Raw genomic sequence first — 62,289 nt, 5'->3', positions numbered from 1 at the left:
TGTTCTAAAATTCCCTACGTGGATGGCAAAGACCAAGCTGTGTTGTCCTCTGGCAAATATGGCCATTGCCATTCACATTTTTGTTCTGTTCAGATCAGTTAGACCTCATCTGCTGCTCCTTTAATGCTCCCTTAAAATCTGTTGCTAATCCTTAAATTCAGTTAGCTCTTAAAAGGATTATTTTGGATAAGTGACCTGACACTGTAATTATGTCTTACTGCAATAAATGGTGTGCATTTAGGTCTGAGAGTGAACATGGACTGGAGATGCTGTAGAAATGGATTGCCACTTACTCATGTGAGGCTTCTGACCTTTCATTCTGTGTTGTGAGTTTTGTTGTGTTTTTTTGCGTTTGTATCATGAACATGAACTTCAAATTTGCCTATAAATATTTTTTTAAAGATTAAATATATAATTTTAAATCTTAGTCCTTTCTGAAGTTTGATTTATTTTATATCAAGGTGTTTGATGTTATCTTTGACTTGTTTTTCTTTCTTGTATTTGTTTTGTATTCCTCTAGCTACGAGTAAGTTGAGGTGGGTGAAAGTAAATGTAAACCATTCCTTGTTCTTAAGCTGTTAAAATTATCAGTTATGAAAAAAGTCATTCATCAGTAGTTGTTGTGACTGACTTCTCCTTTTCTTAAAATGTCTCCCAGAACTATGAACCACCCCGAGCTGGAGCCGTCGCTCCTGGGCTGTGCAGACTCGTGCTGTTGTGTGAGATCAAGTGGTGATGGGGAAGATAGCCAACCCAAACCACGCCGTGATGCAGACAGATTTTAAGTCAGTTACTCCTTAAACCAACGAATGCTAAAGGATTTGAGCGTAGTAAAGAAAGGCTTACACCACAGGACTGATCTTGGTTTTAGTCCATGTATTGTAGAACGTACATAAGAAGAGAAGTGTTTGCTTTGGCCATTCTAAGGCAGAGGAGCAGCAGGAGGGAAGAACAAGAAAGAGAAAAATCATTTCCTGTCACTGCTGTGACAAAAGCCATCTTTCCAGGTTTTAAATACATACAGAGTTTTCATGGGGCTGATGCTGTGTATTTAGTGTCTGCACAAAGGTTGAACCTCCCCACACATGGTATCTGGCCACAGGAGGTACTTCGCATGGTACGGAGCTTTAGAAAAACATTTGGCAGCTTCACGGTCACATTCACATGCCATTTTTTGACATTTGTCTTCTAGTGATTCTGGAAGAAAACAAAGTAGGATTGATTCTAGTTTGAAGTAGTAATAATAAAAATGGAAGTACAGTTACTACGTCCCGTTCCATATAGTGATCATAACCTGTTACACAACAACAGTCACATTTCAGTTTGCTGTTGTAGCTGAAATGCAATAGGAACTGTACTAAGCTTTAGTAATGCAGTGCTTCAGTTGGCAGACATTCCTTCTGGAAACACAGCCTACCCTGGAAAAGGAGGCACAAATGGAGGGAAAGCAAAATAAGGATTTTGCAGTACATTAATGAATGTCTTTCTGCGCAGTCCATGAGACGATCGGGACAAAACCAAACTCACCAACTGGAACTGGCCACTCACCACACACAGCAGCGTTGTCCTCGCACTCCCAGTGGTAACTTTCTATCTTGGGGTGACACCCTGCTTGCTCTGCCCTGCCATAGCAGCAGTCGTGGTTAAAGCAGCACCTGGGAATAACAGGAGTGGGTTTGAACACGTGCTGCGGTCACTTTCAGTCGCATAATCTGGATGGTTTTACTTGGCATGTTTCTATAGGTTATAGGGACAAAATAATGTGTGTGCACTTACCTACTCTGGAATCAAAACAAGATAATGGTTTAATAGATACGATAAAGAATACTTATGCCCATATTATGGTTGGGGTGAGGAAGAGGAGTGCCCAGTGCATGCCCTGGTCAATTTGAACCTTCCTTGTATTTTCATCTATAAGAATCTAAAGGATTTTCAATTTTAAACAAAGCAACCACATAAAAGGTGAAGCCGTTTCTGCAGCACCTTCCGAGGTGAACAGACATCAGAACAGATTGCCAGATAATAACTTCGTTTTTCTTCCAGTTGTTGATGATGCTGTAACAGTTGCTAACAGCGGACAAGAGAACCTGTTAGGCCATAGCGTATCGTCAGAGATGTCTTGCTGCAAACCAACTGCTCTCTTTGACTCAGTGGAAGAACAGGATATATCAGTGAGCTCTTCACGTTCAGTCACGCTGTTTCCTCTTAAAAGCATCATATTACTGTAGGCTTGCCTGAGGAACCTGTGTGCAATGGAGCTCACAGCACTGACTTTTTCCCACTTGCAATTATTGTTTTTTTTCCTGTGCTTATGAAATAATTACCAGTCTTCACTGATCTTCACTTAACCCTCCTGCAGTGCTGAGCAGCACAGTGCCTGTGAAGTAGCTCAGGACATCCATTTTGGGTGTAGGAATAAAAGTCTTCCAAAACAAAGAAACAGAAGTCTACGCTCAAGAAGGACTAAAGGAAATGAGTGAGGAACAGGGCTGCCTCTGCCATGGCTTCGTGTCAGTCTTCATGTGTTTACAAAAAGTAGGACTCTACAAGAGTAAGCCTTAATTTTTTAGAATAACTTAAACATTTAAAGAATAGAATATATGTTTTTGGATATTTGCATGTTGACTTATAAAAGCAATAAGAAAGCAGTTGTCTCCATGTGCAAGACCATAAGTGATGGCAGTAACTACTATGTGAATAATTATGTGAACCTCAAAAACTGTCTTTAAAATAAGTGTTTATATCCAAAGGCCTGAAATACATAGGCACAGACTCTAAGTGCAAAGTCTGACCACAACTACTCTGTGCAGAAAGCTCCATGCGTTGGCTTTCCCTATGTTCTGCTCTAGTGGTAAACATCAGGTGTTTTCCTTTTGAATCACAGTGTTACCTGTCTGCTAAGTGAGAACTTCAGGTATAGTGTGTGGTGGGGAAGTGCAGCATTGTAATGGTAAACGTGAACATGTAAACCCTTATGTAACTGCTGTAACCAGGAAATCATCTTCCTGTCAGCTCATGCTCAGTCATGAATTGAATTGATGCTAGTCAGTGCAATGAGATCTAGTGCTAAATGTGAGGACTCTGTGCAATTTTGATTTCAGTAAGAACTTGTTATTATTTAATGTTATTTTCACCAGGCTGAATTTTGCAGTTTTGTGTCTTGTTTTGAATGCTATTACAGTGGGGTGAGTAGAACTAAAACCACAAGATTTTTTCAACAATTGTTTTTTTTTTAATAGATTGAGTGAGCTTTTAAAACTCCTCCAAGAAGCATTCAGCTCTTGGCTGAGCAGCTGCAGCTAGGAAACTATGTTGTACTGCAAAGCCAACGTCAGCTTGGTAGGAGTTTCAGTTGAAGACTCACACAGGTGTACAGTAACACCAGTTTAATGCTTCAGTTTCCTAGCACTCTGAATTCTCTTTAAACTCAGTTCCCACATTGATGTTAACTAGGCCTAACTGATATCTTAGTTGTCTTGCTTCGGCGTCAGCACTTGGCTACCCAGGTGAAGAGTCAGAGTTAGCTTACCAGTCCACTCTGTCCTTGGGCCACCCCCTTCCTCCCAGGCCGCAGTAGCACCCGTAACGTAGGTAGGCAAAGGGAGACCGTCCCGTAGTGCATCGAATGGCTCCGGCTAATTCCAGGATTCCTCTTCGGTTCCTAACGTGGGCTTCCCCCAAAGTGCCTCTGCAAACTGTGGAAGAAAACGTTCAGACACGGCCTTTTTATTTTTTTCTTCTAATTTTGATAATGAATGTCAGGACTTCAAACAGTGCTCCCTTTCCTTTCTGAAATCCCAGGGCCGCAGTGGTTGATTGTCTTTGACCCGATCCCTACAACACTGAACTGCATCTGGGATAGGCGCAGAGGTTTCCTCCCATCAGAGACAGCATGCAGTGACCTCAGCCACGTCCACTCTTAAAGCTGGGGCTCCTGAGCATTGGGAGGATTTAGCTAGAGTTGTGTTGTGGCCAAAGGAACCACGACAGTGGTGGATGGCAGCGCTGGGTCTGCTTTAACTCAGAGAACCCCCAAAGAAAGTGAAGAATCCCTGCCTCCTCGCTGCCTACAGAGCGGGTGAGTGCGAAGCCTGACTCAGAGCCATGGGGCTGAAGCCAGGCTCTCTGTAATGATCACTCCAGGCTGCCACAAGCAGCCCAGCAGCCTTTCATTGCTTCCCTTGATGTTCTCGCTGAGGTTTGGACGGAGCGAGGCGGGAAGGCTTGGAGGAGGAGCAAAATGCAGAAGGGAATAATGGGGGTACGCTGAGGTCAGGAAGTAGAACTGGGGCAGTGAGGCTCGTGAGACCTTCAGCCGGCCCCATTAGTGAGCACCTTCCCTTTGGTCTTTAGCTGTGTGACCTCTTCCCTCCCCCCCCAGCCCCTGCTCCGCTCTGTACAGAGGACAGGAACGAGCAGGGACGTGTGAAGAGCAGGAAGGCAGAAGAGAATCTCTTACTGAAGGCAGCTCAGTGCTGTCCTGGCGAAGTGGCCTTCATCCCACGGCCGCTGCAGAGGATGGGCTCTGTAGTGCCGGGGGCACTGAGCGGGCGCAGTGGGAGCCGGGCTCTGCCACGCTCTGCTGCTTAAGTCGTGGTGAATAAGATGGGGATATTTCGTGTCACTGCAGGAGCCTGAGATCAGCGGCCTCTTATCTGTGCATTAAGTACTGGGAGAGTACAGCTTCACAGCGTGGAAGGAATAGGTACCGTCCGGTACTGCACAGATAAATGCCTCAGAAAATCTACGGGGAAATGGACTGTGAATGATCACAACTGCTCTGAATAAACAGGACACCTATTTAACGAGCAGGAGCCGAGAAATTAACTATCTGCCAAGGAAGCGGTGCGCGGGGGTAAGGCGGGGGAGGGCTCCGTAATGAAAGGACCCACTCGTGCCTTATCCACAGCGCCCGACTCGCGCTGCGGGAGCAGCCCCGCTGTGCCGTGCTGCGGCTCGGCTCGGCTCGGGAGCAGGCAGCTGCCCTGCGTGCACGCTGCAGTGTGGGCAGAGATGCTGAACTGCTGAATTCGCACACGGCCGATGAAGTGTGAGCGCGAGGGGCCGCGCAGCGCGGCAGCTCCGGGCGCTCCTCGGCTGCGCTGCTCGGGGTGCGAGCTGCGCCCTCACCTCGGGCTGCCCCCCCGACCCCGACCCCGACCGCCGCCTCAGCTCCCGGGAAGCGGCACTCACCGGCGGCGAGCAGCAGCAGCAGCAGCAGCAGCGGCGGCGGCAGCGGGGCCGTGCGGCGGGGCCCCATGGGCAGCGCGTCGTGCGGGCGGGGACGCGGCTCCGGGCAGCGCTGCCGCGCTCTGGGCGCTGTGTGGGTGCGCGCCGGCTATAAAGGGCCGCTCCTGGCCCGGGTCGGGTCCCCGCGGCGGAGCCCGAGCCGCGCTCCGTCCGTCCCGCCACGAGGGAGGGGCTGCGGGGCCGGGCGCTGCCCCCTGCCACGCTGCGGGACGGGACCCCCCGGGCACGCAGCCTTACCCCGGGCTTCTTCTGATGCGGGGTATTTTTTTTTTCCGCTCGCGGAGTCCGTAGGGGCTTTTTCCCTTTACAACTCCTCAGTTATTTAGGAACTGCACGGCCCGGTGCCACGCTCCCCCCGCGGTGCCACTGCCCCTCAGAGCGCGGGCGGTGCCGCCCTGTACGGCGCTGCCGTGTCCCGGCTGTGCCACCGCACCTCCGCGTGGGGCCCGGCGCGCTCTGCCGATGCTCCCCGCGGTCGGAGCCCCGCAGCACTGCGGCTTTGGTACCGGGTCGGCTTTCCGTCCCGTGCCATCGGAACCGCACTGCGGACGAAGTTAAGGGAAGAAGGAAAGAAGGTGGTTTCTGTCCCTCACTGGGATTTGCCAAGAACTCCTTCTTGGTCACCCTGCCGCTGGAAGGCAGCCTGAGGGTCGGTCGCTTGTTTGTTTTCATAGCAAACAGTATTTTCACCAAAGAAATGGAACATTCTGGGTATGCATGCTGCAGGACAACTCTTCTGCCTTAAAGTGCTGTGGTCTCTGCTTTAGAGCTCATCCCTCTCTCGTCAGAAGCAGAAACCATACGTGGTCTGACTCCAGAGGGCAATGAGTGGGCACAGGCGGATGCGGTGAGGCTGCGTGCCGGCTTTGCTGGGGCTTGCTGCGCGGCTGCTCGTGCTGTGGGTGCCATGCCGGGGGCCGTGCACTGCCACCGCTTTCCGTCCCCGTCCGTCCCCGTCCGCCCCTTCTGGCCCCGTGGGCACAGCTCCTGCGCTCCCCCCAGGGAGGAGGGCTCGTGTGTCAGGGCAGAGCCGCTGCCGTCGGTGGTCTGTTCGGGTCACATTAGGAAACCCGTCCTTCCAGGTAGAATTGATGTATTTTTCAGGTTTTGTTGCTGCTGCCATCAAATGGGTCAAAGCAATTTTCTCATTACTCACGGAGTCACACCGCTAATTGCTGTTACACTATTTTTATATTGTCACTTGTCCATTATTTGTTTACTGACTCTTCCGCTCAGTCCGTCACACCTATGACAGCGTTTTAATAGCTTTCGACAGCAGTTTGGTGAAACTTCCAGTTGAACAGTGTCCCATCCAGCATACCATTGGATATGACAATGAGAGCAGTATCCAAGGGAGCATGCAAATTGCCTGGTTTGTTTGCCCTTCAGAGGCAGGCAGCGATGTGCTGCTGGCGGGTTAGTGCAGCTGATGGGGATTTCTCATCTAAGCCGTCCAGTTCCTCTCCGAGGACCACACACACATTATCCAACTGTCACAACAAACCAACGTTAACGTTCATGGGTGGCAGCACGTGCAGAAATCGTGCGTAGCCAATAAACGAGGTGCTGCTCCAATACTTTTTAAAGCAGTTGCTGAATACTTGATGTCAGCAGTTTGATCTGAAACGGAGCCATCCCGCTGGCATTCTGTGGCCCTGGGAAATGTTCTGCTACGACAGCAGAGATGGACAGCGTGGTGTTGGGTTCATGAAGCTTCTCTTCCTGTAGAGACCACAGCAGCACGTCTGTGCGACGGTGCACAGCCTGTGAGGCTGCTGGTGGGGACTGTGTCTGTGAGCACTATTCCCATTATGTATGGCACCCAAGATGTCATCTTTGATTTAGAAATACACTGTTCTCTGAGGGAAGGAAAGTAATCCTAAAACCATTGCTAACAATCACGTGAGACTGATGTGCTCAGGGTGAGCTGCTCCTGTCAGCAAGGAGAGGAAGACACAGCGTGACCCTACGAGAGGGAATGAAGCGAGGAACACAAGTCAGGAGTTCTACTTCATGTGACTGGTGACAAAAGTTCAAAGGAGAACATCTCATGAAACCGGGCCCAAAAATTCTCATAAAAGGAGATCATTTCGCTTAAGGAATTGGGTGGCCAAGTTCCCTTTAAGCTTTTAGATAATGTTTAAATACTGCAAAGTTCTGCTCCCATTTTCTGGTGCTGCTGCTCTCCCCGAAGCACTCGGTGTCTGGTGTGAGCTGTGTGTGACGTGTGATGCATGTGCTCTTACTCATGAGCTCCTTCTTTGTGTCAATCCGAGCTGTGTGAGGGTGGGAGAAGCGTTTGCTTCTCAAATATCCTTAACCAAGGTTGTGTGTGCTCTGTGGTAGTTTTAATTGTGGTAGTTTTAATTAAGTTGCTTTGAACGCTGAGGAATAGATGAATGTAACTGAGACTTATCATTGTACCAAGGAACATTCTCAGTGTAAAAATATGGGCAGACTTGTTAGGTTGGCTGAACTGAACAAGTTCACTGAAGTTTTTTCAATGTGTGTGATTCAGTTTATGTGCAGAATGAGATTATGAGAGTGTACCCACAGCGAGATAACCGAGTGAAGCAATCCAAGTTAAAATGCTGTGGGATTGTTGGCACAGTCTGAAATAGGATGACTGTGAGTGCTGGTTATCTGCTTCCCTGTGGGCAGCTGAAGGCAGTGATTCTGAGCATGGTGTAAGGGTGTATCTATGCTGACTGAATCGCTGCAAAGGTGTATTTTTCTAGCAACTGAATTAGTTCTATTAACACTTCTAATTTAGTAAAAGGAGTTATTTTATCTGAGGAATTAAAAAGCATTGACCTTGGTCGAGGTTGGTGTGGATATGTGTGTGTATAAATATACACATACTCATCACTTAGCTATAATGATGATCTCCAGTACTGATGATGATTGTAGATCAGGGTGTGTAGGTACATAAGTCCTACAAAATCAGGATTCCACTATGTTAAGCATGTTATGATTACTCTGTATGATGTGTTTCCTACTCCACTGGGTCACTGAACTAAGCAAACTGAGCTAAGAAAGAATGGTGGAAGAAATTATTTCCCCCACTGATAGTGATGGAAATGGAGGCAGGGTGATTGGGTTATGGTCTTACTCAGTGATGGAGCTGGGAACTGCACCCTGGTGTCCCATATCCCAGCTTAACTCTCAAACTGGGTTTATCTGGGGCACCAGCTCCTGGAGGAAACCTAGTAAAGAAAAAGTATTCACCATGTAAATCCACTTCTAGCATGCAGAATAAAATCCAGTTTTGCACTAAGATTGCACCAGTCTGTGGTATAACCTGGGGTGTCTTTGAAACAGTAAGCTTCTGAGTACAAGAGAACCTGGGGAGCCCTGTGTGCAGCACTGTCCTTGACATGCCCCTCAGTGCTGATGCTGTGCGTGTTCACAGACGTGCTGTGCCAGTGCAGGGCTGCACATAACAGACACAGTGTGTGAGGAAGGCTGTTATTACAGGAGTGGCTTAGAGCTGCAGTGTGTGCAGGGGAGCTGAAGGCTCCTACAGCACTGTTTCTCACATAAGGCATTTCTTTCGGTTTGGTTCGGTTCTGTTCTGGATTCTGCTCTCATCTATGATGGCTGTCAGCACCAAGTCCATCCTGTGCCTTGGAGCACCTCCAAATGTCTTGGAGCACCACGTAATACTGATGCAATACTGTCCTTTTATTATGATATGAAAATGTCATCTGTCTTTGAGCAAAGCCACAAACTATCGGATTCTGGTGAAGGAATCTATAAATAATTTCTGACTTTCTTAGCTCTTATGTTTTGATGCCATCTGTGTGTTCCAGGGGATTTGCTACACACTGGAAGTTGAGCTCTGCGTTACAGCACTTGCACCCAGAGGAGCCCCAGGCCTGCTTCTCGTGGATCCCAGGGCCACTTTTGATTTTTATACCTGGATGTGAAGAGATATAGCAGTGCAACTCTTCCGTTTATTTTTGCAAAACAAAAGCTGAAAGCTCTGGCGTATCACTGGAAGGATGTCTGACTTGCCTCTTTCCTTAAGGTTGCATCAACTTGGGTTCTTGCAGTGGCTGCTGTAATGACCAGGGTGATGGGATCGAGTGAACTCTCACCAGGTTTGTGGGCGATAGCAAATTGGGGGGAGTGGCTGATGCAGGGCAGGGCTGCTGTGCACATGGACCTGGTCAGACTGGAAAAATGAGCTATCAGGGCCTCATAGATGTCAGCAGATACAGAGCCCTGTACCTGGGCTGATATAACCCTGCGTGGCAGGACGGGTTGGGAACTGTCTAGAGAGCAGCTTGGTAGAAGAAGGCCTAGGGGTCACAGCAGATGAGTCAACTGTGCAACACTGCAAGCAAATGTGTCCAGCTGCATGCTGGGCTGAGTACAGCTGGTGGCTATGGAAGAAAATCATTTTCCCCTCTATTTGGCACACATGAGACTACATCTGGAACACTGTCTGTAGTTCTGGACTCCTAGTAAAAGACAAATGTTCATCTACTAAAATGAGGCTAGTGAACGCCACCGGAGGGCTCAGGGAGGGGGAAGCTGATGGAGATGGGTTTGGTTACCTTTAAAGATGATGATGGAGAGAGGGCTGTAGGGAAGGTGGAGCTTGGTTCTGCCCAGAGAACAAAGGCAAATGCTAATAAGTTACAACATAGAAAATCTAATACATAAAACTATCTATCTTTTTATATATAATAAATATATCTGTGGATGTACATATGTATATATGCATATATATATAACATTCTATCCTTAAAGTAACTCAGCTGGAGATAGCCTGAATCATCCTACTCTACTGGGACCTGCCTTGAGCAGAAAGCTGTACTGCAGACTTGCAGAAGCTCCCTGCCACTTATGGATGTGTTTCTATGAATTTGTGATGTGAAATCAGATAGCTTCAAACTAGCAGTTGCACTTTACCAGGGAAGGAGACTCCTATACCACTTTACATTTGCCTCGAGTATTCCATGAAACGATGCCTGCCGGGCAGAGAAGGCAGTACATCTGTTCTGTTGCAATAATTAATTGAAAATTAGTTTTGCATGTATCAAGAACTATGCTATGCAAATACAAAGGGGAAATAATGTGTATCGATTCCAAAGAGACCTGGGACTTCCTCTGCCTGCTTTTATTGTTTGCATTGCTTTGCTATCAACAGAAGCAGTGTCCTTTTCATAAAGAACTAATTTTCTACCTTTATAATTCACTGCTTTGAAATTCAGCCTCTGTGAATCCTCCTATCTGTTTATTTTTGTCTTTTCTTCCATTCCATCTCATTACACGTTTTAAATTGCTTCAAAATCATCTGAGACAAAAATTTGCATTAATGTACTCATCCATGTCTTATTCTCCATCCCAGCAACGGTGAGAACTCGCACTGCTCTGCTTGTACAGCTTTTTCCCTGCTCTTTCTGTTCATGACACCTGCTTTCTCAGCTGTCAAGAATTTTATGGCAATTGGACACTTAGCAGAGGATAAAACCCAAGCATGTTTCCATCAGAAGAAAGGTAAGCACGAAGTAGCCCTTGTCTGTTTCAGCCCATAGAATCATGAACTCTTCCGTAGTTTTAGGAAAGAAGTGTTTTTAAACCTAGGATGGATTTGCAAGGAACAGACAATCACTGCTTGTTTCCAAGTCGTATTTAGAAGGGAGGATCAAGGGGAGACATTCACAAATACAATTATATAGCAATTCTAATTCATGTATATCCTCTACAATACCATACTGAGGTTTTTTTGGTTTGGATTTTCTCTTTCTGATGGCCAACAAGAAAAATAACTGTATTAAATAGACTTAAAATGTAAAGCAAAGTAGTTGATTATCTGCAATGATTTAATCCCAATCCTAAGGAAGGGAGCACACCTTCCTCTGACCAGAAATAATATAAGCATTAAATGCTACTTCTGTTCATATAAAGAAAGAAATATTTTTAATCATAGTACATATCTTACAGTTGTCTGTAATCACCATAATTAACTGATTACCCCATAACTGGGAAAACTGGAATTAGGTGGGTGCCTCTATGGTCAACCCTTCTGCAGGCTGAAGGAAGAGGAGGAGCTGCAGAGCCCTGATTTTACTTTAAATACTGGACTTGGGGAGTCATGTGAGAGCACCAAGAAGCATGATCCCTTAGGGAAGGGTCATCACACCAGAAGTGTGACGTACTGGTACACTGCTTTCTTTTCTCTTTTTTTTCTTTTCATGTTGTGTTCATTAAATCGCCACTGTTTTGGTCTCTGCTCACCTTCTTTAACTTATTGGTCCTTTATGCAAAGAGCTGACGGTCAGGTCGTCTCACCTGGCTTGTATGCCATAGGTCCTGAAATTTCTTGTACCAGCTCAAGTAATTTATTTGAGCAAGGCATATTTTGTATCTGTCTGGAGCCTGTAATTAAGCATGGAGTCACACAGCTCTAGAAGATAAGGCACTTCCTGTTCTGTTAGCAGAAGAGCCCTTGGAACCCTTTTCTCCTACCTGGAAAAAAAAGTTGAATCCAGAGCAGTCCATATTAAAGTTGGCAAACTTTTTGCAGTGAAGATTAAAATCTAATAAACACAGTTTTGATTCATTCATTGCAGTATTTGTTAAAGTAACTTGGGGGAGCATTGCAGAAGAGAAAGGAATGATGATACTTTCAATACTAAATCATTTCAGCTGACAGCAGAGAAGCTTTAGGATTGAATAAATGCACATTAAGTGTGAACAGTGTTTACTGTGAGTTCATTTCTGTTCTCAGTTAAACCCATGCATCTCTGTTATCTCTAAAAGGTAATACAGGAAAATACAAACAAAACTCACTATCTAATACTGGAAATTCAACAGCTTACAAAATAAAGTAAGTTTTAATATAAATAATCCCAGGAATGGCTGTGTGGGTTTAAAACAGGCAGCTCAATCTGATGAATTTAACTAAGGAGACCCAGGACAACTGAAGCTCCATACAAAATTGGGGGCAAGGTGGAGAGAGCACAGGTCACTGCCTTCCTTACAGTGCTTAAAGTGGGTAATGCAGCTTAGTCTGTTGAGATTAATAATGCTGTATTTCAAGAGACTGCAACAAAGCGGACGTCCCTCAACTATATACGTGCAGGGCAATGTCAGACAGCAGACGTTTCCTTTCAAAAGAGCTCCTAACAACAATTTAGCATAATTATATATGCTCCGGACTGAGGTTTGGGAGAATGCTAACTCTCCTGTCAACTGAAAACCTTTTGTGTGCAGTTGGTGGGTGGGGTGCCACATTTAAGAGTACAGTTTTCCAGTTGAAAATAAAACGAACAAAACTAAACAACGAACACCACGGACCCGACAAAGAAAAACCAGCCATCTACAGACTGTTCTGTTTGGGTCCTGGGGCACACAAGCTTAAAACACATTTTTTGTGGAATTATGGGTGGTTAGAAACACAGAAGAGGCTTTATAATACACAGGAAAAGAACACAGGAGTAATGTAAGAATGGTCAGCGCAGAGGAATGAGAGAGCGACTTCCACGTCCAGGGAATGGCAGCGTCTCCTACAAGCACTGCTCCAGCACTGCAGCTCTGCTGCCTCTCCTGGGGGCTGCACTGCCCGCGTGCACTGCTGCTCGACTGAGAGATCTGCTCCTCCATCAGAGCCATAATTCGTATGACTGCTAACCTGGATTCTTTTCCATACCGCAAAATGAGAACTTTGTGAAATGAAATAGGTTGTGTCAGGCAATTCCTGTGGGACTCATACCACTTCTGGAACCACATATGTTTAGGAGTAATTTGGTATGGCTGTATGCTTGTGATATGGCTTGCAGCACAAACTATTACACTGAGCACCGTAATTTATACTTGCTTCCCAGAAATCCTCAGCAGGACGCTGGGGGCTACGGTCCCTTTCGGGTGAGTGAAGCAATGAGCCAATGTCATTTTCCCAGATAGGAATGGTGAGTGCTACAAGTAAGTTTTATCTGGAAAGTGTGTGAGTGTGTCTGGGGAGGGCAGTGAGACTTACCTCCCTGCTGTCTGAAAAAGCTGCATTTTGAACCCTTTATTTCAACACAATGTTAAAGAAAAAGGAAAAACGACACTTTGATGCCCAGCAGTATGAGAACAGAAATAAGCACAACCAAGCCAGGCCAAGTGCACCAGCGAAGTACATCCTGTTATTTTCTGTCCTAAGATACTTTCTCCGAGATAATCTAGCCAAGTCTGGCCACTCCTTATCTAAAGTTGTATGTGAATTCAGTTTATCAGGGTATGATTGTTATTTTCCAAAGCAGCTTTTGTTCTGCTGTGTTTTGGGGAACAGATTATTAAAACAGTTTTGCTTTTTATTACATTCTCTAACATTAAGTGGAGTCAAATAAAAAAGTGAACACTATTCTTTGAGACTTGGAATGTGTCAGTGGAGAATCTGAAGACATTATATATATATTTTTATCCTCAGTTTGAAAACACTGCCATTTTTACTAATGCTCATACGCCTGAGTCTTGGATGACTTCTTTAACTTTTTGGAATAATAATGACAGCTGAGAGCAGCTGATGAACAACTGCTTATCCTGTCTGCAGGAACTGAGATACTGGTCTCTGGCTGGGCATTGTGATGCCTGGTCCTCTGTGTGAAGGGCCTGAGCTTCCTCTGCAGCACACGAAGAAAGTTAGAGGTATTGAGACCCAAAGCAGTGACTGAGGACTCGCTGTGATTTCGGCAATGCAGTGTAGCATTTAGCCATCTAGACCTAAGCCTGTAAAGAAGCAGACTGTTCCAACGTGTTAACAGCTCTCAGGATAGGAGAGAGACAGTTTAGAGTATTTGAAGATGCTTAACCTACTTAGCTCACCTAGGAAAAGGATAATCTCATTGCCAGCCTTAAAGAGGTTTCACCCAACTGTGCCCTCTAGCCTTTGTGCTGAAAATGTGCAAAGAAGTGGATTCTCTTTTCTAGTGACAGAGACATAGCAACGGAGTAGCTTGTGGTTAGGAGCTTTTACCTCCCCCATCTTCTCCAAGGGCAAATATAAACTGCATACATAAGCTGTGATAGGAAAGAGATCAATCCATCTTATTGGTTACGTTATAGGTCTGTAGTGTTACGCATCTGCTGTTAACCCCCGAAGTATAAAGGCAAGCAAACAGACAGCACCAACAGAAACGAAGGTAACACAAGCATTTCGTTCTGACTACACACACGTGTACTATCCCTTGAACGAGGCACTTCCAGAGGTCTGTGCTCAGTGTGCAGAGATGTTCTCTGGCTTCCAAAGGAAGTAATCTGACACACCCTGCATCGTTAAATTAATCAGCACAGCCAGAGTTACCAAAAAGAAAAGATAAAATTAAGTCCTGGTGTAAACAGCTGAAGCTCACGGTAATGGGTTAGCTCTGCATCAGTGATGCAAATGTACTAGCAAGCAGGTCAGAAAATGGGTGTAATTATCCTCAGCTTAGTCTCCAGTGGGCCTTTGTAACGTACAAGCAAGGCAATATCACAGAGAAAGTAAGAAATGCAGTAATCAGCTAAATTAAGTGGGCCTGCATTACTACACTTCAGCTTTCTCAGTCACAATAAATAATATGAAAAGAGTTGGAAATGTTGGGACGTTTTTTTCTTTTATGTAAATTCTAACCAATAATTATAATAACACTAACTATGAAATTTTAAAGCTGCTCAGAAAGAAGAGAGTTGACATACTAATGCCTCCATGATGTGCTCTCCACGTACCCTTGAAGTATGTCAGTCTGTACATAAACCTCTCCTGTTTTTCAGGGTTTCTTTTACGCTGCCAGAAATGCCACAGCTCAGTGGATGAGAGCAGAGAGGAGCTGAGAGAAGCGGCCTCAGCACTGCGTGCATATCGGTATCACCAAATCAAGAAACCATGCACTTCAGTAGGAATTACACAGCCAGCCTTTCTGTCCAGACAGATACATTTCTTCTGTGATACGAAGTAATTTTGTCAGCACCTCAAGAAAATGGTAAAGCTCCTTGAGCGAACAGTGAGAATGCCTGTGTCAAGGCTCCTTCTGCTGCAAAACTGAAGGTCATCTACTGAGAGCTTACCGTGGGGACTTTATTTATTTCAGAGCCTCAGATCTATTTCCTTATTCGTGTTTCTGGAGTGAATTGGTACAAAGTGCCATACATCTTCCCTTTCATTTTTAAACCACACTTCCAAAGCTCTGTCACTCTGCAAATAAGTCAACAATTTTCCACAGTCCAGACACAAGTTTTGCTGGCATCGTTTTACATTTTCTGGACAAGTAATATTTCGGAAGGACATCTCAGCTGGGAACCTCAACTGCAATCACTCCCTGACTGCCTCCACCACCAAGAGCTGCTTAGTGACAGCAGAATCAGCACCGTGCCGGGGTGCTGGCACTGCCTGCACACAGGAGATGAACTGCAACTGAATACTGGCTGCTGGAGTTGTAAGCACACCTCGGCTCCGTGGCGTTTGCGTAGGAAGGTCTCGTTATGCTGTTTGCTTTAAGTCCAAGAGTAACTAAGGAATTATATAGGGATGTTTAAGAAAGAATAAACAAAGTTACAAAGACAAACAGAAGTCCATCAGAACCTTTCTATTTCTGCAGATTATTACTTTCCAGTACTGGGTATTCTCACTGCAGAAAAATGGGCGAAAAAAGCTATCAGTCAACTACAGACTGATTTCTAGAACTGAGTACACTGAGCTATGTTTAATCCACACCTGATCACTTAAAATGAAAGGCACTGAGTTGTTTGGTTTAAGTCAGTTACATTTGGAGGAGAATTGCTCATGATCAAGTTTAGTTTGGTTTAACACTGCAGGTGATTCTCACAAGCATTTAGTATGGATTACCCGTTTCAGTTTGGGCAGTTTGGGCCAATGCTCCTGGAAGCAGTCCTGGATTTCCTACTGCTGTTTTATATGGGGCTCTGCCATGGTAATTATACAATTGTATGTATGTACTCTTTGGTGAATATATCCTTGAGCAGCTAAAACACATACTCATGTCTGACCCAAATTGACTGTTTTTGCAGATGTTAAAAAAGAATCTTGTTTGAAATTCCCTGTTTTAATTACTGAGGAAGAGAGATTTCTTCCCAAAATACACGTGGGGTTGGAACAACCCTCTGTCTGAAATGACTGCTCATGGAAAGAGCACAGTGTCACTGTGCCTAAATGTGATGGAATTCTGGGTCTGGGAAGGAAGCAAGGACTCATTTCAGAACAGCAAAACCAAAACGACTTCAGGGAATTATCTCTGCACGTAAACAACTGCGGTTCCTGGGAACCGTAATCCCAGTGCCAGAGGGTGTTTGACATAAAGCAATGCTCTGACACAAACACAGTGTCCTCCAGCTGTGTGACACTGCTGTGGGCAGCTCCATAGCTCTCCTGCTCAGGGGGCTCTGAAGTGATTTACTTTTTAACACTCAAACTAGAACAACAACTCTGCTACTGCTATGTTTCCTCTTCTAAAATATTCATGGAGTTGAAGTTAAGTCCCTTTGCCTGTTTTGTTATATAAGCTTAGCAGGGGGAAAAAATAAGAAGTCTGACCCTACCTTTGAAAGTGAGCTGCACCGACGCCTTCATTCCTATTTCCTGTAAGTCCCAATTCTTTATTAGTTCATCACTTCATTTAATCCAGAAAAGGAACTCTGTGATTTTGTTATTTAAGGACTCAGTCACAAATTGTAGGTTACTGCAGTATTACAAGCCACAGCTTAGATTAACAGCAAGGAATGCATCTACTTGTAAGTAAAGCAGTGGAGATTCTTCTGGTTTCATAACTACTGTTCAAAACCCAGCAGCGTTCTCAGGCTGCAGCCACACTGTCTTATGTGAAAGGAGGCACGAAGGCTTGGAGGACACTAAGGGAACGTTACACCCACTGCATCTCAGGGCACCAGATTCAGTTCTCTTGCTTAAAGACTTCCTTGAACAACTACGTAATGGGTTAGCAACTCCAGCACCCACAGACAGTTCAGCCAGGGGAAAAAATCAAACAAAATCACAATTAGTCAGATTCACCAGAAGCTAATTACATAGACATGATAGAATTGCAAAAAGCATCAGGATGGAAAACATAAATATTACTTAATAATAGTGACAATCGTACAGGGTTTTGATCTTGCTTACAGAGAATGATTCAAGATCACCTGGCTAGGCAAGGGAGAAGTGCTCATGCTTTTGTTCTCAGGTTAGCTTCAGTCAGCTCACCTATTGCTCTAACCACTGCGTTGGATCAGCAGCCACTGAGCTTCTTCAGCACATCATCCCCCATTCCACACGTGTCCTGACACCATCACCAACGCAGCTCAGGGCCATCTTAGGATAACATGTGTAATTAACAGGAGTAAAACAAAGTTTAGATCTTTAGAATGTGCCCAGTAAAATACTGAACGGCTCCTGTTGTTTCCATCACAGTACCACGTACTGCCCCCTCTGCAGCATCAGCTGCTGCCTAGCTCTTCTTTTTCTCATGTATTCTTTGCAGGTGTCTGCTCCATGTGAGCAGTGACAGCTTCTGCACAGTGCATTTTTCCTGTTGTCAGTGCAGCTGTCTGCATGGCTGCACGGGGGACCAGAGAGGGGACAAGTTCTTGTACAAAAGGGAGCGGAGGAACATGAGAAGTGTATACAATGGAAGAGCTGCACCACTGCTTCTAGTGCCAAATTCCAACTGTGGCCTAAAAAAAATCCAGTTTCTGAAACAAAAAAGAAGTTGGTTTTGCTCTTGCCACAGTTAGTTTGAATTTAATGTAAGAATACCAAGAAGGTGCTGTTTCAAGGCACCCTGCAAATGATGGGGAATGGGTGACATACGTGCTGTCTGAGTTCTGTCTTTTGAGACTTCATAGGAAATTCTCACTAAATGGTTTCTGAATTCCCTTGGAAGGGTGTTTTAATCTCTCCTGAGCAACAGTAATCAAGTTGTTTTTCACCTCAGTGTAATTCCATCAGCGATTTAAACTGTCAAAAATAATAAGGCTACGTAGGCTGCCACAAATATTCTAAATGAAGGTGATGGGCTTATGTAAGAGGGGCAATTATCACCTGCTGGCACACAGACAGCAAGCAGAACTGCCGTCTGCTCCGAGCGGTTCACGACTGAATCGCATAAATAATTTAAGCAAATGAAGGAAGATAACTGCATTGCCCGCTTCCAGCCTGATCCGCAGAAAACCTAACCGCGTTATTTCCACGGATGTACTTTTCGTCCCACATTTGGGGCGCGCTGCCGCACTGTGCCGCGGGACTCGCGGCTCCGGCGCGGACGGGCAGAGGACGCACCGCCCGCTCGTGCACGCGCGGCCCCGCGCTCAGCCCGGGCCCCGAAGGGACAACGCCGGTGAGCGCGCGCCGCCTGCCGGGCACAGCGCCGCCCGCTCGCACCACAGCGCATGCGCGGAGCATGCGCAGCACACGGCCGCCGGCTCACGGGCCCTCGCGCGCTATGACGTCACCTCGCGCCGGAGCGGAACGATGACGTCACTGGGCGCCGGCGTCCGCCTCGTTATGTCAGGCCGCTGCGAGCACTGAGGGGGGGCTCTGAGGCTCCTGCGTTGGCCGCCCGGCGCTCCCACTCAGCAGCCACGGCTGCGCTGCTCCGCCCGATGCGCGGCAGTGTCCAACGGGCGGGAGCGGGACGCGGCGGGAGGCCGCTAAGCGCTCCGCCAATCAGCAAAGGGCTTCCCCGCCGCCACCAATCAAAAGTGCAGGTTTCCAAAACAAGAGCGATGAGCCAATGGAAAAGGCCGCGGTGCCGGCGCTCCGGCCAATCGCATCCCACTGCCCGCCGGGCCGTGCCCGCGGCCTCCCAGCAGCAGGGGGCGCGCGCGGCGGCGGCGATGCAGCCGGGGGCGGAGCGGAGGCGGCGCCGCCGTCGTCGTCGTCGTCGTTTTCGTCGCCGCCGCCGCCGCCGCCGCGCACCAGTCCGCCCGGCTCCGCCTCCAGCGGCGCTGCGCTCCCGCGGGCCCGAGCAGCAGGTAGTGCCGCGCGGCGGGACCGGCCGCTCGCGCTCAGCGGGGCCCCGGCGTGGGAGGGGGCGCCGGGGCGGGGCCTTCTCCTTCCTCTTCCTCTCGCGGCCCGTTACGGCGCGGCGGGAGCGCTCCCGCCCCTCTCGGTGCCGTCGTCAGCCGCTCCCGGGCGTCGTCGCCGCGTCCCCGGTCCTGCCCCTCCCGGCGGCCCTCCCCGCCCCTCTCGCGGTGGGCGGTGCCGGTCGGTTCCGCCGTTGGAGATGGCGGTGCCGCCGCTCGGAGCGAACAAAGGCAGCGGGGGAGCCCCGGTCGCGGCCTCGGCCCTGGCGGGGCGGGCGCAGCTGCCGGCGGCGGCGCGGGCTCGGCGCGGCCACGCGCGTTTCCCGTCCCGCGGACGCGGCTGTGACAAGTTGTCGGCGCCGAGTAAAGTTTGAAGGCAGCGGCGCGTGGGGAACGGGTTCGGTTCCGGCCGGGGCTGAAGGTAGCTCGGGGGTCCCGCCCGCGTGGGGCTGTGCCGCAGAGGGATCGGCTCGGGGCTGCTTGTTGCGGCGGAGCTGTGTCGGCAGCGATCCCGGGGACGTTTCCGTGTGCTGTGTGCCGTACGAAGATTTAATTTAAGATTCCTGCGACCCAGCGAGCGAACTCAGTGATGCGTGGCGAGAGGACGTGCTTCCAACTCCTGGAAAGCCGCATCTGTCCACGCGCGGCCGTGGTATTTGAGCTTTAACAGCGCAGAGGCAGCGCTGCGAGGAGCACTGCCTGGCAGCTGTGCGCTGTGCCCCAGGGCAGCGTGGAGCGCTGCTGGACGTGTTTGCGATAGCTGGAGTCGTTGCTGCCCACAAGGAGCTGTACCGGGGCCATTTGCTCAGCTGAAGGTCACAAACTCCCTGTGTTAGTAGCTCTTGTCCCCAAATAACGATGCGTGTTTTTCCTCTGCTCGCTTTTCCTCTCCCAGTGAGCTGTCTGAACAATCGTGTGCATAGGAGAGGCTCAGTCCTGCCCCGCTCCTTACCGTGCAGAGCTCAGTTTTCAGCAGAGGGCACTCACGGGGTGAGCTGCAGGTAGCTGCCCCCTGGGGTTACCTTGGCTCTAACAGCAGCAGAGTAGTTCAGCTTTTCATGATGTCTGTTCTATTTCTGCCTCTATTGAATCACTTTGGAGTCTTTGAAAAATGCCACGAGGTCTACTAGTGGTGATTGCTGGGCTTGAGGTTACACAGTGTGCTCGTCCTTCTCGGAGCCCCAGCACCCGGGTTCCTTCTGCAGAACTGAATTCTCTGGACTCCGTGTGAGTTGGCTGGTTTGTGTTCCAGAGATCCGCTTTGCTTTGGAATGTAGTCCAACATTTGTTGTGTTCAAATCCCCTTTGCCTAAAGAATTATCCTGGGTGTATCCTATGCTTTGACACTGTCCTTTACAGCGTGGCTTGCATGCCTCAGAAGTGACCAAGTATAGAAACAAGAGCATTGTCTTGCCCTGTGCTGGGAGGAAAGCATGTAACCAGTAAGAGGTGCAGGCAGCTTTGTGTAAGAGACAGCTATATGTTTTCCCGTTTGTGCCATCTCTGGCAGAATTGTTGTCCTCCCTGACTCAGTGTGACTGCCTGAAGAGGTGATGTTGACTGTTGGCAGTGAACTTTGTCTTTGCTTCTGCTTTTGTGAGATGTGATTGAGTTGAAGCCTGTGGTGAGGATGAACCAGTATGAATTGCTCCTCAACTTGTTTGACTTCAGCAACTTCTTGCTGTGCCAGATTTAATAAATGGAGCTTGAATTGGTCATATAGCAGCAGTGGTAGAAATATGGCTTCTAATGCAACGGTCAGTTTCCCTGTGGCCTTAAATTACTGATGCAGTGGTCTGTTTTTGTTTTGTTTGTAGCATCTCGTGATTCTTCCTGTGCTTCAGGTTGTGCTTTTCACTGAATCTTACAGAGCAGCATTTTAACTTTTGTGTGTATGTACACATGCATGTTTGTTTTAAATTCTGCCTCTTCAGATGAGGGAGAAAAGTTGTTGCTAAATAGGTGATTTTGGTGAACTTCGAAAGTGAGTGACATGAGCGTGCATGTGCTGCATGGTGGCAGAGCAGTGCTGCAGGCCGCCTTCTCTCGGCCGTTGCACGCGTCTTCTCCGCCTGCTTAACTTGAGTAACTGTAAATCCATTAAATGATGTGAAGAAAACATATCACCAATTCCAACTAGTGAAATCATGCTTAAGTGTTCAGTTGGTAACGTGGAATGGAAGTAATGAGCTGTGAGGATGAGGCAGGAGTTCTTCGCTAGTGCTGATGTCCGGGGGTCTCCCCAGGCAGGCGGTGGGTGCACGGCCCTGCTGCTTCCAGGCACACCACAGTGTTGGGCTGGCAGCCGCAGACTTGAGAGTTGGGTCTAACAGTAGTTTCCTAACAAATTGTTGTTTTATTAATAAATACGCTGGGCTTTTGAGGTAATTTCTGCTCAATACTGAAATAAATCAAGCGCAGAGCTGACCCTGCAGAAGCATTGAGCCTCAGCTTGGCTGAGCAGTACTGTGCTCACACTGTGCGTGCCATGAGCTTCAGCCCTGCTGACGTGGTTCTGCATCGTCCCGAGCAGAGAAGCAGGAAAGCAGAAATGGGGTGAGAGGTGTGGTGGGGCTGCCACGGGACGGGGCCAGCACTGCTAACAGCACTCTGTCTTCTTTCCTTTTTGAAGAGTTGCATACCCGAAAAGTGGATGTTCAGGATAACATGTCCAATGTGTCGGAAGAAAGAAGCACTAGACAACAGGACATTAAGAAAGGACTTCAGTTTATAGAGTACGGTGCTTTGGGTTTTTTTTTCTTGTCTGTGCAGGTCTGTAGGTATGGATGGCTCTGGGGAGATCTCGTACTTTAGTACTGTCAGAGGGCCCTTAGTTCTTCCTAGAATGTAATACCAGCCTCACTTTGTTCCCAAACAGAGCAGATGGGGGTGGGAGGGTATTTCTCTTCATCCTTTGAGAAAAATCAGCACTGACATTTTGTGGGTACCTGGAAATCCCCCTTCCTTTTGTGGCCATCCCACCTGAGGTGGGGCTGCTGCTTGCTGCCTGGCTGCACACACTGCTGCCTGGTGGCTTCTGCTCTCCGGAGCTGAAGTTTAACTGGATGAAAAAGCTCTCAGCAGTTAATTTGCATGGGGTCAGTGCCAAGTTCTCCCCTAAAAGGTCCTGACTAACTTGAGCAGATTCTGGAGTTTTACGTTCCTTCACTGTTCGCATAAGGCACTGCAAAAAAACCTGCTCTTTGAAAAAGGATTTAGCAGCACGTTTTCAGATAACCTGCACGGGAAGAGAAGGAGTTTCTGGTTTTCTTCCTGAAATAACAGAGGTAAAAGGCTGTTTTCTGCCAGAGAAAATCTGTTATGTGTCAGATGAAAGAGCTCTTAAAATTCCCTAAGTTTTATATGTATGACTTAATTAACATCGGTGTGCTCTTTTGACAGGTAATTTGTCATTTTATAGTGCTTATAGAAAGGTGGTGGTTCTCATATAGAAACTGTTTCTACACAGTGGAGAAGAGAAAGGAAATCGTTTTTAAACGAACAGTGTTGAGTTTTTAAACTCCAGGTTCAAAATTGTAGCACCTTTTGAAGAGGAGAGCAAGACTGGCTGTGTAGCTTTAAATGAACACAATTCATAATACTGTAATAGCAAAACAGTTGTTTAATTAAATCTGCTCAGCACAGGCTGAAAGAAGCAGCTGGATTTAGGCTGCTGCAGCGAGAGAGGTGCTGTAAGTCAGAACCAGTGTTCTCTGCTGAGCTGTGTCTCCCAGAAGTACATTCTGTTGTTTCTTTTTCTAGATCTACTTTGCCCTATCCAGGGACACAAGAACAATATGAGGTAATAAAATTATTTCTGCATTTCCAGATGTGTTTGTTGCTTTTTTGTTGTTTGTTTATTCTTGCTTTCAGTTGTCAGTTAAGGAATAATGCAGTATGAATGGTAATTTTAGAATGTCTCAGCATGGGAACTGCAGGACTACACAGGCTGTGCTACAGGTATTGAGATATTTGGGTGGCTGAGAGGTGCTCATGTAGCAGCTCAGATGAACTCTGCTGGTGTTAGGGATGAGTTTAGTGCATTCATTGGATGACATGCTGTGTCTGGTAATGTTCAGAGTAGCACAGCAGAAGTGAGATAAAGGACTTGAGTCACACGTTCTCGTGACAGATTTTGGTTACAGTATGTGTTACTGTTTTGTGTAATTTTTGAACTTACATTTTCACACTTGTCTTTCTAGTGTTTTTATCCAGCAGTAGATTGTATTGCTGGACTTGAGAATACAATACTTAAGACTGTTCCTGTTCACATTTTACATTGCAAAAGTCTTGCTCGGTGAAAGCAGCCTTTGTGTGTGACTGGTTTGCCAGCTGCTATGGCTGCTGTTTGCTAACAGTGCAGGGAACACAGATACGTACACCTTTTTGAAGTTACATCCACAGAGTAATGGCTGTACAAGTCCTTCTGCCTATCTTTTATTTTCATGTATTGTGATGCTGAGTATTTAAGATTGTCTTGAAAAAAAAAACTAATATAGAGGAAAAAAAATTGATTTCATTTTGTTCCATGAATTTACATTTTCTATTGAATTATGTATTGGGAATATGGAAGGTACACAACAAATACTGTTGTTCATGAGTGTTTTTCTTTATTACAGTTATTTATACGAGAACTTGTTAGAAATCTTTTTAATGAAGGGAATGATGTATATCGAGAAGGTGATTGGAGAGGATCGCTGAACCACTATTCAGAAGCTATAAACATAGCAGATTATGCCAATTCTGAAGAAATCCGTGTTTCTGATGATATTTTAGAGAAGCTGCATGTAAACAGGATAGCATGTTTTTCAAATATGGTAAGCTTCTATCAGAACAGTATCATGTCCTGAGGATAATCCACTAATGCTGTGAAGGCATGGGAAGTTTGATAGTGAAAAGCTCTTGGTATTGCTTTGAGAACTGGCATGTTCCTAACAGTCATTTTGGCATATTCCTTAATCTCATAGTTTTACAAGTGTAATCACCTGGATATCTTTAGTTACCAATACTAATAGTACTAGAATAAATAGCAGAAGAATCAGAACTGTAGAATCATGGAAGGGCTTGAGATGGATGGGACCCCAGGATCATCAAGTTCCAGCCCCCTGCCACAGGCAGGGCCACCGACCTCCAGAAGAGTCATACCAGACCTGAAAGCTGCTAAAGAGTATTTCAGTCTATATTGCTGACTGCTCTTGAGTCTGCTACTTCCTCTGTGCAGTAAGATGGCTCTTGAGAAAGAATTGTCTTCCTCCCTCTTACTGGACTTTGTGTGAATGATAGTCCTCCATTTTAGTGGTACAGGTCACTGTTTAACAGTTCATATGTATGGTGTACTGTGGCCTTGGTGGATGTTTTATAGTGTTTCACTACCTTCACCTAATACAATTCAAATTCTCTATTCCAACAATAAAAATTGTTCTGATTAGTTCCTTTTTTCTTGTCTCCCCCTCATAGGGTCTGCATGAAAAGGTTCTAGAAGACTGTGAGATAGCATTAAGATTAAATGAAAATAATTTTAGAGCTCTCTATCGGAAAGCAAAAGCATTGAATGAGCTGGGAAGGTATAAAACAGCTTATGATGCTGCAGCAAAGTGTTCTCTTGCTGTGCCACAGGTAGGCAAATGATAATTTATGGCTCTTTCTTCAGAATTAATACAGAAAAAGTGAACTTACATCAAAAGCATTGCTTTTTTTGTTTGCTTTAAGTGCAGGTTTTGTGGTGGTGTTGTTTTATTCCTCAGTTCTTACTGTTTACTTTAAGTGTGAAGACCTGTAGCAGAACATACAGGCAGAAAGATCACCAAAAGAAATATATTCCTATATGGATCGAGGGCCATCAGCTTTTGCAGTAAATAGTAGAACCACGGAATTAACTGTTGTTTAAGATGCTCTAGACAGTTATGAACTCTGAAGAGAAAATGCACCCCTAGTTATAAGGCGGAGTGTTTATGCGTGTGGTAGTGGCACTTTAGCTCTCCAAGCATTCAGTGATGTCACTGTTAATGTGCCCCATAAGGGCCCTTAATCGTAGGCTATGTCTGTGTTAGCAGGCAGCAGGTGCTGCAGCAGGACAAGATCTGCAGACTGCAGTGATGCTGCTGAGGATCTGATTTCTGTGCTGCTTTTTTTTTGGGGGGGGGGAGGAGTGCATCAGGTGTGCTCCAGCAGCTCTTCAGTTCCATCCCAGACGAATCTGATTTGGCTCTCTGAGACTGTTCATACCGCAAACTAAAATGCAGTGAGTGAGGATGACTGAGGAACTTCAGAAATGCATTCCTGATCTGAATGAACACAGCGATGGATCTTCTCTTAGATAACAGGGTATCTTCTGGATACATAACAGGGCAGAATACAGAGTTGATTTTCTTTCCCTTTCTCTACCTCAGAAATAGTGTAAGCTTGTTTGTGCATTCACCCCACATGTCTCTGGTTGTGGATAATCCTTATTTTTTTCATTCAGAGAAATAGTAGAGGTGGATACTGTCTGTCTTCTGGCTTATTTTTCCAAACCTTAAAACCATGTTGCTTGAGGATCTGCGTTTTTCTGAGTGCAGCTTACAGTCCCATGTTTGTGAGAGTATAGTGTTCGTAGGAGATGCCCTGCGTGTAGGGAGCTTGCAGAACAAAGACTGTTTGAGGTGTAAACAGACGTCTTTGACCAGATGATAACACATGCATGTTATGAGATTTTGTTTCTTTTAGGATGAAAGTGTGATAAAGCTTACTCAAGAACTGGCTCAAAAATTAGGATTAAAAATAAGGAAAGCATACGTAAGAGCAAAGGTAAGATTTGGTTTTAACTTTTACAAGTTGTTACAGTTTTAACAGAGATGTTGAGTTTTTCCCTTGATCAGTTTTGTGGCTAATGAAGGTTTATTTTCATTGCAGCCACCCTCGAATTCAGTTTCTAGTGATGTATCAACTCAGGTGAGATTTGACATGTTGTTAAGTGCAAGCTGACTTTAAACTACAGGGAGTAACTGTTTCATCATTTCACAGTGATTAAGTGAGAATTTGCAGTTAACGTTCAATTTTGGACTTGAGGGTTCTGGTTTTTTGCATTCAGCTTTGCTATACACTAATTGCAAACTAGTACTTGTACATTATCATTCAAGTTATCTTTGTGGGATGAATGAGCTAAAACTTTAAACCCACTGCAGTGAATATATTTACTTTTAACATCTGTAGGCAAGGACATAGTTATTGTTTATTCCATATAATGGAGAGTAATGAAAGTGAAGAATGTTAGAGTGAAGGAGTATCTTCAGATTTGTTTGTTTGACAACATTTGACCTTCATGAGCAGCTGAACTTGTATTTATCTTCCTGTTGCTAATGTATCTGAGTAGCACCAATGAAGAAGAGTTCTTCTTTATCTTAAATGAACACAATTCTTAAAGAGTTTTTCAGGTGTAATAGACCATTTAGCTGTAAAGGAGGACTTAGGGTAGAATGAAGAAACACAAGAATGGCTCCTTTAAGGTGCTGCTTTGCCAAGTATCAGTCTCACTGTTCTTTCATTGGTTGGTTACAGATTTTTAGTGATAGAGCAATTGCATTTCAGTCTGCAAAGGGATGCTATATCTTAATAATTTTTCACCCTTAAATCCTCTGGACTTAATAACTTACAAGTTGAATTAAACCTAATTTAGAGAACTTACATTCTTTGCCTGCAAATATGTGTTTGAAAACTATTAAAGGCTCTTGTGCAAAGTACTGAGAGGTATTTTTTTCTCACTTTCAGAATTCTTCTTCTGTAGAAGATATTGAGTTAGGTGAGTCTTGTGTGTGTTAGAATATTAATACTAGGAAACTAGATACATAATATATCTAGTTGTATTTGTAATGAAGTTTATTAATAAGAAAATTTAAGTTGTCTTTTGAAAGATCTGTGTCAAGAGTCTGTTATCTTTATCTGTGAAACTACACATTCAAGTGCCTGAGCCAGTCCTCATCTTGATAGGACTGAAACTGCCATTAATATAATTGTTTCACTGACCTGTTAAACTTGAAAGAATAGGGAGGGCAGAGCATGCCTGAGGTCCTCCTACATATCAAGCCTGTAACTCTTCCTATCTTTTTAAGTTTGAACAATATATGAGCACAGGGATGTGGGTGCATATGAACTGGAAGACATTTACTGTAGTTTTGTTTTGAAATTCAAGTTTCTCTATTCTCTGTCTCCTGACATCATCAGGCTAAAAGTTATGGGAGGTGTTTTTATGCCTCTAAATAAAAGTTCCACTTTTTCCTGTCTTTCTGTTTCAGATTTGTCTGATCAGAAGCAAGATACGGTTTCTTCTGCTTCTTCGTCAGCCTTTGCTTCTGAATTGTCTAAAGTGGCATCAGTACCTATATCATCTTTACCTTCTGTTATGTCTCTTCAAGTGGAAAGCACTTCTTTGCCTTCTGCAACATTGACAAACGGAGGAAATGTTCCTTTCTCTATGCCAGAAGCATGTTTAGACTGTGGAGATGGAGATATAATTATTGGGGAAGAACTTGATGAATTACTTGATTCTGTGCCTGATCCAGATGAAAGCATAATGGTAAAACTTTGCTTTCTTTTGAGTGTTTTGTTTGTGAGTTAACTTTTATGGTTACATTGAGCCGTAGTTGTGTACAGTCAGGTTGATTCTCTCAGATGTGAGGGCTTGAAAATGTGGCTATAAAGGTACCAGGACATGGCAGAGCTCCAAGGAAATCACACTGAATTTGTGTGCTGGAAGATTTGAGTGAGGTTGTTGGTAGATTGATACTGCTTTGAAAAGTACTGCTACCAACACTACCACTGTGGGAGGGATATTACTTCCAGAAAATAGCATGAAAAGTAAAGCAGGTATCTGAAGTGTGAGTTGGAGTGTATCTGTTGCAAATGAGTCCTCTGTCAACCAGAGGGTGTTCGGTGTACACACCCTGGGGCTGTAGAAAGTCAAGCTCATGCTTACAGCTTTGCAGGGCAGCATTGTTCTGATTGCAAAACTACTGCTTAGTGCACTAGAGCTTTGTCCAGGCCAAAGTGGCAGATAACCAGAAGCAGCCCATCGTGAGGCTAACTTTTTGTATTTGTTAAAGAGATTATTAGAAAAATTGAGGCGTTTTATGAGTTATTCTTCATTACACTGCCATTCTAGAGTTAGAACATATAAAGCATACAGAGTTCCTCAACTGTCACTCAAAATGAAAGCTCTGATTGATGAGCAGAGATGGCTGAACTTAATAGCAAGGTTACTGACTCTGAGCTGTCTGTGACAGTTATTTGGAGCCTTTAATATTGCACTATTAAATGAGGATCTGGCGTGTTGAATTTTTCAATTAGTTGAGACTTTTATTTCTCATGTAGCTATGGATACAGCTGTAAAAAAGATTGATTGCAGAAGTGGTTTTGTCTTGAGCCTGATTTCTTGATATGAAAAATGCTTAGGCTTCTTACTGTAAGCTTTATGCATTTTGTTTTGTTGTATGTGTCAAGGAGATTTCAGATGTAATTATTGTTAAATCGTAAGAAATCTGCCATAGTAATGGCAAACATTATTTTTTGAGATAGATTGAACCCTCATGTAGTGTAGAACCTGAATGTACTTGGGAATGAGACATTGCCCACTCCATGCAGACCAGTTTGGTCAGCCTCCAGACAAGGAGGGAGCTTCTTGTGGCAGCAGCTGAGAGGTAGGGAAAGAAGCTCCCAAATTCTGTCCCTAGCAGAGGTACACAGAAGGATGTGTGGTTTTCCTTTGAGAGAAGGTAAATTGGCTTATACAGACATTGATGTCATTTAATATCACCCCAGGATCTATTTCAGTGCTAGCTCTTAACTCCTTACTGTTTGAATTATATTCTCTTTATTTAGAAAAATTTGTGTATGTTTCTGACTCCTCTTCCCACTGGTTCATAAAAAATTCAAGATCTCTTCTTAAATTCAGCCATCCGAACCTTTAAAGTGGTTGATTTATGGATAATTCCTTGCATTAGAGCCCTGGGATGTGATTTTTGCAGTTCTGAACAGCACTGTAGTGTATCTTTCGTTGTTGTTTTTCTCTAGGCTTACAGAAACGTATTGAAAACCATATTAAAAGGAAGATTGTGTTGTTGAGGTTTTTTTTCCCTGTGTGAACCTTTTGATTTCTTTTTATCCAGCAAACTTCAGGAGCCAGGGGACCTATTCCTGCAGGAAGCGTGGCTCCGAGCGTACCCTTCTCTGCTTCTTTGCTGGGGACGTTGCCAGTCAGTACAGGATTTGTTCCTTCACCCTCTCTTTCAGAAATCTTTTCACAGCCTTTGGCTTCTTCACTGGAAAATTTTTGTTCACCATTAAGCACCTTTTCAATCAGCGACCCAAAAAGAGGTAAAAAAGGAGTCTAAATATATAACCTTACGATGTGGGAGAGAGTTGTGAGTGAGCCAGATGGACTCCTTGTTTAACAACTAAATTTTCACTGCTACTCACTAATACTTAGCACTTGCAGAAAATGTGGCCTGTGCTCACATTTGGAGCTCTGCTGATAACCAGTGTTGGCAGTACACGAGATTTTATAGAGAAAGCTGTTGTTTACTTCGGGTCTGCATATGTGTGCTCTAAGCTCTTTCTGTTTGTTTCTTTTCCATTTATTGTGGAAGTTAACAGCTTCAGGTGAACAAGGGTTAAGGAGGAACCGTGTTAACTTCAGGGTTTATTTATTTATGTATCTGTTGGAACAAAACATAAACAATAAACATGAAAAGGCCCAAAAGGCCAGTTGGTATTACTGCTCTTTGAAAAGATAGCAACATTACGTGCCTGGATTTAAGCTGTAGGTGATTGTACAGTGAAATAGGAAGAAATAGCTGGAGAACTAGGAAGGATGAAATAAATTTTGCCTCAAATCACCAGGGCTACAGAATGCACTCTTAAGAATGAAGCTGAATTGACAAAATAAAAAATAATCTTTTGTGTCTGCATTCAAGTTTTGCTTATCTAGCTACCCTTTTTATACTTCTCGAGCAGCACCTTTGTTCCTTCAGCATATGTCTGTGGAGCTGCTGCTACTGTTAGTGGTTATGCTGACAATGATTACTTGGTTGTTTTTAAACCAAGATGTTACAAGGGGGATTTCACATAATTGGAAAAAGAAAAATAACAGTACAGAACAACATAGCAAACAGCAACAACAAAATTGGTAGCTTGTTAAAAAACAAACCTCTGGTACTTAATATCTCTCAGGAATTAGAAATAGTGTTTTGAATAGGATGCTTTGGGGAAACTGAAATAATTGAAACTTTTTTCTTTAGACCTCTCAAATTCAGCTTCTAGAGACGGAACACCAACACTTAGCAGCAATAACTCTCCATTGTTTGTAAGTATCTTTAATGTCTTCTTTTCCATCAGTTCAAATGTTGATATGTTAAGGACTTAACATAAATCTGAATTTTTATGGTAAGAACTTTTTTCTGTTAAGACTTCTGAAATATGGTTCTGCCATGGGAGAAAATTGTATAGTAGCTCAAAGCAGCAGTAGTTGCACGTGGGGGGGAAAAAAGCTTTCTAAAATTTACTAAGGTTGTTTTGTATCTGCAATCTGACTGCTATCATAGCTACTTTTTCATTCTGAGGAAGTTACTCTAAAATGTTTTAACAGTGTAAAGTGTAAAATAACTAACCTGAGAGAGAAAATCTCCTTGATGGTCTTGATGCCAAATATTATGAGTCCCGGGGAGCTGTCTTAGTACAGGAACAGAGCAGAAACTGTCTTGTGCCTGACAATCCATCTGGTCTCTGTTCTGTAGTTGTGCTGTGGAGTTTGCATTCTTATGGGCTGTGTTGTACTGATAGTCTGGCAATTACTTCTGTTCTCCCTGTACTTGGTTGGGTCTTGTTATATGCTTGGTAGGCTGAGTGTATGGCTTTTATGAAATCCCCACGTCCACTTTTGAGATGTACTTAAGTTTGTACTTGTTTTTTTCCATGCAATCTATTTTATGCTTTGAATAATAATTTCAGTAAACTAATCCTTTTTTTGTGGATAACTGAAATGAGATGGCTCAAGTAAAATATGCTTTCTTCCAACAGATAAATGGCCCTAGTAGTTTGTTTGGGTCCGAAAATTACATGGGAATTTCAGGTCAAACTAGAAATGATTTTTCAAATGTTTTTAGCAGTGCAACTGCTAATATTCCTGTACCTTCAGCACTTGTGGGACGAAACCCATTAGAAGGCACTCATGAGCTAAGACAGGCCTGCCAGTTGTGTTTTGTCAAAAAAGGTAAGGGGCAGTGGGTCTCAGCTGGGTTGATTTAAAAAATAACAATAATAATAAAAAGCTTATATTTAAGATACTACGAAATAAAACAAGTGAAAATACTTTCGGCTTCTGAATACTGTTCAATTCTGACTTGTTCTTCGCAGAAGTAATGCGGCCTTGTTATTAAGGAACTGGTAGAATGTTGCGACAGCTTTCTTTCTTCTTTCTTCTTGTCTCTATTTCTTGATTTCTAAAGCCACCACCAGTCACCACATGCTTTCCCCAAGCTGTAGGTCTGCTATGTAAGGTCATTCACATTCTGTATTCACTTTCCTCCCAATGCCCAGGGTACTGTGAAGAATGACACCTTTACTCAAGACTAAAAAAACTTGCAATACCCTCTCTGATTGGCCATGGGGAGTTGAACTGCAGTTCAAAGTACCTGGTAACCTTCACATCCCATCTGTTTTATTGTTTTTTTTTCCAAACTAATTCTAAATCATAATCATGAGGCTTCCAAACCTTAGTAATAATTAACTCCACTGTATTGACTTAAAGGATCTTAACCTGTACTGGGCTTTAATATAACTAATCTTCTAGGCTTGAGCTGTTGCTGTTAAAAAGAGCTGTATTCTATAAGCAATAGCTTTTGTTAAGACTAATGTTTAAAAAAAAAAAACCTGCCATTGTGCTTCAAGTCACAGGTGTCAATATTAAAGTACACCATAGTAATGGATCTTGTAGAGAATTGTATTGAGAAGTTTTGAGGATGGCTATTGCAGTTTTAAGAATTTTTTTTTTAGGTTTAAATTATTTTTACAGTAAAAATATATGAAGTGATTTCAAACATGTTAAGAGTGCAGAAGCTGTAGAACAGTGGAAGAAATGCTTAGTGTCTTCACTGTCTTGAATTCTTTATATCAGTACATCTATTTCTTCTGTTTCTGTGTATCTCTATCAAAGCCTTCAGGTGTCTCCTGCTTATACAGCCTGAAATTACACTGTTCCATCAACTTGTCCAGGGAGAATGGGTCACACTCTTGTTTTCATACTCCCTTAAATATCAAATAGCAAAGTTCACTGAGCATTGCTAGTCTTACTCCCTGATGTCTTTCCTTTAGACGTAATATAACCTTTACTTGAGTGTCATCCTAAAACTAGAGTTTAAACCTAGGCACACTTTTCCTTCCCAAATAACAAAGCTCTGGGACTGACATTTGTGTTTTGGACACATGTACTTCTTGCCTAGTGTTTTGAGTCTGAACATAGTAGCTGTTTTATATAAGAAAAAATGAATATTAAGTGGGCCATGTGCTAATCTTTGGTGTTCACCTGCATAGACTGCTTGTAAATCAGCAAATTAAGTTTTAAAGTAATGTTATGGAGAAGTATACTTTGGAATTTGACAAAAAGTAGTGATTTGTTGCTGCCTCATAGTACTTACGAGATTAAAAGTACTCCTTCCGTGCTTTTTATTGCCAAGACTGGTCATTTTGTAAGTATTTATTTTTTTCTGTTCTGCTCAACATGGCTGCTGATGACTTTTGGTTCTTCAGACCTGCTGGTGCAGTTAAGAATTCCATGCACTGTGTTTGTGTACTTTGCTTTTGGGTATATGTGCCAGTCTGTGCGTGGAGACTGTGCTGTGGTTATGTGAATATAAGCAATTCTGTGATTGTTTCAGGTCCTAAATTACTGGATTATGCTTACCACCCTAATTTAGAACATAAATGTAAGAAGGATATTCTGATTGGTAGAATAAAAAATTCTGAAGATAAATCATGGAAAAAAATACGTCCAAGACCAACAAAAACACAGTATGTGGGACCATATTATATATGTAAAGGTATGTGTGTTATAGATAGTAAAATGTTAATGTTTGTGTTCAAATGTCTGTTTGGTTTTTCACAGTGGAGTATTGAATGAGATTTTATTACTTGTTCATGGGAGATGGGGAAGGAAGTTACAAGGCTCTTTATATTTTCAAAGTCATGAAGGGAGCTATATTTTGGCATTTAATCATTTAATCACATTACTGTGATTATTTAGAAAACATGAGCTGTACTTCTGCTCCTCATCATGAATCTGCATCACCTTGGGCCACCTTCGTTTTCCTTCTTTTCCCTGTGAGTTGTGTCCACAGTACAGATAACTCTTGACCAGCACTGAAGTAGTTATCTTCTGATTTCTGACATTGCCCCAGAAGTTTTGGTGTGCATACATGTCTCTGTTTGGCCAGCAGCACGAGTGGTGGAGGACAGATGATGCGGTGACTACAGCAGGTCTGTCAGTATGCACCCCCCATCTGATCACAAGTCAGGCTCTTTCAATAAAAACACACTCTGGACTCGGAGGGACGTGCAGGACAGCCATTTCAGCTTCTTGTAGGTTGGCAAAAGAGCTGGTCTGACTGTCATCCAGTCTTGGCAGATACCATTGCCCTCAATACAGTGTATTCTGAGTACTTAATATGCAAAATAACAATAACAAGAAAGTATTCTTTTGCAGTATGGACTGCTTATGATTGAAGCAAGATGACTGGGCTGTTACTAATGGCTGTATCTGGTGGTATTTAAGCAAAGGTGTCCTTGGTTCTCAGCACTGTGGCCTTAGAATGCAGAAAGATAGTTGGTGTTGAAAATGTAAAACTCCTCGGTAAGGCTGACACACACACACAGTCAGTGGGAGGTTCTGCTTCTGTCTGCTGGACTTCACAGCGGAGGTACCTTGGCTCTTAGCTGGTAAAGGCTTTAAGATGAGCTTACAGTAAAAGTTGTGTAAAAGCAGTGTCACATTCAGTGTTACCTTTTAGATGTTGCTGCTGAAGAGGAGTGCAGATATCCAGGGCACTGCACGTTCGCATACTGCCAAGAGGAGATAGACGTGTGGACGCTGGAGCGCAAAGGCGCGTTCAGTCGAGAAGCTCTTTTTGGAGGAAATGGAAAGATCAACTTTACTGTGTCTCGACTTCTTCAAGAACATCATGGATTCTTTATGTTTCTTTGTGAGGTGCTGCTTTATCTCTAATGATATAATAAAAAGTGTAATAAGTAATATAATTATCCTGCAAGAAATGCTTTTGCTCGTGACTAACTTGTAAATTTTGGAATGCTTTTCAGTAATAACCTGACTAGCTTTGAAGTAGAGACTTAAATATATTTGAATAAATACTCTGTAATTACTCGTTTTTGTATTCCAGAAATGTTTTGATCATAAACCCAGAATAATAAGCAAAAGGAACAAGGATAATTCATCTTCTTGTTCTCACCCAGCTATGCATGACTTCGAAGATAACAAGTATGTCTGAAATAACCATCTCTCTACATTTCAAATTAAAAGCAAAGACTTCAGGGCATTTTTGAATATTGATTTTTCATTTCTTACTCGTTGATAATTTTTTTTCCTTGCTGGCTGTCGTGCTTTGACAGTGTGGCTAAGACAAACTTGCCCCATGTGAGTAAATTGTAAGTCAGCTATGTCTTTATCAACGTGTTCAATATCAGTGGTGTCCACCCTCATGTTTGGATCCTACTTCTTTGTGAGTTAGCAGCTTTTCCACGTGGTGAGCTGTGTTGGTGTAATTATATGCATGGTCCTGAATTTATAGAGGATTTTCTAAGTATCTTCTTTCTTCAGCCTGGTTTGCTTATTCTGCTCTAGTTTTAACCTAGTTGGTTAAGTACAGGTTTACCTTAATTGCCTGAAATTAATTGCCTGAATTAGACTGTAGGTCTTAATAATTCATTCATACAAAGCAATGTAACAGAAGTCCCTTCAATTATTCTTTGAAAGGTAAAAAGATTTCAGAGCAGCATTAGTGGATTTTTGATACTATGTACACTTAAGTTTTTATATGAACAAAATGGAAGTGGGAGTGTTTTAATTGCTTTATTCACGTTCTACTTCCCTACACTGAGGAAATACCACAGCTGTAAGAGCATGGCTTTTACAGTGATGCATGAACTATTTCTTTAATGATGCTTTAAAAAAAAGATAAGTTCTTGTGTTTGTGATGAGAATAGCATATATACTTGAAATGAATGCAGTACGCTATGCTGCTTGGAAGCCAGCGATCCAGCTGGGTTGGATTCAGTGATGCTTTGCAGAAAGGGAAGCTCTTGATTTCACGAGCACTCATTTGTAATGTTGGTTTGCTCAGACTGGAAGCAATAATTAGGTGCTACTTCCTTTTGGGAGCTGCTGGTGCCAGGTGAGTGTTACAAAGGCATTTGAGTAAGCTGTGATAACCGTGGGTGTTTTGCATTTTTTTGCCACATGTTGAAGTCATTTAAGACATTCCTAAGACTGACTCATCTTTCAACAGGTGCCTTGTCCACATTTTGCGAGAAACTATGGTGAAGTATTCCAAAATTCGCCCTTTTCAAGTTCGGTGTCAGCTTGACCTGTGCAGGCACGAGGTGCATTATGGCTGCTTAAGAGAGGATAAATGCTTTTATGCTCACAGCCTGGTAGAGCTTAAAGTCTGGATAATGCAAAAGGAAACAGGTATGTTTAACAAAGTGCTTGTCGTGCTCTTTGTTTTGTTCTGCTGCTTCTTCCTCGTCTCAGCTCCTGAAAGCAGCATCCTGGGAAAGGTGCTCTGACTTCCAGTCCACTGAAACCTTTCGCAGCAGTGTGTTAGAGAAATGGTTGCATAAATAGGGCTCAATATGTTGATAAGTTTACTGGCTGCTGAATATTAGAAAGGCCTTAATAATCAGTACTGTCAGGACAGCTTATTATCATCTGATACTTATTTTTATTGGAATAAAATCATAAATCTCACACAGTTACTAAATCCAAGTCAAACCAGATTTGCTCTTTTTTTTTAACATTCACAGTTTAGAAGATCTTGATCAGATATCTTCTTAGTGGAGCCCTGGATGGGGAAAAAGAAAAAAGAAAAAAAAAAAACAGAAAAATTTTGCCATTGTTCCAGTCCATTCCCACGTACAGGAGCCTCATTTTCTCTGCAGTTAAACTTTTCATTTAGCTTGGTGTTGATCTGATATTGTTCCGTAGTGAAGCAGACCATAAATGCTCGTGGGTGGGCACCCTGCCTCTCAGTAGTCTAACTTCTTAGTCAGGTTTTCTGTTCCTGTTTACACAGAAAGCTTAGTGTTTTTGATGGTGTTTTTTTTTGTTCTTGCTGGTTTTTGTTGGCTTCTTAGAAGATAACAGATTTCAATACTTTATTTCTAGCTGATATCTTTTGAACTGTGTCTCTGTACTTATTGCCCTTCCTTGGTCATGAGTTCAAAACTGCTCATAATCTTTTTGTTTTCAAATGTAAAATAATTGATGAACTGTTGGCAGTAAAGAGTTTGTGGCCCAGCATAGTCACTTATTTGTTCTACTTTGCTCTGTATGATTGTAATGTACTTAAGTAGTTGTGTTGGATCATTGTGATGTGCAGAGGAAAAAAGAAGCTTGGCAGTTTCCATGTGGTGGTGCAGTGGTGCTGGCATTTTTTTCCCTTTCTGCCTTCAGTTTATCTATTCTTGTAGCAGTGTGATAACATATCACACAGACATGAAAATTTTAGGGTAAGAAAGTCAGGGAAAGTGAAGAGATGACTCTTTCTATGCGGATTTCCAGTCTCTCTCTCTCCTGAGCTGAACCTTTAGAGGTCTTCTGTGTGAAAATAAAGCAGTTATTTTCTGTTTTTAACCACTGCTGCTACAGAGTTAAGCATAGCAAATACTTCCTCTGTAATTTCTATTTTGAAGTAAGGGTTGGGCTCTACAAGAAGCTCGCTTTGCCACAAAAGGATGTGTTTCATGTTTGGAAGGATGTGTTTGTGTTGCCCTCATACTTCCCTGAAGTCAGTTAAAGCTCTGGCTCTTGTTCTGACTCTGGTTCTCTGCTCTCAGAATGAAGCTGCTCTTCTGAGTGTAAGGTGTGGGAAGAAAACAAATCCTGCCCCAGGAAAGAAATGTTTTACCAACCCTCAAATCCAAACAGATGCTAGACCCTATTTGTGTGGAGTTACAGTAATAACTGTTACAGTATTTGAGAACACTGTATAGCTCCAATAGGAGCCTTAGCCAAAATAGCTGTAAGAATGGCATTCCTGAAACAAAGCTTAATTAACAGGGCTTGCTTAAGATCTTTTTAAAGAAGACAGAGACAATCTAGCTTTTGCCAGTTGGCATTGGGGATAGTTTTTTGTGGTCTATAATAAAATGTAGGTTTTCTATTGAGTTTGTCAGAGGATATGTTTATACAAATACTCAGATTCATCTTTCTGTATTTGGACAATGTAATTTAAAAAACTTCATTTGCTTTTTAATGTAATTTTATGTATTGCATTTATGTTTTGGAGGTGAGATTCTTAAGTATGTTTGTATGTGTATGCAGATGTGTAAATAAATGGTTGGGACTTGGGTAGCACAGCAGTTGGAGCATGTCTGAAGTTTTAGAGTAGTTGCAAGTGCTCACAAACTTTTTACTTCCTTTAAAGGTATTTCACATGATACTATTGTTCAAGAATCAAAGAAATATTGGCAAAACGTGGAAGCTAGTGCACACGGGTCACAGGTATTTTCATCTTGCCTTGAAACTAAATCTGTAGCAACTTGGATAATTCTTTTCTTTGGTCTGTGTATAACCTAGTATATTTTAGAAATTGCTTACTTCTAGTGCTTCCCAAAGAACTTTCACTATACACTTCCTTACTCCACTGACGCTTAAAATGCCTGCTTTTCTTCAACACAGTTCCTTTTTTTGCTTTGCCTATCCTGTTACAGGTGGAACAGGAAACAGAAAGCTGCCCTCAGGATGGTATTCAGGCTGCCATGGGGCAGTTAGTTATATTTTTCAATATATTGGAATTTTGTATGTTCAGTTTGTACATCATATTATTACAGCTTCTGGGCGCATATGCCTAAATCAGAAATAAGTGAGGTGAAAATGCATTCTTTAAAAAATGTCTAGATTTGAAATTTCAGGCTAAACTATTACAAGGCATATAGTGTAACAACAGCTTATGGACATGGGTTGTCAACTTTTATTGTAGGGAATAGTTCATAATTACATTTGGATTAATACATTTGGATATAAAATACCTTTTATTGTTGTGGTTTTTGTTGTTTGGTGTTTTTTTTTTTGCTTAAGATTCTTGGGAACCAAATGAAACATGGATCACTTAATTTGAAGATGAAGTTTGTTTGTGGTCAGTGCTGGAGAAATGGTCAAGTTAATGAGCCAGACAGAAACAAAAAATACTGCAGTGCAAAGGCAAGACACCCGTAAGTAAGGCAGAGAGCAAACATTTTGCCTTTCTGTCAGCTGTTTAAATCTCTTTTGAAAAAACCCTTACTTTGTTAAGGAAAGGGGTCATACAAGGAATTTTAAAAGGCATACTGAAGCGTAATAGTGTCTAGAAAAATTCAGGTAAATCCCAACTGGAAGGATGAAGGCTTTATGAATAAACATTCCAGGCTTTCCTGGTACTGTTTGATCTGCAGAGCATGTCTTCTTGAGCGTTGCTTCTCCTCGCTGAACGCACTGTTGTTACCTAGGTGGACCAAAGATCGCCGTGTGGTGCTCGTGATGTCTAACGAACGCAAGAAGTGGATGACCATTCGTCCTCTTCCTGCAAAGAAGCAAGTGCCTCTGCAATTTGATGTATGTTAACCTAAAAATAACCCTTTGGGTTAAGAAAACTGGGTAACTAAAATACCAGATGTCATGGTTTTGTGGTTTTTGTTGTGTTGTTGATATTCCACATCGTGACATCGTGTCAAAAAGCCATGACACCAGAAACTGGCCTAATTTCATCAGTTCTGCAGAAATTCCCAGGGGAGCTGGGGAATGTGCTAATAGCATTTCTCTGGAGTTCAGCCTCAACCTGTGAGATCAGTCCTTACCTGTTCCCAACGCCCTCTCTCATTGGCAGAAGTTAATCGCTTAAAAAGTGCTTTAACTAAATCCTAATTATTTGCAGTAAACATCTCAGAAATCTTTCTAACATCTGTGTGGTCTGATAATCTGACAGGTTTAGATGCAAGTACCAGGCCTGCTTTTATGGTTTACATTTTGAACTACAGTAATTTTATCAAACAGGCATGGTTTTACATTCCACGTGATACAATTGTCTGAGGGGAGAACAGTTGATAGATTTTATTTGTTTTTTTAACTCTAGTCACCATTTTTACTTTATATTCATGAAGAATATATTTTTGATTCATATTCTAGTTGTGCAATCATATTGCTTCAGGCAAGAAATGTCAGTATGATGGAAACTGCTCGTTTGCTCACAGTCCCGAGGAGAGAGAGATGTGGACATATATGAAGGAGAACAGCAGTAAGTAGAAAAGTAAAAATTAAAGTAATGCTGTATATCTTAACTGTTCTGCTCTTCATTTTTGTTCCTCAGTAAGTTTTCAATCCACTTTTCTTCTGCTACCTTTTGTAGTAGGCCTTGCAGGCACTTTATTTTATTTGAATGAGCCCTGACTGAATATTCAAAAATAGTATTAAACGAAGATAGCTGCATTAAATATTCATGACCTGAAATTGTATTTTAATAATAGTTTGTGTTATATTTGTAAAGTGTCACCAGTAGCAAATTGGTGCATGGAGCACCTTACCAAATTATCTTTACTTTGTGTGTCTGCTAGAAATATGTAACGTGTTCCTTTCCTCTGTATAGATAGAAATGGGTCTTGGTGAGTAGCTCTTGGTTCTTATCTCTAAACTGTGTAACTGTCTACACCATGTCCTCCTTTTTTTTTCTTCTTAAAATAGGTAGGGACTGAATTATGCTTGCAAACTCAGTCATACATCTAGTGTTCTCAGACTTCTGCCTTAATTGCTAATTACTTATTTTAGCTTCTGCTCTCATTAGTTCAAGACTTGGAGCAGTTGTATGACATATGGCTAAAAAGTCAAAAACCAGAAAAAGGAGATGATACATCTGCTCAGGCAAACAAAGAAAATGGGAAGCAAATTCACATGCCAACTGACTATGCTGAAGTAACAGTAAGTAATCAGAGGTGTAATTCTGAAGTCACGCTTAGGTTTTATCCCCCCAGTCAGTAATGTGCTGTTGTCCTTAGTCCTTTTAGCTTGTAGCTGGCTACATTAAATACACAATTTAACTGAGACTGTAAAGCAGTTCTTCTGAATCCTCTGAAGCCAGTGGAAATCATAAACCTTAGGTGTTGTTTAAACAACTGTATCCAGGCTAAGCAACAATTTTCAGGCTGACTTAAAAAAAAAAATTAAATGTATTAGTAACAATTGTGTGCTGGTAAAATTGGATTCTCCATGTTTTGTTTTCAAACTCCCTGTTAAACAGGTGGATTTCCACTGTTGGATGTGTGGGAAGAACTGTAATAGTGAGAAACAATGGCAGGGTCACATCTCTTCTGAAAAGCATAAGGAGAAGGTTTTCCACACAGAAGATGATCAGAACTGCTGGCAGTATCGCTTTCCAACCGGATGCTTTAGCATTTGTGATAGGTACGTGCTTTCTAAGATTTGTGTTTTGTAAACTGAAAAATTCCACTTACAGTATACATAATTAGTGTTATCACACGGTGTTCCAGTATTTCTTTCCTTGTATGTATCTTCCCACAAGAAGGTAAGTAATTAATGGCATTTGAGCATGTGCTGTTAGAAGTTGGAGAGAGACAAGGTTCCTCGTTGTGGGAGCTGATGAACTGCTCGTGTGACCTTTGTAAAGGGCCACAAGTTTACAGCAGCAGGGCAAAAACTTTTCTAAAAAAATACTGTTACTAAGCATACTTAGACATCTGCCTTCCATTACCCGTGGAACACAAGAACAGTTTTGTGTTGGATGGTGTAATTGGAGCTTTAAGGCAAGTACAGATTTTATTGGCACATCCTGCTGGTTTTTCCCAGCATTGGTTGTTCATTCTGCTGCCCCTTCAGTCCTTAAATGCAGTCTGATTTCCTGGCTGCAGTAGATTTTGGGAAGCCTGTTGGCATTTCTGTGCACTGTTGCAGTTTTGTTGCAAGGCTAAAAGCTTTGAAGTCTGAGTTCTTTGGTATCACATTAAAGATTTGGTATCGCATTAAAGATTTTGAACGTTTCAGAGATCTCAAGACCGCACAGCACACAAAGCAGGTTACTTGGGGTGTGCAGGCTTTGCATGGTGGTTTGTGCCCTGTTTTCTGTTTTTTGGCAACATTCTGAATTTGATGTTTTAAGTGCTGACAGAGCTGAGCTACACAATGTAAAGTGAATATTGACTGCCATGTTTACCAAAGAAAAAATACTGGAATAAAATGAATTCCTGAGTCATGCTGAATACTCCAAAACCAAATTCAGTTAGAAATTCCAGCCATTTTCTTTTGCTAAAACGAAGTTGTTGTGTAGCTTAATGAACTAAATGTGAAGGTCAAATGATCAGTCACATTAACTTCTTAAGGAAATGAAAGATGTTGAGTATTAAATGACTCAGTAAGGTATCAACAGAAAGAAAAGTCATCGCTTCTCCACAAATACTTGACAGCTAGGAAAGAAGAGTATAATCAATGCTAAGCAGTTAGTATCATCCTATTAAAAATGAAGTATTGTTCCAGTTGTTTTTATGTCTATAAGAAACATCTAGGTATTTTCAGATGCAATAGAAACAGTTGTCCTCGTAGTGCTACAAAAACACTGCTTGAAATGTGTCTTAACAGATATATGGCTGGTACTTGCACTGAGGGAAACAACTGTAAATTTGCCCATGGAAATGCTGAACTCCACGAGTGGGAAGAACGAAGACAAGTTTTAAGAATGAAGCTCAGCAAAGCAAGGAAAGACCACTTGATTGCTCCCAGTGATAATGACTTTGGAAAATATAGTTTTTTGTTTAAAGGTTTAGACTAATACTGAGATGACACACGTGTTACCAGCTGGAAGCATAAACCAGACAAATTGACAATAATCAAAAGCATGTGACAGAAAAGCTGCAGGTTTTCTGCTTTTATTGGCATATATTGTTCCTCCTGAACAGCAAAATGTAGTAGATTTAGGGGAATTGAGTGGACCTGTCTATGCTCTCATGAAACAGAGTGGTGAATAACAAAATCTGAAGTGTTATGTGCTTACTCACCTCCTGTTGGACGGAAAGTTAGGGAATAGGAGGGGGAGAGAGGTTGTAATGTGTAGGAAGCCTCCTAGTGTCAGTCCTTCCGCTGGAGAACTGTTCGGTATCGAGGTATTGCAAAGCAGAGAGTTCTGGGCTGAGGAAATGATGGATGAATGTTCTTCAGATCTTTTAATGGAGACGATTTGTTTAAAACAAAGTTTGCTACTTATCTATATGTAGGTTGCTAAAAAGGATTTTCTTATTAAAGATTTTAAACAAAATAACCATTTAACTACAGTATATGTTGAATGGGTATTTTTTCTCTATTTGTATGTTTCAATATAATTTACTGAAAAAGGATCTTGGAGGAAAAGCGTATTAATTTTTGAAAATGAAGTAGTTAAAACTGTTTCTTGGTCTTTGCTGTTTAAATGATGATTTTGAAAGATTACACTTGTATGTCAGTATTGTGTATCAGTGTATGGACTAATGTTGCCTGTAATAAAGAGAACTTTACACGAAGCTGTTTCTGCATGTAGCCTGTCAGGACCGAGGTCTTGTGAAAACAACGGATGGTTTCTTTGCCTGTTAGCAAAAGCTCAAGCACCTGTTGCTGAAATCTAGGTTAGCTTCTGTGTCTCAGCTGCTTGGTTTATTGTCACTGACTCCTTGGACTCGTCACATCGCTGAACTACCAGAAACGGCCCACGTGCTCGCAAAGTGAGAAGAGCTGTGTGGTGCAGGATGCAGGCAGGCACCGCCGTCCCGCCTGGGAGCAGAGCCCTCAGCTCTGACCTCGCAGTCCTGTTTATGCTGAGCTCCTGTTATTTCCTTTTGGCTTATGGCAGATCTGCATCAGCTTCGGTTTTGTGTCGATTCAGTTTTGTGCTTAAGCAAGCTTCTTTCAGTCACTCACAAGCAATTGCTAAATTTGCCTTTTGCCCCCTTTTACCTCTCCCTCCTCAAGAGCGTTTTTAGTCACCTGTCTTGGCTTATATAATCGGAAGAGCGTGAGGAATGACTTCAGTATCCTGAGCGTGGTCCTCGGCCGTGTGCTGTGTACGGGGAGGCGGTTGAGGGCGGTGGGGCGGGCGGTGCTCCGCGGACGCTGATATTTCTGTGATAAATCCTGACTGTATCTGTGCCTTTCTGAATTGTGCTCTCGGCTTTACGCTTTCGTTGTTCGATGTAAGTGCTCTGTAAATGACTGGAAGTCGTTCCAGACAAACACTAAACACGAAACCCTTGTTCAGTACGGCGGCGTGAGCTCTCTGATTGCTGCTCTGGGGGGGATGGCTGCGGGCCGGGGCCGTTCGGAGCCGCTCCCGTCGCTCGGGGCTGCAGCGGCCTGCCCCGCTCCCGGCCGCCCCTGCGCCTGCTCGGCTCGGCCGGGCTCGGCCGTGCGCTGCGTGGCGGCGGCGGGTTGGCGGGCGGCGGTCCCGCCCCGGGCGGCTGACAGGCGGGCGGCAGGAGACGTGTGCGAGCGGGAGCGGCCCGGTGTCCCGCGGCCCTCCCCGCCGCGCCCCGCGGCGATGTCGTTATGCGGCGGCCCCGGGCCCGGCCCCGCTGCTGCCCCGCGGCTGCGACCTCGCGCCGCTCAGATGGCGCGGCGACCCGAGCTGCTGTGCGGCGCCGCCATCGTGCTGGGCTGCGCCTTCCTCGTCGCCCTCAAAGTCACCTGCAGGTAACGGCGGGCGGGGCCGTGCGCGGGGTCGCGCCGCGGGACCCGCGGGAACCGGGCCCGGTGAGCGGAACGGGGCTGCCCGGCCCGGGGCGGGGGCGCTCTCCCTGGCGCGGCCCCTCACGCCGCTCTAGTTCCGCTCCTCCCCGCGCTCTATGGTCGGGCGCTGCGAGGCGGCGCGCGGAGCCGTCCCTATGGCGACCGCGGGGCCCGGAGCCGTGCGGGTACGGCGGTCCCACGCCGCGGGCCTTCGCCGCCCGCGCCGCAGAGAGCGGCACTTTCCTCCCCTCCGAGCGCCGAGGTCTCGGGCGCTGCCTGCGGCCGAAAGGACATGGGGGGGGAGCGGCGCGGCGGGTTCTGAGCCTTAGGCCGTACCGCGCCGCTTGGAGAACGTCCGCGGTTGGGGCGCGGCGGCACCCGGGGGCTTCCGGCGCTTCTCCGTGCGGTGCGAGCGCCCGGATCGCTGAGGGGGCACCGCAGGGCCCGGGGAGCGGATGCTGCTGGGGCTGGGGCTGGGGCTGGGGCTGCTCTGTCGCCTGGCGGCTCTCTGATGATTGGCTTTTGAGGGATTTTCTCCTACTCGAGGGCAGCCGTGCAGTTCCTGGTTTGTTCCTGTCACGGTGTGTCTTCTGTTGAGCCGTTTTCTTGCAGTTTAGAGACAGTTTTGTATCCCCTTTTTTAGTCTTGTAACGCTCCGTCCAGCTGTGTGCCACCCACCCAACCGTGGGAGGCCTGTGCCCGGGGCTGGGCTCGTGGGGGTGGGCAGCTGAGTGTGTTGGAGGGGAGCGGTGTGGTGGGGGCTCAGTGCCTGGGGGAGCAGGGTGTGCTGGCAAGGACCAGGGCTACGTAGCACACACTGCTTTTGGGGCGTTGTCCTTTTTTGGGTGCTAGAATTAACAAACTGTGAAGATGAGGAACAAGTCCGTGTGGTAAACACTCTGGATCTGGAGTGAGTTCCGTGGGAATTCAGAATTCCCACAGCTTCCAGAAAAGTCGTGGTAAAACAGTTATCTTTTCATAATGGAGTGTAAGATAGTAGAAGTGTAGAACACCTTACAGGAGTGTGTAAGGCGCAGTAATGGTGTCTGTAGTGTCACAAGGCTGTCTGACCAGCATCTCTTCTCTTATCAGTGTGCTGTTACCTAAAGTACAAGTGTTAAAAGAGGATGAGGCCAGGGAAGGAATCCAAAGAAATCATTCTTCCTGGTAATTCTGTGCTCTGCAGCACTCAGCAATAGGAGTGTGAGCTAGCGTAGCCACGAACGTGGTGCATGTTGTGACAATGTGACTTTCTGAAATCGTTAAAGAGAGTGCTCCTTGGACTTTTATGGTTTTTCTTGAAACTAACTCAGATAATTTGTGTCCATTTGCATCAGTTCCTAGTTTGTCACTGCATGGCATTTGCTGGCCCTCTTTAACTGCTGCACAGTCTCACTCGGCCCTCTTAATTTCCTTCCTGCAGCCGAGCAAAAGATGTAACGATGCCTGCGAAGCTCCCGGTGAGTTTTTTCTCCACGAGATCTCCTGTCATTGATCTCTTCCGGGGGCAGCTGGACTATGCAGATCACCTTCGGCAGGACTCGGAGATCGCGCTGTACTTCTTCTACGCGCCGTGGTGTGGCCAGTCGGTCGCAGTCAGAGAAGAGATAGAACGCGTGGCCAACAGATTGTCAGACCAGGTAACTGCAGAAGGCACTCTTACACGAGACCTGGGAGATGTTGAATCTCCAAAGGGAGGCTGGTTCCTGTCGTCCTGTGGGAAGCAGGAAGACCTGGACAGCTGTATCTTACAGCAACTCAGCCAGTCGTCTTTAACTGTGCATGCAGAGTGTTAGAATGAGCGCAGCAAAGCTGTGGTGCCTGCTCATCTGTGTGTTACGTGTGCTTCTGGATGGGGGGCTCTGCAGCTTCCATCTGGTGAACTGTTTCTGGATTTATTGGTGTGCTTTCAGGTAGAAACTGGAGGGAGTTTGCTTCCAGTCCTGGGATTTAGATTAGAAAGATTGAAAACCTGAAAGAAAAGTCACCACAAATTGTTCCTATGCAAAGAAGCAATAACAAAAAGCTTTAAAACAAAAACAAAATGAGGGGTGGGGAGAAAATAAATTGATAGAATTAAGAGGAGCAGATATGAAATACTGCTTTGAAAAGGTGTTGAAAGTAACAGGTGGAATGTATTGGGGGAAAAAGCCAAACTAGGTAAGGAAAGTTACAGTGATGTACTTTGTTGTTAGCTGTGAACTTTCGTCTGCTTTGCAGGTGCTGTTTATTGCCATTAATTGCTGGTGGAACCAGGGGAAATGTAGGAAGCAGAAGCATTTCTTTTATTTCCCTGTGATACACTTATACCACCAGAGGTAAGAGCTTTGTATTTAGAGTCTGCTTCTCTTGGCACTTTGCAAAACAGAAGTATTGTATGTAGGTTGCTCTGAAAGAAATGCCTCTTATTTATTTCCATGAAAGCTATAACAGATACAAAGCACACAACAGGACTGTTCAGTAGAGCCAATTCTCAGCTACAAAACACTATTTTTCACCTGTCTCTGACATCATCAGCTGACGTAATAAAAATAGGAGGCATTACTTTTGGAGCAGCCCTTATGTAAAATGTTGCATTTTCGAAGTATTGTGTCTACAGTTCGAATAAACAGCTGAAGAGGAGGAGGTTCTGGGTGAAGCTCATAACGTATGCTGCTGAGGTACTGAGGAGGGCCATACCTGTCAGCTCAATGATGTGCTGCTCAGCTTTTCATCCTTAAGGAGAATCTGTATTGCACATTCATCTCCTGGAAGTTCTCTCTCCAGTGAAATGCAGATTATTCAGATTCATGTTTTTGTGTCAGTTTCCCCTTTGCTCTGCAGGTGGATTGTATTCTCTGGTGCCAGTTTTTGGCAGCAGTCATGTGTTTAGGAATGAAATTTAGGCACACGTTGAAATGGAGCTGTGTAATGAAGAGGTGCTGCTAAATTTGAGATGTGTGCTCACATTTTACGCCCCAGATGTTTGAGTAACATTGCACAGTGTTGTACAGTCTCGCTTTTATTTTTTTTAGTATTTGTACATATGCATTCTTTTTGTGTGGAGCAGAAAGTAATGCCTTTCCAGCACTGGGTACAGCAGAGCTGGCTGCAGTGTAGGTTCTCACTGACATTTTTGCAGCTCTCCCAGTTGCAGAGGCAGATGTACTCAGTTGGGGATTTGTGCTGAGGAAGAACAATCCTAATCTGTGTCAGCTGAGCTTTGAATGGTACTGACATAATTCAAACTGTAATAAAAGCAAACAAACAAAAAAACCAACAAATACATTTGTGCAGAATCTTACTAGGATGTGCACTGAGTTAGAATTATTTTGTTTTGAAATAACAGCACTTCTGCTGTTATTTTTCACATTTGATGAATGCATTTGGGTATTATCAGTAACTGATCACTGTAACTTTAAACAGAGTTTCAGCAAAATGAGATGTAGATTCATGCTGATAACCTCAGAAAGCCCCCAGAGGGCAATAACCCTCCTCATGCCTGAGATCTTAAGTCAGGCTTTGTGCCGTGCACATGACAGGAAGCTGTATGTGTTGCTGTTAAGACAAAGACTTGTGATACACTGCTGTAGGATACAGATAATCCTGTAAGCTCTAGAACACCATTCCAGAACACTTGCGTATAGGTATCTCACTGCAAACTTGAATGGTTTTTGTTTTAATATTTTTTTTGAGCATGTGGACGCATAAGCTGTGGTACAGCATGCATCACATTACATTCTTCAGTGGACTGATGGAAATGGTCTCATCTTTGTGCTCTTGTTTATTGTATTTCATTTTAGACTCTGTTGCCTTGTCCAAACTAACAATAATGTATGAGATGAAGGATTTAAAAGAGCAGTGGCCAGCAGGGAGAGGGAGGCCACTGTCCTCCCCTGCTCTGCCCTTGTGAGGCCCCACCTGGAGCGCTGCACCCTAATCGGCCTGGGGCCCTGCTCAGGAGGGATGCAGAGCTGTTGGGGTGGGTCCAGAGGAGGGGATGGAGATGCTCAGAGGGGCAAAGAACCTCTCCTGTGAGGAAAGGTTGAGGGAGCTGGGCTTGTTTAGCTTGGAGAAGGGAACGCTGTGGGGAGACCTCATTGCAGCCTTCCATTATGTGGAGGAGCTTACAAGCAGGAGGGAGACCAACTATTTTTACATGGTCTGATAGTGTTAGAATTAGGGGGGGTGCCTTTAAACTAAAAGAGGGGAGATTGAGGTTAGGTGTTAGGAGGAAATCCTTTACCCAGAGGGCAGTGAGGCCATGGCACAGGTAACCCATGGCTGGAGGCATTCAGGGCCAGGCTGGATGGGATCCTGGGCCACCTATCTGATATGGGGCAACCCTGCCTGCAGCAAGGGGGTTGAGCTAGATGATCTTCAAGGTCCCCTTCAACCTCAGCTGTTCTGTGCTCTCGGGGTGAAGGAGGAGGTGTGGCAGCCACAGCCCCGCTCTGCTCTCACGCTGGGTGCTGCTGGGTGTCAGTACCACATGGAGGAGCTGCAGGGTCCTGCAGGCTGCCAGCAGCAGCTGCCTGAGTTGGTCCCTGTTTTACTGAATGATACTTGGAAATGTTCATGTCAAGAACTCTTGCACCTTTTCAGTCTAAAGATTTAAAAATGAAAAGAAAAGGAAAATAGGAGCAGTCTTTCAGATCTTTACTATGTGGTGTACTTCAGGTAGAAAAAGTAGAAATATGTGGATGGGAATACTAAGTTAATTCCTGGCTTTTACCAGCTTTGTTAATGGAGCTCAGAAGTGGTCTCCACCTCTGTCCCACACATCACATGTGCACAGTCCCTGTGATTTCAGTCCGTGGACGTGGCTCTGCCAGCACCGCGGGCACCGAGCGCCCAGAGCAGTCCCAGGAGCTGAGCTTGCTGTCTGTACAACTCCACCTCTGCCACCTCCAGCAGGGACTCTACTGTGAATTTCAGTCTTAATGTTCTATTATTTTTTTTGGTACTAGTTTTGGACCAATTGAATACAAAGGCCCAATGAGTGCTGTTTATATTGAAAAGTTTGTTCGCCGGGTGATGACACCACTTCTCTACATCTCGTCTCGATCAAAATTACTAGATTTCCTCTCAAATTATGAGGTACTTGTCTCTCTTCTCTAGCTTTACTGCTGTGGTTCAGAAAGAGTTTTGTTTCGCAGTTAAGTTTGATCTGTTCCCAAGTGCTCATTGCTCTCCAGAGTCTTGAAATCAGTGCCCTATAAATGTGCTTAAACCATAAATACATGAAATGACACGTTCATAACGCTGGTTCCCTGTGCGGTGACTGTTAGGATTTAACAATGCCATTAATTTGCAGTACTTCAGAGTCAAGAATCAGAGTTGTTGCCTTGTGGGGGAAAAAAAAAAGTAAACCAGAAAGGCAGAAGAAATCTTTTCCTGCAAATCTTGCAGCATCTGAGAAATATGTAATAATTGTTGTAGTTTTAAAGGAATATTAAATCTTTCTACTAAGATAAATGCTAAGCAAAAGCAAATGTGAAATCAGTTGAAATAAGTAATGGCTCCTGACCTCTCTGTGTGCTGTTCCTTTGTGATCTTCACCCACTGGTGCACTGCTGCTCATTTTCAGTCCTGCATGCTCAGAGGTGTCAAGGTTGGGAGCAGTTCTGGTGGATTAACCACTTCCAAGTGGACAATGTGCACTGAAGTCAGAACCACTTCTAATCCCTTTGTAACTGTTGATTTCTGTAGCACATGATGGAAAATGCCATCGTTTCCTGCACTCCCACTTCCTGGAGATCAGCCCTGTGTGGAGAGCTGCTGCTGCAGCGTGGGCAGAGCACGCAGCACTGAGCAGAACCAAGTGTCTCCTCCTCAGTGTAGCTGCAGGAGGGGCACAGTGTGCCCTGCACTGAAGGCAGCAGCTCGGGCAGCTCCTGGTGCAGGTGCTGTGCTGGGCTCATCGTTCAGAGCTCCCCACTCATTCAGGTTCCTGGTGTTTTAAGCAGGGGCTGGGAGGCAGGAGTAGTGAGCTCTATACCTCTCTGTGGTGCAGATACTTTCTGTGGTTAAAAGCAATTCTGTCATTCTTTCTCTGCTTCAATTTTACTGCTCTAAAACTTCATTGTTGTTCTGCTCACCTCCTTGGAAGACAGCAGTGCTTGGGCTCTGGGAGGGCTATGGCACCGGGGCATGCAGGCACTGCCAGCAGCACTGCTCATGACCCACAGCTGAGACTGTGTTTTCTGATGGTCTTCTTTATATATTTGTGAAGTGATAGGAATGCAAAATTAAAATAGGATAAGAATTAGATTTGTTTCTTGAAAGCAGGAAAACAATGTAAAATTATGGGAAGATCTGAGTGGCTTCAGGAGAGCGATTAGCAGTTCTGCTGTAGCTACAAGAAAGTGGAAATTGGTGCTGAGCTCCTCTGAACAAACTTGTGCTCCAAGGTTGGGAATTTCTTATCTGTACTGAGATCTCCCTTACACAAGTTGAATCTCTCTTCTCCTGGGCAGCCTCTGTGTTGGTCCAGCTCTCAGAGCTGCTCACGTTCCCTTACGATACCTGGATAGTTGGCAGAACAGTGGGACAATTTGCATGGTGCTCAAGGAGGAATATAGATTTTGGCTGCTTTCCTCGTGTACCTGCCCCTGGCCACGAGGAGGAAGTATTAACTATTGTCAGATGATCACAAAAAGGACATTGTTCAGACAGGTTACAGATCAGGCACAGAGCACGAGGTGCATACATAAGATGTGCTTCCTGCTAAACCCACCTGATTTTCATATCACTGAAACCCTCTATGAAATGACTCCTGGTAATGCCTTATCCTTCAGGCAGTGCTGTAGCCAGAGCTGGTGTGTGTCACAGCAGTCAGGGCCCGGCGTGCAATGGCTTTGGATACTTTCTGGGTCTGTCCTTTGGCATCTTGTCACTTCCCGCTGTCACTTCTGACTTTTCTCCATTTGCTGTTTGGTGCCACCAGTTTGCTTCGTACTCTGATGGTGTTAAGAACGGTCCCACAAGATGGGGAGCTGTGTGACGAGCACTACACGTCCTCGTTGGGTTTACTTGGATGCTTTGTATGGGGCTGCTTTGTTACTGTCTTAATTTGGTGTTAGGAAGGAAAAGTGAAGAAAAGTAATTGCTATCTTTTTTTTTAACTGTTTTCCTTCCTTGAAGAATGAATGCTATTACATTTCTGAATATTTTCATGTCTTTATTTATATTTTTGTTTTCTTCTTGGCAGTTTAATGGAGAAATATGAGTAATTGCTATACCTCATTTTTATTGTTGGTGTTTCTGGGGGGATATTCATAAGTACTTGTTATGAAGAAGGGCCCTGTGGGCAGTGTTCAGTGCCAGGCAGGGTAACTCCTGCCTGAGGAGCAGGTCACTGGTCGGGATGGGGAACCATTTTATCAGTGAAACGTTCCAAGACATTTTTACTAATATCAGTATAATCATATACTCGTGTTTGAAAACAAGATTATTTTTTTAATACATAAAACTGAAATAGTTAAAGCATTCTGTGAAATACCAAAGGAAAGTGTTTGGTTGGGAGGTGTTTGCCACAGCCAGGGCTGAGCAGTGAGTCCAGGATCTTCTGTCCTGCAGCGATCCCTGTGCTGCTGTGTGCAGTCAGTGCTCTTCTGTATGCACTGGTGGGACTGGGAAACAGCCCAGAATAACCAAATTCCACCACTTTGTCCTGAAGGTCTGCTAAACTGATTGGAATGGAGAGAAAAAAAAACAGTGATTAATTATGATTTTTTTAATGGATTCTATCCTGTGAAATCTAAAATGAAAGCGTTGATGACATTTTGGAGCAGGAGCCCGTGGGCTGCTGGGCTGTCTGCCCTGCCCTGCCTGCTGCCCTCGTGGCCGAGGTGGGTGCTGTGCTGGGAGTCTGTCACATTTTCAATCATCTGATCGACAATTGAAGATCTTGTCTTTATGTTTTTAATCTTTGTTCTCGTGCAGCTGAGCTCACACTGACTCCTCAGTGACACAGGAAAGGAGCAGTGCCTGCTCTCTTTAATGTGGGGTGCTATGTTGACTCAGCGTGCCAGTGTTGGCTCAGAATGTGTGGACACACACACCGTTGCTAATTATGTGCAAATAAATGCAGAATGTAGTTTGTAGGCTGAAAAATTATACTAGATATTCTCGTTCTGAAGAAGTCTTATGATAGTTATGGTTTTTATTGAAGAGTTGGAAGTGACTGATAATTTCACAGCAAATATTAATTTTTAGAGAACTTTAGTAGGCAGTGTGGGCAGCGGGCAGCTTGAAACTCATGCCTCTGCAATCCTGAAAGCTCCCTTGTGTTCCATGTAGCTCTGGAATAACAGCTTTAGAACTGATTTCCAGTCAGGCTTTTAGTGTTAACTCTTTTCTGACACTATGAAGTGACTGTTCTTCGGTAAACGTTGTTTTGTTGTCTTTTTAAAACGGTACATTTTAGTGTAGGCAAACAACTTTCATCTCCTGTGTACTTGAAAATCACTTAGCTAACTCTGATTCTTGCTCTTTCAGCCTGGAGTTGTAGGATATTTTGAGTTCAACGCTTCACCACAGCCTCCTGGTTATTTAACCTTCTTTGCATCAGCTTTACATTCATTGAAGAAAGGTAAAAGCTTCGTCTTCAAAATGTAAGGGGTCTGTGGACAGTGTCCATGTACAGACTTCAGTAATCCTTGGCAATATTTTGTAATTGGAAAGTGAATCCCTTCTGAGTGTTTCTTAATGTTCATGTAGTTATGAAACCATTTTATTACTGGGCGAGGTTTGCTCACATAAAAGGTTTGTGGTGTGTTTTGTGGTTGGCCGTCGTGGAATCAGAGTACAGGACAGGCTGCTCTCCAGACATACACGAAGGTGTGCTTTCCTAAATCCCCTCAAGTGTAGGTGCAGGGCGTCTGTAGCTTCAGTCACACTTCACTGTGTTGAACTCCAGAGTGTCTTCTAAAAATAAGAGCTATTCTTCTAAGGCTTTCAGGAGAGAAATAGAGAAGTAGAGCCCTGTTTTAAAACTGACCATGTGCCCTTTAAGATGCCGTGGGAGCAGTACGCTTCGGAGTGATCACGGATAAACGCGTGGCGGAGCAGATCTCGCTGGCGCGCCCGGGCAGCGTGTATTTGCACAGACACAGCAACACGTCTCTCGTGAGTACTTACTGGTGTGGTGGTAACTGGGAGGGTGTGGAGTCTGAAACTGAATTGCAGTGCACACACACAGTGTCACGTGGACAAACATAATAAAGGCATGTACACAAACAGTACAGGAAGGAGTGTTTAAGAACTGTATTTTTGTGCAGTAACACGCGTTTTCTTTCTGCTTGTTAGCAGCTGCTCTAAATGACTTAACCTTTAAGCAGTGTCTAGACCAGGAGGGTGGTACGGCCTCAGCAGAAGTGTCAAACTCACTTCCTTCACTGGTTTTGGCAAGAGTTGAGTGGATACACTTGTGCTTGTTGGGCTTTTTTCCTTACACTTGTTGGGAAATAAGTGCCAGAGCGCAGCAGGTGAACTTGCACTAACACAGCCTGAAGTACATTGAGTTGTAGCTTATCCATCTGTGACAGAAATAGAATCATTTTCTTGACTGTGTATAATGTCTATATTGATCAGAAACATATTTTAGAAACTTTAATACATGGACTTTGAGTGTATGAAGGTACATATATACATCAGCCCAGCTCCTGTCTTTCTGTTGATGAAGGTGTGTGAAAACAGGGTTTCAGTTCACAGTGTATTGGCATTCTGTAATAGATTGACTTAAACTTTCAGAGACCCTTAAGATCATTTTAACAATTCAGGAAAGTCTTTGTAATAATATGGGAAATTGTTTGTTTCCTTCAAAACAAAACCCCAAAGGCCCACACATCTCATAAATGATCATGCAGAGACTTTCTTCATAAAATACCTACTTTGTCCAGTGGGCAGGAGTTAGAAAGCTAACTGATCACGGGTAAGGGTGAGAGATTTTGTGGGACAGGCAGTAGGAGGTGTGAGAACTTGCATGTAGACTTAAAGGTATGATGTAACATGGATTAAAAGAACTATTTATATTAATTTAATTGAAAAATGATCAGAACTTTAAACCTGTGTTTTAGTGAATGAGGGCAAACAATTATTCTTTCCCTTCTCAAGATCTATCCACATGACATCATGAACTATACAGCTGAGAATGTTTGTAAGTGGGCTCTAGAAAATCGAGAGCTGCTTGTACGCTGGCTGAGACCACACGGCGGAAAAAGCCTTCTCCTGAACAACGAGCTGAAGAAGGGACCAGCACTTCTCGTGTTTATACCTTACAATCCCTTAGCAGAGATTCAGCCTCTTTTAGACGAAGTAAGTGAAGTAGCTTCATGTGGTAGGTGAGATGGAAGGGAATATCTGCTCCTTTCTTTTCCCTTCTTGCACATTGTTATGTATCTGTTCTTTACATGTGCCTTTGTGCTGCATGTTTCCCCTTTTGTATGGAAAAACAAATTGTTGACTCAGCTCAGGAATGTGAGCCCTGAATGAGTGCCAGGCTTCCCCCTCAGGGAGTCACATCAGTGTGCACAGGATATGCTGCAGGGTTACAGCTGTATGCCACAGCTGGAGGGCACCAGCATCACTTCTGTGCTGTTAGCCATGCTTGCAGGATTTGCATGCTGTGTGGAGCAGGAAGAATCTCTTCTCTTTTAGGAATGTTTTTATTTATTTTCTCCTCATATTGGAAAACAAAGGAAATTCAGGAGCCAGTACTCATTAGTGCATCGCATAGTGGGATAATACAGTGTTACTGAGCTGTGATAAATAGGATACAAAGAGGACCTTGAGATCAATGTCATCATGGAATGAGTGTTTTCAAGTGTATTTTTGTAGTTCTGTGCATTTAATTCCTATAGACTGAGATACTGAACTTAGTTACAAAGTCAGAGCTTCCTGTAATTCTTTCCTACAAATGTAGAAGAGTGATAAATCTTGTTTCTGAAACTCCATCAGAAGTTGCATAGGTTATTAAACCTGCAAGAGATAACTGCTTTTGAGTGAACTGTGTGCAGTTAATCTTGGTTTGCTTTTTTCTTTTCCTCATAGATTACCAGAGTGGCCTTGGAATACCACAGCTGTAACAAAAGCCAGGCAGCTGAACCAGAGCTTCAGCACGTAGGGAGCAGCCATTCACCAGCTTCTGATTCCTCTGATCCAGATGCACATACGAAATTGGCAGAAACCTTTTTGATAACCAAGTACCCATGCTGTAACACAGTGGTGCTTCCGCAGTGGCACTCAATATCCAGAACTCACAACGTCTGTGAGCTTTGCATTAACCAGACACTTGGTGTCAAACCAGATAAAGTCAATGTGCCACACTGTAATTTCTATGAGATAGAAACAGCTTTGGACTCTTTCTACCTCCAGGAGCACACCTTTTTTCAAGTCGTATCGAATAGCATTGAGTGCAGCAATTTCTTAAGTTTCTATAGTCCCTTTAGCTATTACACTGCATGTTGCAGAACGGTCGAGAGACATTTTTTAAGTTTCATTAGTTCTGAGAAGACCATCTTTCAGACCCCTAAAGTAGCATTTTCTTCCCATGGGAAGAAAGATAATGCTGACATCCAGAATTCTGTTCCTCATATTGAGGATAGGAACTGCTTTATTCCTGACCTTCATAGTAGTGGCACTAACATTACTGGTCTGAGCTGCAGGACCAACAAAACCTTGAATCTCTATCTGCTGGATTCAAATCTTTTTTGGATATATGCAGAGAGACTGGGAGCATCAAGATCGACTCGTCTTAAGGAATTTGCTGCCATTGTTGACCTGAAAGAAGAACTGCACTATGTCCTCGATCAGAATCAGTCGCTGACAGGATCTAGCCTGGGTATGCTATCTGCTGTAGAAATGCTTTCAGTAAGGAGTACAGGTTTGCAAGTGAACTTAGGAATGGAAAACTTCATGCCATTCTGAAAAGGACTCCTTATAAAGTGAGGCTATAGTCAACATTGTGAACCTTCACTTATTCTATTTCAGAGAATAAAATGTATAATTTTCATTTCAGAGAACTTCATAAAAAATTTCAGTGTTGTGTACAGCCCTCTGCAGAGGCACCTCGTGGATGGCACGTCAGGCCGCGTCCCTGCGGAGCGCGTCGTGGCTGAGGTGACCTCCAGCACCTTCCATGGTGTCGTGCTTTCGAGTGAGAAGGTACACCTTGCTGCTGAAAACAGCTCCTGCCAGTCATTGCTCACCTTCTGAGGAAGGGTTCTCGTGCTTTTTTTAGCCATATGCATTGCTGCTTTGTAAAATAGTGTTGATTAAGAACGCCAGGATATTTGTTTCAAAAAATAAAATAGTAATCAGGTGAAGTGTAACTTTAAATGCCTTTTTCCTGGCAAAATAATCCAGAAGTCAATGCTACATATTCCTGAATGACAGCTCTCCACTGTTCAAAGTTGTGTTTCTTTTACTTGCCCATGTGTTAGAGATTGAAAGCAAAGAAGTCCTTGAGTCGTCCTGTGCTCTGTAGCCCCATTTCCCTTCTTCCACTGCAGCAGCAGTGTGTGCCACACACGTAGGGTTTGAAGTAATGTTGTGGTGTCTGGCTTTCATAACTTTCAGGAAATAAGTACACCACACCTTTTGTTTTCTGTGGAGTAATTGTTGCTTTTTATAAACATACATCAAAAAAAAAAAAAAAAAAAAAAGGCAGTTGCAAAGCAAACAGAACAGAAGAAAAAGTTTTAAATGAAAGTATGACCTGAAAGCACACACACACAAAAATCTCAAAGGCATGAGCTTTCTATTTGCATGCCATGAAATCGTTTTATGTGAAAGGTCATCTTGAAGAGTAGTTAGATCACTTGTATTCTTTTTAATGAGTATTTAGGATTAGTGTCTGTTGGCAGTGAGGGCTGCAGCAGCTGGATACCCAGCACCTGGCTTCCAGCATCCCAGCTGCCCTTTGCTAACCAAAGGCCAGAAGGAGGAGGCTGGACAGACATCTTCCCCAGCACCACTACAGTCACTGTTGGACATGTAGGAATTTAGGGCTGCAGAAGATCCATAAGAAGCGTAAGAAAACTTGATGCATTTTGATTTAGAGGGAACTAAATAATTCATTTCCTCTTTCTGGAAAGAGGATTCCCCAACAATGTCTGTGTTAACCCAGGAGACAGAAGGCATCAGAAAATAGCTTGAATAACATGTGCCAACAGTAGCATATAGTTTATTTTCATATGTTAAGACTGCTAAATAATGGAGATTTTGTGAAGACTAGTCCTTCTTTACTGCAGATTAATTACAGTAGGTAATAAAACTCTTCATTTCACTTTCCAGAACGTCGTGCTGCTCTATTATGCACAGTGGTGTGGATTCTGTGCTTCTCTTAATCATATCTTTATTCAGCTTGCTCGGCTTTTGCCTCCAGATCATTTCACTGTGGCAAGGTAAAAAAAAGATTCTAATTTAATCTCTCCAGAGTAATGCAAATTCATTGAGTTAACTGGCCTAGAGAATAATTACTTTTTTTTTCTCTGTAGTCTCGCAGTGGTTGATGTGAATGTCATCTGTTTCATTTTTCTTAGAATCCATAATCTCACTTTCCTCTGCCTGAATTTAATACTTCTTAATCTCACTGCAGTGTTTCTGCAGTTTAGGTGAAATGAACTCTTGAATCGTGCAGTTATTCTTGGAGCAGCCTGATGTTGGAAAGGGAACCAATACAACAGATAGCAGCAGAAAAGCATTTTTACCTTTCTCTGACTATTTGAAGTGAAGAATTAAATCACACAGTATTGTATTTTGAGGAATTGAGATACATATGTGATATGTATGATACATACATTGTCTCACACGTTATTTAACATTAGTTTTAGTGCAACCGAAACGTTCTTACTGATGTATTCTCAAATTTGTGACTACCTACAACCTCTGCTCTCATTGTGTCCTTACTTCATCTCACTGAGTTTCCTTGAGGGAGCAGCAGGAGATGTATGGGGAAAAGCAGTTAAAGCCTAGAGTTAGCTCTTGTTTCTAATTGCTGCTTTATTCCCCTAGATGTAACTGGTCTACACTCATTCCCTTTCCTGGGTTTGAAGTTCTGTTGTTTGGTCCATTACTTTTTCAGTGTTCCTGTGGCTGCCTGGGTTTTTCCTTTCTAGTAGAATTGTTATTAAAAAAATTATAATCAAAGTTGGCTGAAGAAAGCAAAATAAAACTGTAGCAAGCAATTGAACAGTTGGTTCATCATTTAAACTCTATGTAGAGCTTTAGGGAAAAAAAACCTCTTCAAGAATGTGCATTTCCCTTTTGGCAATCCCTCACATGGCTTTTTATATGTGTCTGTGTTTTCTTGACAGAATTGATATCACACAGAATGATCTCCCATGGGAATTTATGACAGATCGTCTCCCGACCATTTTATTTTTTCCTCATCAGAGGTAATTCAGTTCTCCCTGATGTGCTTTGGTTTTACTTTCACTAAGCTGCAGTAACTCTGTGATCATATGTCTTCGTATACTGACAGTGTGAGTCTCAAGTAAGAAAAGGCAAAAAAAAGCCTTCCTTGAATTATGTGGAAGCAGTGATAAAGCAGGTTTTGGAGCAGAAAACAATTGTTGGTAGGTGAAGCTTCCTCTAGTACCTGTCTTCCTGGGGCTGCTGTGCATCCTCATGTAAAAAAACAGCCTTTTTTCACAGATGCTTACTTTGTCTTGGCCTGTTTTACAGACTGCCTGCCTGCAGACTAACTTCACAGTTTTAGTGTGATTGGGTTTGTAACATTCCTCTTGGTTTCTCAAGTAGTTTCACAGTGGTAGCTTACCTCTAGTTTTCTTCCTGCTTTTCCTTCCTTGTGTTTTAGTTTTGCTACATCTAGGTACTAAATAAAGTCAGGCACTAGGATGATTGTATGTTATTTTAGATGTAAAGGTGCTTTCTGTGCATTTGCCATGGGGCTGTTTTTGCATCAGGTTTTTCTTCCTCACAGTGCTACTGCTCTGGTTTGGTTTTCATTGCAAATAGCTTTTTAGCCTTCCTGACACATGCTGTGGTTTTGATTAAAAAAGAAAAGGGATAATGGCATACTAGAACGTTACTGTTGTGTAGTGAGTCAATCTTGTCTTAGTGTAGGCTATTCTTTCCAAAATGCCATGAATCATGAAATTGGGATGTAAGCTGCTTGTCAACTGAGAAACTGCTGCTGATAATGACAGAATTAACGTGGCTGATCACTAGAACTGCAGAAGAAAAAACACATTGCCTTGTCTGCCAAAAATAGCTTAATTTTGATTAACACAAGCCTTACCTGGCTCGAGTTCTTGAATTGATTGAAGCATGTTATCTTCCTACAGTAAGTAGTTCTCAACAAACAGCTGTGTTTGTATCCCCTGTGACACTGAATTGGATCTCACAGAAAATATTTTTGAGGCAACTATCTTTGATAACTTAGAAAACTTCCCGTGCCCAATGCACAGTGCTGCCATCCCATAGGGACATTTGAGGCGTGTGGGAGCCAGGTTGTGCAGGAGCAGCAGAAGGACTTAGAGAAGCATTAGACGTTGTATTTACATCTGACTTCTGTGCTTTGGAATAATCTTTTGGGCTTATCCTGTATCTGTTTTCTGACTTGGGTAATTCAGGCGAAGATGCACATGGTCAAAGAAAAGGAACATTTCAGTATTTGACAGTTGAAGCCTGTGGGTGTCTTTCATTGGGGAGGAGCTGGTAGTGGAGCAGCTCGGACTCTTGTCAGGACGTTGAGTAACAGTGTGTGCTGCTAGATGAAGTGATCGACCCGCATCATTGTATAATGGAGTTAGTAGTATTTACAGCATACATGCCAAAATAAAAAGAAACCACCCCAGACTATCTAACTAGTCATGGCTAATTTGCTTCCTTGATTACCTCAGTGCCATGAAGACAAAGCAGTACAAGGAAGAGGTAGAAAGGCTTGTTAGCAAGAGGGACTCTGCTCAGAAAGGTAACTACTGTGTGAAAGCAAACTGTATTTCCTTGTAAAGCCCTTCTGCTGCTGGAGCACATGAAGTTAAAACTTCTATGAGAGCAGGTACAGGCTCAAAATACTTACCTCAGTTTTACAGAGCTAAATTTAACTGCCAACAATATGTATAGGATTTGGAGTGCTTCATTGTTTTCCTTCAACTAAACTAACCATAGTGATGCTGCTGTATGCAATGCAAGGTCCTAAAACAAATACCTTGAATGTGGATTAAGAGTAAAATCTATTCCTTAAAGCAGCAAGATCTTGCCAGTCAAATAGTGATCCAGTGCAGAGACACTGACAGCACACAGACTGGAGTACAGGGATAGCAGTTCATGAAATAGAAATACCCCATGCAGTATCTTCATTGCACAAGTTTAGGTTTCCCAACTGTGTAATTAGCCCAGATAGCAAGTTTGAATTGGGCAGCAGATATTTAGTTATCAGTACTTCCATGCCTTTGTTTTAATGCTAACTCAGTATGTCTTTTCAGGAAGGATCAAAGTGTCAAGTTCCCAGAAGACTTTCCAGTTAGCCTTCCTCATCTTCTTAAATTTATTCTACATCACTCAAGGCTTTCTTCACCAGAGCCCTGCACCAAAGAATGCCTACATAAAGAGACAGTGTTACAGCAAGGACACATCTCCCACTTGGAGAAAGAAATTCAGAAGTTAAGATTGGAAATCAGGGCCCTGCATCAAGCCCATGACTCCCTTGAAGCACAGCTTTCTGAGGCTAGAAGAGAAGAACATCGACTACAGCAGCAGAAGCACACACTGGAGAAGCAGCACAAGACTCTGCAGCTCCACAGCGAGCAGTTACAGGCAACGTATGATCAGAAGAACCGAGAGCTACTGGAAATGGCTGAAAAGCTTCAAGAACTGGCTGATGCATCAGAAAACCTCCTGAAGGAGAATACGTTACTGAGAATCCTGGTGGCATCAAGGGAAGGAAAGCTACAGAGCAAAGATGAATCTAAAGAAGCCCTTCAGTCAGAGGTGCAAACAGGTGCTGATGACAGCAGTGTATTAGTTTCAACAGCTCTTACCACAGAGGAAAACAGGATTGATCATGTTGATGCTGTAGCAACAGAGCACAGCAGTGAAAACAGGACAGAATGATTGCTTACATGAAGTCATGATGAAGTACTGAGTAGGTATTTATGCAAATTTTAATGAAATTCATTGTAAATAAAGACTTCTTCCCCCACGTGATCTAGAAAAAGAAAATCAAAAGGAATATTTTTGTATACTTGAACAACTTATTAGCTACCCCATCCTAAAGTGGAGTATGGAAAACTTTCTGCACTTTACTATTGCACTAACTTGCAAACACCTATCCATTTACAATTAAAGATGCTGATGTTTAGGGGCAGCACCATAAAGCATCTCTGAAGAACAGTTATTTTTCCACCAGCTTTTTCTAGCAGCTGCTAGAAGAAAAGTTAGACCTTTAATTTACACTCCTCCATACATTTCTGAAATTTGCCCTTCACACTGCATTTTGTTTGCAGAATTAAAATGAAATACTTCATCTCTGTGATAAGTAAACTTGAATGGACAAACTGCTTTATTCAAGAACTTCAGCACTTTGTATCACTTTTGTACACCAGTTACCTGACTGTCTTGAAATCTGCAAGAGCCATGTGTGAACTGTTACCTAGTGAAACAAAACTAAAAAATCTTACTGCATTAATTCTTTTCTCCTTAATTTTTAGGATTTCGCTAAAACACAGGTCTAGGTGTATGGGTCTGGCTGTATGTATGCCAGTCTCCTGCCACTGCCATCTTAAGAAGCACGTGCCAGGGTAAGAACGGCCCTGTGTCAGCTGTATCCCCATGTATTCCAGAAGTGACTCTGGGAGCTCTTCCCTGCTGCCAGTATTCCTTCCTGCTTCAGATTCCAGCTTTCAATGAAAAAAGCCAAAGGTAGCACTAAAAACACAAGTCAACATCTTTCTCTAGAAGGAAGGGACAAGACTTTATTAAACTATGACAGTGCCATTATTGTCTTGCACATAGTTAACAGTTCTCAAGTGTAACTTAGTTACTGCATATGTACAGGGACAAGAAGCAATAATCGCTTTCTGATGTGCTAAAAA

General features: G+C 43.5%; 2 protein-coding genes across 6 annotated transcripts; both read left to right on the top strand.

The window, feature by feature from the left end:
* The first annotated feature begins 19,113 nt into the window (after positions 1-19,113).
* Positions 19,114-43,047, top strand: ZC3H7A (zinc finger CCCH-type containing 7A). 3 transcript variants are annotated; one of them, XM_065732945.1, is made up of 23 exons: positions 19,114-19,206; positions 21,890-21,992; positions 23,020-23,059; positions 23,877-24,074; positions 24,715-24,873; positions 25,963-26,043; positions 26,149-26,187; positions 27,004-27,034; positions 27,528-27,808; positions 29,397-29,604; positions 30,528-30,592; positions 31,306-31,498; positions 33,162-33,323; positions 34,290-34,486; positions 34,677-34,774; positions 35,802-35,983; positions 37,941-38,017; positions 38,594-38,727; positions 39,001-39,106; positions 39,677-39,785; positions 40,329-40,462; positions 40,782-40,945; positions 42,134-43,047. In XM_065732945.1, the coding sequence occupies exons 2-23, from the start codon at positions 21,925-21,927 to the stop codon at positions 42,321-42,323; spliced, it is 2,916 nt and encodes a 971-aa protein (XP_065589017.1). In that variant the 5' UTR covers positions 19,114-19,206; positions 21,890-21,924; the 3' UTR covers positions 42,324-43,047. The 3 variants fall into 3 exon arrangements, with proteins under 3 accessions (XP_065589017.1, XP_065589016.1, XP_065589015.1); XM_065732944.1 differs by lacking the exons at positions 19,114-19,206; positions 40,329-40,462; positions 42,134-43,047 and having other exon boundaries at positions 21,354-21,992; positions 40,782-40,914; XM_065732943.1 differs by lacking the exons at positions 19,114-19,206; positions 40,782-40,945; positions 42,134-43,047 and having other exon boundaries at positions 21,354-21,992; positions 40,313-40,452.
* Positions 43,048-44,000: 953 nt separating this feature from the next.
* TXNDC11 (thioredoxin domain containing 11) lies at positions 44,001-61,879 on the top strand. Of its 3 annotated transcripts, XM_065732954.1 has the most exons (13): positions 44,034-44,209; positions 45,338-45,412; positions 45,669-45,885; positions 46,466-46,563; positions 49,195-49,324; positions 52,727-52,820; positions 53,244-53,356; positions 54,344-54,544; positions 55,280-56,069; positions 56,247-56,392; positions 57,524-57,633; positions 58,546-58,626; positions 60,682-61,879. In XM_065732954.1, exons 1-13 carry the CDS (start codon positions 44,058-44,060, stop codon positions 61,307-61,309), a joined length of 2,835 nt encoding a protein of 944 aa, XP_065589026.1. In that variant the 5' UTR covers positions 44,034-44,057; the 3' UTR covers positions 61,310-61,879. The 3 variants fall into 3 exon arrangements, with proteins under 3 accessions (XP_065589025.1, XP_065589026.1, XP_065589024.1); XM_065732953.1 differs by lacking the exons at positions 45,338-45,412; positions 60,682-61,879 and adding an exon at positions 60,097-60,533 and having other exon boundaries at positions 44,001-44,209; XM_065732952.1 differs by lacking the exon at positions 45,338-45,412 and having other exon boundaries at positions 44,035-44,209.
* The last annotated feature ends 410 nt before the right edge of the window (positions 61,880-62,289 follow it).

Source organism: Cyrtonyx montezumae, unplaced genomic scaffold, assembly GCF_038088225.1.
Source record: "Cyrtonyx montezumae isolate F1298 unplaced genomic scaffold, pur_monq_1.0 scaffold_16, whole genome shotgun sequence".
Classification (NCBI taxonomy): Eukaryota; Metazoa; Chordata; class Aves; order Galliformes; family Odontophoridae; genus Cyrtonyx; species Cyrtonyx montezumae.
This window is presented reverse-complemented; position numbering and strand designations above follow the sequence as displayed.

Coding starts and splice junctions, on each gene's coding strand:
- ZC3H7A (XM_065732945.1), top strand. CDS start 21,925: ATGTCCAATGTGTCGGAAGAAAGAAGCACTAGACAACAGGACATTAAG. Junction 26,188..27,003: donor CTAGTGATGTATCAACTCAG/GTGAGATTTGAC, acceptor TCTCACTTTCAG/AATTCTTCTTCTGTAGAAGA. Junction 31,499..33,161: donor GTTGTGTTTTGTCAAAAAAG/GTAAGGGGCAGT, acceptor TGATTGTTTCAG/GTCCTAAATTACTGGATTAT.
- TXNDC11 (XM_065732954.1), top strand. CDS start 44,058: ATGTCGTTATGCGGCGGCCCCGGGCCCGGCCCCGCTGCTGCCCCGCGG. Junction 53,357..54,343: donor GACACAGCAACACGTCTCTC/GTGAGTACTTAC, acceptor TCCCTTCTCAAG/ATCTATCCACATGACATCAT. Junction 56,070..56,246: donor GCTGACAGGATCTAGCCTGG/GTATGCTATCTG, acceptor TTTTCATTTCAG/AGAACTTCATAAAAAATTTC.